This window comes from Macaca thibetana, chromosome X (genome assembly GCF_024542745.1).
Source record: "Macaca thibetana thibetana isolate TM-01 chromosome X, ASM2454274v1, whole genome shotgun sequence".
Lineage (NCBI taxonomy): Eukaryota > Metazoa > Chordata > Mammalia > Primates > Cercopithecidae > Macaca > Macaca thibetana.
In genome coordinates this window covers 48,358,146-48,428,138 of record NC_065598.1, presented here as the reverse complement: position 1 = coordinate 48,428,138, position 69,993 = coordinate 48,358,146, and the positions used below count along the sequence as shown (strand labels likewise).

The following is a 69,993-nucleotide window of genomic DNA, read 5'->3' as shown; positions in this document are numbered from 1 at the left end:
TTAATTTACAAGTATTTCGGGATTTTTCAGATATATTTCTGTTATTGATTTCTAGTTTAATTCCATTATGGTAAAATAATATATTTTCTGTGATTTCTGAGCTGTTTGGGTGTAAGATCTCAGAACACTTTTCAGGGCTGGTTCTCAGGTTATGAGGCCGTTCTTTGAGCATTTTTTTCCCACTTGCTTTGCCTGCATTAACAGCATGTTCTTTAGGTGGTCTCTCCAGGCAGTACAAGTGTGTCACCTTCATTTTGTTTGTGTTCAGGCTTCTGAATTGTTTTGTTGTCTACATGGAGTTATGTGGTCTCATGGTGGGCACGGTGGCTCACGCCTGTAATCCCAGCACATTGGAAGGCCTAGGCCAGGGGATCACCTGAGCCTAGGATTCGAGGCTCCCATCTGGTGAAACCCCATCTCTAGAAAAAAATAGAAAAATTAGTTGGGTGTAGTGGCCTGCTCCAGTAGTCCCAGCTACTGGGGAGGCTGAGGTGGGAGGATTGCTTGAGCTGGGAAGGCAGAGGTTGCAGCGAGCTGTGATCACATCACTGCACCCCAGCCTGGGTGACAGAGTGAGACCCTGCAAAAAGAAGATGTGGTCTCTGTACAGATTTAATCTGTATCCCAGGTGGTGAGGTCTCCGAGCTGTTTTGGAGTCTGTGTCCAGGGTATGAGGTATGTAAGGTGTTTGGGATTTGTTTTCCCAGCGTGCAACGTCCCTGAGGTGTTTCGGCCTTTGTGTCCCAGGGTATGAGGTCTCTGAAATGTTTGTAGGATTTTGTGATGAGGATGAGATCTATGAAGTGACTGGGAATCTATTAAGATATGTTCCATTATTGAGTTCTCTAAATTTTGTTTTGTGGTCTGTGTTCAGTGTGAGTTCCCTGAACTGTTTTGGACTCTGTGTCCCATGGTGTGAGATCTCTGGGCTCTTTTGTGCTCTGTGTGCAATGGTGTGAAGTCCCTGAGCTATCTGGGCATTTCCAGTAATGAGGTCTCATTCTGTTTCACAGCCAGCTGGTACTGTATGGTATAATTGCCTTTATGCGTTTGCCGTTTTCCCCCTTAGTTGTTTGCTCCTCTCATTCTTGTCCACACAGGACTGTGCACGTATGTATGATTATTTCCTTAGAACACATCCTTAAAAGTGAAACTGCCAGGCCAAAGGAGTCATTTATTCAACAGATCCCCTTTTGAGCATCTACTGTGTGCAGGGCAGTTTCAGGCGGAGACTCTGGGGGTCTAGAAATATACATATCCCTCCCTACCTTCATGATGGTGACATTCCAGTAAGGAGGGGTGTCTGCTTTTTATTTTGATAAATGCTGCCACACAAAGGCACACTTCCATCAGTGGCCTCAGGGGAATGAATGCCCATTAATGGGCAGTGGCTCTGCAGCAAGGGTTTGGACGCCTGGGCCTTTGCTCTCAACCGGATCATCAGAGTATGGGGCAAGGACAGTGCTCTGGGGGACATGGGTTTGGGGAGACAGGGCTGGAACATGGGCAGGAGGAAGGCATGAAAGAGAGAGTCCATTTAGTAGTTTTGCGGTGAACTGAAGATTGATTCACTTGACATTGACATGAAAGAGTCCTTGTCGCACACACAAGGAGAGCGTGAGCGGTGGAAATGAAGGGTTAATGGCTAGACTGTGCAGCTCCAGGACCATACCACTACGGTGATGGGAGGTACCACAGGGGAGGGGTCGTGTATTCCGGAAGACACCATTGTACTAGTGGAGACACGAACGGTCTCCTCATCCCGCGAGTGGATCGGCCTCCACCCTAGACCGAGGAGAGAATGGCTCTGCCTGGACCGACCCCCGCGCCGGGCGGACCGGATCTTCGGCCTAAAGCGTCCACCTGTCTGGAAGCCGCCACCACCAAGCTTTTATTAATATATCCGTTCCCGCCGGGTTGGCTATACAGATGCGAATCAACTCCGGGGGTGGGGTGAGGAGCAAGGCCGCGGAGCGGTGATTGCTTCCTGGACGAGTTGCGTAGGGCGGGACAAAGTCCTGCCCTGAGCTCTGATTGGTCACCGCGAGACTGCCTACCTAAGCTCTTCCAGGGTACCGAGGTTTTCCGGGATCACTAAGAGGCTACAAACCGGGTCCTTCGGCTCCGCGCTCCCATTGGCTGCTGTTTCGGCGCAAGCGCTTTGGCTCCTGGGTTGGCGTTCAGGGTTGCCGAGGCAGGGCTTTGGCTACTGGAGACCGTAGGTTCGAATCCCGTCTGGGAACTTCAACTTGTGCATCTGTAAAAGAAGCTGGCATTATTGGCTTGTACTCAAGGGCTGGCACAGAGTGTGTCGGGTAATCTTTTCCATTTTCTTTTACCTATTCTTTCTTTTCTTAAACAATACCTATTGCATCCCATTATATTGATTTCAGGACCCACTCACCGTTCACAACAGTACTGAGAAAAACTCTTCTCCAGGTCCCTGGCATTTGTTTTTCAGGCTACCTGTAGGTCTGAGTCCCCCAGATAAGATTCAAGGTGATCTCATGATCTTCCTCCAGGCCAGCTCCCATCTCCCAGAAGAGGGTGACTTGGAGGCTTCTCTCAGGACCAGGCCTGACTAGGAGTGTGATGGGGTGGGCCATAAGTGACTAAAGAGAGATGCATGGTTTCATGCTCTGGGATGCTGAAGAGCTTGTGGCAATTACAAGGAGAATTTTGGAGCGAGGGCAAGACTTAAAAGAGTACACTTTTAAATGATGGGATGTTAAACATTGGACAGGGGAGGTGTTTGGCTGGTGAGAGGGGTAGGTAGTAGGAATAAAGTGGTTCTCAAGTCAAGTCAGCTCATCATAAGGTAGTTATTACACTCTGCAGTTTGGAGGACTGTGTGCAGGATGTGAAGTCTGATTTGTTTTGGAATCTCAGTTCAGAGTATGACTTATAAAAAGACTGTAAAGGCTCTTTGCTGTTTGAAAATCTGTGTCTCAGAGGTTTAGGTGTTTGAGATGTTTGTGGGTCTCTGTCCCAGGGTTGGTTTCTTTTTGTTTGTTTGTTTGTTTTTCTTTTCTGTTTTTCTGTTTACATTGGTCCAGAATGTCCGAAGGTTTCTAACCTGTTTATGGATCTTTGTCCCCGGATGTGCAGGATTTTTTTTTCTTTTTTTTTGTGTGTGTGTCTTTACTTTTATTTATTTATTTTTGAGACAGGATCTTGCTCTGTCACCCAGGCTGGAGTGCAGTTGTGTGATCTCAGCTCACTGCAGCCTTCACTTGCCAAGCTCAGGTGATTCTCCCACCTCAGCCTCCTGAGTAGCTGGGACTACAGACACATGCCACCACACCCGGCTAATTTTTTTTATTTTTTGTGGAGATGGGATTTTACTATGTTGCCCAGGCCTTTTTGTATGTTTTTAGAGGCCGGGTCTCTCTCTGTTGCCCAGGCTGGAGTGCAGTGGTGCAATCATGGCTCACTTCAGCCTTGACCTCTGGCTCAAACAATCCTCCCACCTTAGCCTCCTGAGTAGCTGGGACCACAGGCACATACCACCATGCCTGGCCCGGCTAATTTTTTATTTTATTTTTTTAATTAATTAATTAATTTTTTTTTTTGAGACGGAGTCTCGCTCTGTAGCCCAGGCTAGAGTGCAGTGGCCGGATCTCAGCTCACTGCAAGCTCCGCCTCCCGGGTTCACGCCATTCTCCGGCCTCAGCCTCCCGAGTAGCTGGGACTACAGGCGCCTGCCACCTCGCCCGGCTAGTTTTTTGTATTTCTTAGTAGAGACGGGGTTTCACCGTGTTAGCCAGGATGGTCTCGATCTCCTGACCTCGTGATCCACCCGTCTCGGCCTCCCAAAGTGCTGGGATTACAGGCTTGAGCCACCGCGCCCGGCCTAATTTTTTTTTTTTTTCTTGTACGCTGGGCACGGTGGCTCACACCTGTAATCCCAGCACTTTGGGAGGCCAAAGTGGGTGGATCACTTGAGCCCAGGAGTTTGAGACCAGCCTGGCCAAGTTGGTGAAACCCTATCTCTACCAACAAACAAACAAACAAACAAACACACACAAATGTAGCCGGGTATGGTGGTACGTGCCTGTCGTCCCAGCTACTCAGGAGGTCAAGGCTGCAGTGAACGGTGATTGCACCACAGCACTCCAGCCTGAGCAACAGAGCAAGACCCTGTCTCAAAATAATTTTTTTTTGTGGCAACAGGGTCTCCCTCTGTTTCCTAGGCTGGTCTCAAACTCCTGGGCTCAAATGATACTCCTGACTCAGCCTCTCAAAGTGTTGGGATTACAGATGTGAGCCACCGCACTTGGCCTTTTTTTTTTTCTTAAAATTGATTTTCATTTTTCTTTTATTGGCATTTCTGTGACTGCTAGAGGAGCTTAACATTGTTTTCTGTGCTTGTTGGCAAGATGTATTTAAGTTTTGTTTTGTTTTGTTTTGTTTTGAGACAGGGTCTCACTGTGTTGCCCAGGCTGAGTACAGTGGCATGCACATGGCTCACTGCAGCCTTGACCTCCTGGGCTTAAGCAGTCCTCCCACCTCAGCCTCCTGATCCTAAGTAACTGAGACCACAGCCATGTGCCACCACACCCCACCAATTTTTTAAATTTTTTTGTGAAGACCACATCTCACCATGTTGCCCAGGCCGGTCACGAACTCCTGGGCTCAAGGGATCCTCCTGCCTTACCCTCCCAAAGTGCTGGGATTACAGGCATGAGCCACTGCACCTGGCCTTATTTAAGTTTTCTAAATTCCCTTTTATGTCCTGTGATCATTTTTGTTAAAATTTTTATTTTATTTTATTTTTTGGACACAGGGTCTTGCTTTGTCACCCAGGCTGGAGTGCACTGGTGTGATCATGGCTCACTGAAGCATCGACCGCCTGGGCTCAAGCAATCCTCCCACCTCAGCCTCCCAAGTAGCTGGGAATACAGGTGTGTACCACCACCTTTGGCTAATTTTTGTATTTTTTTAGGGAAGGAGTTTCACCATATCGCCCAGGCTGATCTCCAACTTCTGAGCTCAAGTGATCTACCCACCTCAGCCTCTGAAAGTGCTGGGATTACAGATGTGAGCCACTGTGTCCAGCCTTTAACGTTTTTTAAATTTTCAAAGCACTTTAGACTTAAAAAAATTATAAAAATAGTACAGAGAGTTCTTGTATACTCTTTTTCCCTTAATGTTAACTTATATAATCTTAGTACAATTTTTTAAACCAGGAAATGAATGACACTGTTATTTATGAGCTGTTGTTCACCTGTTTGTGTCCAGGGTGTGAAATATCTGAGCTCTTTGGACCCAGAGCTCTCTTGGGTCTCACTGTTTTGTGTCTCGTGATGTGTTGTCTCTGAACATTTGGTGTATGTTTTTAGATGCTAGCGCTTTCATCTTCTTGGTAGTCTTTGTCGCAGAGTATGATGTCTTTGACCTGTTAGTGGTCTCTTTAGGCTTGTCTTCTCTGGGCTGTATGGGCTTCCATGTTCAAGGTGTGAGGTTTCTGAGCACTTTGAAGGACTATATTCAAAGATGTGTGTACTATCAGCTGGTTTTTATTGTCTTCTATCAGAGATTATGAGGTCAGTAAATACTTTTAGGTTCTGTATCCAGGGCAGGGTTCCTCAGCCTTGGGACTATTGACATTTTGGACCAGAAATTTCTCTGTTATGGAGGGCTATTCTTTGCATTGTAGGATCTATTGTATTCGTTTACTAGGGCTGCTGTCATGACAAAGTACCACAATCTGGGTAGCTTAAATAGCAGAAATGTATTGTCCCACAATTCTGGAGGCTGGAAGTGTGAGATCAGGGTGTTGGCAGGGTTGGTTCCTTTGGGGGCTGTGAGGGGAATGTGTGCCCTGCATCTTTCCTAGCTTCGCATGCCTGCTGGTAATCTTTGCTGTTCCCTGGCTTCTGTTGCATCACCCCATCTCTGCTTTCATCTTTACCTGGCATTCTCCCTGTGTGTCTCTGTCCAAATTTCCCCTTTTTATAAAGACAACAGTGGCGCAGGATTAGGATTAGGCACTCTACTCCAGCATGATCTCTAACTTAACTAATTACATCTGCAACAACCCTATTTCCAAATAAGGTCACATTCTGAGGTACTGGGGTTTAGGACTTCAACGTAGGAATTTTGAGGGGATATAATTTCACCCGTAAGAGATGTTTAGCATGAGAGAGAAAGGGAGGAAAGAAGGGAGCAGCCCCTGATACCCAGAAGCAGGCCTGACCCCCATAGCTAGGCCATGTTATTCTCCTAACAGACATGAACAATCTCACAGAATACTAGCCCCAGGTAAGGTTAGTCTGAGACCATGATAAAATCGACAGAGCTTGGCTGGATGAGGTGGCTCACGTCTGTAATCCTAGCACTTTGGGAGGTCGAGGTGGGCAGATCGCTTGAGCTCAGGAGTTCGAGACCAGCCTGGACAACATGGTGAAACCCCGTCTCTACAAAAAATACAAAAATTAGTTGGGCATGGTGGCGGGTGCCTGTAATCCCAGCTACTTGAGGGACTGAGGCTGGAAGATTGCTTGAACCCAGAAATTTGAGGTTACAGTGAGCTGAGATCATACCACACTGCACTACAGCCTGGGGATAAAGTGAGATCTTGTCTCAAAAAAATAATAAAATAGGCCGGGCGTGGTGGCTTATGCCTGTAATCCCAGCACTTTGGGAGGCTGAGGCGGGCGGATCATGAGGTCAGGAGATTAAGACCATCCTGGCTAACACGGTGAAACCTCACCTCTACTAAAAATACAAAAAATTAGCCGGGCGTGGTAGTGGGCACCTGTAGTCCCAGCTACTCTGGAGGCTGAGGCAGGAGAATGGCATGAACCCGGGAGGTGGAGCTTGCAGTGAGCCAAGATCGCGCCACTGCACTCCAGCCTGGGAGACAGAGCGAGACTCCATCTCAAAAAAAAAAAAAATAGAGCACAGCCACTTTATAATGCTGTCTAAGCACAAACAAAAATAAGGATTCACTGTGTTGCCCATAAAATACCAAACATTCTCCTCTCTTGGTTAAAATGAGTGACTGCCACTTCCTTACCAATGACAGCGTTAGCCTCACTCTGTTCTGCCCTCCCTATAGATAAGATTTATTGAAATACCCAATTGTAAAATTGCCCTTGTTTTTTGACAGCATCTAATCTAGAGTGAGCCCCCACTTCCTTAGACCTTCCCCCAAATCACTCAAACCCCACCACCCCACACTTCCCCATGGAGTTTGTTCTCCCTCGCTGCAATGAGTAATCATCCCAACTTGTTCAACTACAAGTATGTTCCTGGGTGGGGTGGGGGTCTTTGGCTAAAGGACACTGGCAAGCAGTATCCCTGGCTTCAACTCACAGATGACAGTAGCACCCCCACAACACACACACACATTTGTGACAGCCAAAATGTCCTTAGATATTGCCAGATGTTCTTTGGGGTGCAGAATCGCCTCTGGTTGAGAACCACTGGTCTGGGGTATGAAGCATTTGAACAATTTGGGGGTCTTTGTCTGAGGTTTATAGTGTGAGGTCTGTGGTCTGTCTTACGGTTTCTGTTCCAAGGTTTGAAAGCTCTGAGCTCTTTCGGGGTGCTATATCAGGAATTAGTGACCTTATCACATACCGAATCCAGACATGTGGTATGTGTGACATCCCCCTTTCCCTCTGCCTGAACTATATGCCAGTTCAGAAAGGCAGTGAGGGTTGGGTATGGTGGCTCACGCCTATAATCCCAGCATTTGAGAGGCCAAGGTCGGTGGATCACTTGAGGTCAGGAGTTTGAGACCAGCCTGGCCAACATGGCAAAACCCTGTCTCTACTAAAAATACAAAAATTAGCCAGGTATGGTGGTGCATGCCTGTAATCCGAACTACTTGGGAGGCTGAGGTTGCAGTGACCCGAGATCGCACCACTGCACTCCTGGGCAACAGAGCAAGACTCTGTCTCCAAAATAAAGAAAAAGAAAAAGAAAGGTGGTGAGAAGTAGGAACCCCACAGTTGGTTGTGAACTCCTCCACTCCACATTAGGATCGGGATTCACAGCAATCCCAGCCTCTTTGTCTAGACCAGCAGGCTTCCCTGGGCCACATTGGAAGAATAATTGTCTTGGGCCACACATAAAATACACTAACACTAACAATAGCTGATGAGCTAAAAAAAAAATTGCCAAAATATCTCATAATGTTTTGAGAAAATTTACGAATTTGTGTTGGGCTGCATTCAAAGCCGTCTTGGGCTGCATGTGACTCGTTGGCCTTGGGTTGGACAAGCTTGGCCTAGACCATAAAGTATAAATGACCAACTTCCTTCAGAACCTATCTCGCCCTCTGTTCTGGAGGGCACAGTCTCCATTGACACTGTTTGTGGAGATTGTTGTTGTAGGGAGATGTTTGTTCTGTGTCTCCTGACATCAGCGACTGAGTGGGGACCCCCATCTCTCAGGATGGACGTTGCTCAGATGGATGTTGGAGTCCATCTTCCCTTAGGCTTTGATCACGCTGGTGATAACCCAGAACACATGGACTTTGGAGTCTGATAGACCCTCTTTTAAAACCTGGAACCCCCAAGTCCTGGTTGGATGGTAGGAGAGTCTAGCGTTTTGGATCATCTCTCTAAACCTTGATCTGCTGAGGTTTTTACAAGACTGGTAAGAAGCGGTAGGACAATGCACAGTTACATGCTCTCCTGATTTCAGTCCCTTCTCCCTAATCCCACACCCCTTCTGAAAGCAGAATTCAGGGCTGGGGGAAGGGAAGCAGGCAATCCATATAAATGCCAGGGGCCAGTGTGGGCCTGGGACTATCTCAGTTGGAACTTAGGAATCATGTGCACATGTTGTTTAATGTAAATGCATGTTGAGTTTAAGAAAGAGTAAACAGAATTATGTCTTCATCTCTAGTAAATCCACAATTTTACTTCGGTGGTTCTCTTGAGAACATGCATAATAGATTGTGCACCATGAGGCAAGGATGCACAGTGAGAAAAAAACTTTGTTCCTCTTCCAAAAACTGTGGTTGTGAGACAGGTTTATACATTTATGTGAGAGGCAGGGTATGAACTCCAGAGAAAGACTTTAGGGGAGGATGCAGGGCCCCAGTGGCTCCAAGTAGTCTCAAGAGAAATAAAAAATAGTTTGGACTAAATGAAAATCCAAATAAAACTTACCAAATTTGTGGGATGCAGCAAAGCAGTACTTACCTAGAGGGAAATTTAAAAGGCACTATGGCTTCTGCTGTGCTTTTTCTTGGATCACTGACTCTAGTAGAAGCCAGCCATCATTCGAGGATGCTCAAGCAGCCAAAAGCTGGTTGTTTTTTATGTGGCAATAGATAACTCATAAGAGGTGTTTCTGAGCTCTTTGATGGTCTGTCTGGAGTTCGAGACTTTGGAGCTTTTTCGGGGTCTGTATCCATGCCATGATGTCTGGGTCTTTTGGGCATTCTGTGTTTCGCATTTTTAAGTGACCTTTTGGGGTTTTCTCTCTAGGTTTTTATATCTCTGAATTATTTGGGGAGCTATGTTCCAAAGCATGGGGATTCTGGGCTTTTTTTTTTTTTCTGTTCATATCCAGAATGTGATCAAGTCCAGAATTTGAATTATCTGAGCTCTCTGGCAGTCTGTTCTGGGTATGAGGTCACTGAGGTGTTTGGCAGTCAGTGTCCCGGGTTTCGCATCCATGAACTCTTTGGAGGACTGTGTATTGTTTCTGTGTATTCTTTGAGGTATATGGATTTCTAAGTCCCAGGAAGAGACATCACCAAGGTGACTGCAGTCTGCATCCAGAACACTAGGTGTCAGCTGTTTGGGCCACTGAGTCCCTGGAATGAAGTCTCTAATGTGTTTGAGAGCCTGTGTCCCGACTTTGATATTTCTGAGTTTGAGGGGAGAGGGAATCGGTGCTCTGCACTCTTTGTATGTCTCAGGATGTAAGGCTCATAAACAACTCAGAGCTGTTTATGTGTATCCCTGACATGTATGTCACAGTATATGAGATCTCTGTTCATGGGTGTATATACCAGGGTGCAAGGTATCTGAGCTCTTTGATCGTGTGTGTCCAAAGTTATGGGGTCTCTAATCTGTTTGAATCTATATTTCCTAGAATAAGGTATTTCTGATTTTTTGGGGGGTATATATTCCAAGATGTGAGTTCTGTGATCCATTTGGAAGTATATTTGAGGTTTCCGTTCTGTTTGTGGGTATATGTCCAATGGTGTAAGGTTTCTGACCTGCTTGTGAGTATTCATCCCAGGGTATGAGGCCTCTGATCTGCTTGTCATTGTACATCCCAGCTGTGAGGTCTCTGTTCATGAGTGCATGTCAAGGGTGTGAGGTCTCTGATCTGTTTTTGGTTTTATGTCTCTGAATGTTAGATCTCTGATCTCTTTGTGGGTGTATGTGCCAAGGTGTGAGTCTCAGCTCCTTGTGGCTATATTTCCCTAGATGTTATATTTCTGAGCTTTTCTGGTTGTATTTTTTTAGGGATGTCAGTACTCTAATCTGTTTATTTGGTGTGTGTTGGAGAATATGAGGACTAGTCTGTCTGAGGGTGTATGGTCCTAGGACATGAGGTCTCTGCTGTGGCTGTGGGTGTACATCTCTGGGTGTGAGGTCTCTAACATGTTTGTGGGTATATTTCCCAGGATGTGAGTTCCCTGAGCTCTTAGTGGGTGCGTGTAAGATCTCAGATTTGTTTATCCCTGTATATGTCCCTGTATATGTGAAGTGACAAGGGTACGAGGTCTCTGATATTTTTGTGGCTATACGTTCCAGGATACGAAGTTTCTAATCTGTTTGGGGGTGGATTGCTCAGAGTGAGTTCTCAAGTATGTTTGTGGTTATATGAGCTAGGATTTAAGTATCTGATCTTTTTGGGTGTGTAGGTCCCATGGTGTGAAGTCTCTGAGCTCTTTGATGGTATATGTGCAGAGGTGTGAGGTGTCTGATTTGTTTGGTGGTGTATTTCCCAGGATGTGAGGTCTCTGATCCATTTGTTGCCATATATTAGTATGTGATTTTCATTGGTGTATGTCAAAGTCAGTTTGTTGGTATATTTCTCAGGATATGAGGTCTCTGGTCTGTTTCTGGATGTATGTTCCCAAGTAAGAAGTTTCTGATCCATGTGCCCATATATGTCTCTGTGTGTAAGGTCTCTTATCTGTTCATGGATATACTCAGTTTGAGATCTTTCATCTGGTTGCAGGACAGGCAAGCCCCAAAGTTGAGGCTTAGTCCTGGAGGGTTCTTGGCTTTGCCTAGGAAGGAATTGAAGGGTGAGCTGGTGGTGTTAAACAGCAGCTTTTATTGAAGAGGTAGTGTATAGCAGCAGCAGAGGTGCTGTTCCTTGCAGAGCAGGGCTACCCATAGGCAGTGTGCCCAGAGTAGCAGCTCAGAGGCAGTCCTGCAGTCATATTTATGCCCACTTTTAGTTACATGCAAATTAAGGGATGATTTATGCAGAAATTTTAGGTATCTGGGCTATTTCTGCAAGTATGTCCCAGGATGTGAGGTTGAGGTCTCTGATGTTTGTAGATGTATTTACTAGAATAGAAGATCTCTGACATGTTTGTGGATGTATGTCCCAGTGTGTGAGGTCACTGATCTGATCTGTGTTTGTGCGTGTATGTCCCAGGATTTTAGGTCTGCGATGTGTTTGTCATTGTAATTACCAGTATGTGAGGCATCTTTCATGGGTATATGCTAAGAATAGAAGTTCTCTGATATGGTTGTGATTGTATCAACCTAAGTGTGAGATCTCTTATCTGTTTGTGAGTGTGTCCCACAGTGAGAGGTTCCTGAGCTGGTTGGGGGTTTATTTACTAGGATATAAGGCTTATGACCTTTTTCTTGTTGTGTGTCTCAGGATGTGAGGTCCGTGGCTATCATTGTATCATTGTGTATCCTGGTATGTGAGATCTTTTTCATGGGTGCATGTAAAAAATGTAAGGTCTCTGATCTATTTGTGATTATGTGTCCCTGCATATTAGGTCTCTGATCAGTTTGTGGATTTAATTCCTAGAGTTTGGCATCATCAATCTGTTTGCAGGTGTATGTCCCATGATGTAATGTCTCTGATCTTTTCGAAGATGTGTGAGGTATTTCATCTATTCCTCAGTGTATTTCCAAACATGAGGTTTCTCAACTATGTGACGGTGTATGTTCTATGATTTGAGGCTCGTATTTTTTTTCTTTTTTTTTGCAGGTTTATTCCCAAGGATATGAACTCTCTTGTCTCTTTTGGATAGTATGTCACAATTTGAGAGGACTGATTCATTTCTGAGTTGATTTCCCAGTATGTGAAGTCTCTGATCTGTTTGTATTATATACTGCAGGATTTAATATTTATTTATTTATTTATTTATTTATTTATTTATTTATTTTTGTGAGACAGAGTCTCGCTCTGTCGCCCAGGCTGGAGTGCAGTGGCCGGATCTCAGCTCACTGCAAGCTCCACCTCCCGGGTTTACGCCATTCTCCTGCCTCAGCCTCCCGAGTAGCTGGGACTACAGGCGCCCGCCACCTCGCCCGGCTAGTTTTTTGTATCTTTTTAGTAGAGACGGGGTTTCACCGCGTTAGCCAGGATGGTCTCGATCTCCTGACCTCGTGATCCGCCCGTCTCGGCCTCCCAAAGTGCTGGGATTACAGGCTTGGGCCACCGCGCCCGGCCTATTTGTTTATTTTTTTTAAGATGGAGTCTCGCTCTGTCGCCCAGGCTGGAGTGCAGTGGTGCGATCTCGACTCACTGCAGTCTCTGCCTCCCGGGTTCAAGCGATTCTCCTGCCTCAGCCTCCTGAGTAGCTGGGATTACAAGCATGCACCACCATGCCTGGCCAATTTTTGTATTGTTAGTAAGACGGGCATGTTTGTGCATGTTGACCAGGCTGGTCTTGAGCTCCTGATCTCAAGTAATCTTCCTGCGTCAGCCTCCCTTTTAAAATGCTGGGATTACAGGTGTGAGCCACCGCACCCAACCTTAGTTCTTTATGCATATACATACCAAACTTTGAGGACTCTCACATGTTTCTATATATGTTCTGGATGTACCTAATATAATCTGTTTAGTTGTGAATGTCCAGGGTGTGGGGTTTCAAAGAGCCCATAGTGAGTGTATATCTTTTGGTCTGAATCCTCTGATCTCTTTGTGGGTACATGTGGGTACCTGTTCCTGGATATGAGCCGTATGATCTCTTTGTGGGTGTATGTCACAGGATATGAGATCTATGATCTATTTCTGACTTTTTTTTTCATAGCATGTCTGGTTTCTGACGTGCTTGTAAGTGTATGTTGCAGAATTTAGGATCCCTGATCATATATAGTCTCTGATGTGTTTTGGAGTATATCCCATAATGAGCTCCCTTATCTGTTTGTTGGTGTATATCTCAGAGTGTGAGGTCTCTGATATCTTTTTTTTTTGGAGACAGAGTCTCGATCTGTCGCCCAGGCTGGAGTGCAGTGGTGCTATCTCAGCTCACTGCAACCTCCACCTCCCGGGTTCTAGTGATTCTCCTGCCTCAGCCTCCCAAGTAGCTGGGACTACAGGTGCCCACCACCATGCCTGGCTAATTTTTGCGTTTTTTTTTTTGAGACAGAGTCTCGCTCTGACACCAGGGCTGGAGTGCAGTGGCGCTATCTCGGCTCACTGCAAGCTGCGCCTCCCGGGTTCACACCATTCTCCTGCCTCAGCCTCCCGAGAAGCTGGGACTACAGGTGCCCACCACCACATCCAGCTAATTTTTTTGTATTTTTAGTAGAGATGCGGTTTCACCGTGTTAGCTAGGATGGTCTCGATCTCCTGACCTTGTGATTCACCCACCTCGGCCTTAATTTTTGCATTTTTAGTAGAGGTGAGGTTTCACCATGTTGGCCAGGCTGATCTTCAACTCCTGACCTCAAATGATCCACCCACCTTGGCCTCCCAAAGTGCTGGGATTACAGGCATGAGCCATACCATGCCCGGCCATCTCTGGTATCTTTATGGGTATATGTTGCCGGGTTTGAGGCCTGTGGTCTCTGTGTGGTTACATGTCTAAGTTATGAGGTCTCTAATCTGTTTGCTGATGTATATCCCAGCATGAGAACTCCCTGATCTTTTTTTTTTGTAGGTATATGCCTAATGGTGTGAAGATTCTGATCTGTTTTCTGGTAAATGAACTGGGTTGAGATAAGTCAGACATCCTTGAGGGAGTTTTTTCAGGATGCGAGTTCCGTAATGTTTCCGAATACATATCCTAGGATGTGATGTCTCAGGGCTATTTGTGGATATATATCCCAGATGTGAGTTTTCTCAGCCATTCATGGATGTACATCCCAGGTTGGTAGATATCTTAGGCTTTTGGCATTATTTCCAAGCCTATGAGATTTATGATGTGTATGCTCATATACATAACAGGCTGCAAGTTGTATTATTTTTTAAAGTGTATACATCCAGGGTATGAGGTTTCTGAGCTCTTTGTTGGTATGTCTCAGGGTCGAGGCCTTTGATCTGTTTGCAGGTGTATGTCCCAGGATTGTAGCTCTCTCATCTCTGTGGGTGTGTACCCCGAGATGTCAAGTATCTTTAATTATTCTGGGTGTATTTGCCAGGATGTGAGATAGCTAACATGTTGTGGGTTCTTGTTGCAGGATTTTAGACCTGATCCATTTTGGTTATATTTCTCAGATGAAGTCTCTGATCTGTTTTTGTGTGTATATTACAGTATGAGAGTTTTTAAAAAATATCTTGGCTGGGCATGGTGGCTCACACCTATAATCTGAGCACTTTGGGAGGCTAAGGTGGAAGGATCACTTGAGCCCAGGAGTTTGAGACCAGCCTGGGCAACATAGTGAGACCCTGTCTGTACAAAAAATAAACAATTAGCCAGACTTGGTGGCGTACCTGTAGTCCCAGCTACTGAGGAGGCTAAGGTAAGAGGATCTGCCTGAGCCTGGGAGTTCGAGGCTGCAGTGAGTCTTTATCGCACCACTGCACTCCAGCCTGGGTAACAGAGTGAGATCCTGTCTCAAAAAAACAAACAAACAAACAAACAAAAAAAACCTCTTTTACTTGCTTATCAAGGGTATGAGGTCTGTTCTGTTTGTGGGTGTATGTCCCAATTTGTGAGATCCCAGACCTGTTTGCGGGTGTATGTCCCAGAACACGTGTGTGTCTGCTCTCTTTAGATGTATGTCTCAAGGTAGGAGGTCTGTGGTCACTTTTTAGATGTATAACTCAGGATGAGGTATGTGAGCTGTTTGTGGTGTATGTCCCAGCATTTCAGGTCTCTGAGCTTTCTGGAAGAGTGTGAAGTCTCCCATTGTTTGTGCATGTATGTTTTTGTTGTGTTGACTTAAGGCCTCCGAAGATGCCTATGTCCTAATCTTTGGAAACTGTGATGTGACCTTACATGCTAAAAGGTACCTTGCAAACAACATGGATGGAGCTGGAGGCCATTATCCTAAGTAAAATGACTCAAACAGAAAGTCAAAAACTGCATGTTCTCACTTATAAGTGGGAACTAAACAATGGGTACACATGGACATACAGAGTAGAATAATAGACACGGGGGACTCCAAAAGATGTGAGAGTGGGAGAGAGGTGAGGGATGAAATACTACCTATTGTATACAGAGTACATTATTCAGGTGGTAGGTACACTAAAAGCCCAGTCTTCACCACTACACAAGATATCCATGTAACGTAACTGTACTTGTACACCTAAATCTATAAAAATGTATATCTAAATTAATATATAAAAATTTAAGTGCTTGCTTCAGCAGCACATATACTACAACTAGAATGATACACAGAAGATTAGTATGGCCCCTGTGCAAGGATGACATGCAAATTCGTGAAGCGTTCCAGAAAATTTTTTTAAAATTAAATTATTTTAAAAATGTTTATTAAAAACATTTTTTAAAGGCCAGGTGCAGTGGCTCATGCCTGTAATCCCAGCACTTTGGGAGGCTGAGGTGGGCGGATCACTTGAGGTCAGGAGTTTGAGACCAGCCTGGCCAACATGGTGAAACCCTGTTTCTACCAAAAATAGAAAAATTAGATGGGTGTGGTGGTGCACGCCTGTAATCCCAGGCACTCGGGAGACTGAAGCAGGAGAGAGAATCGCTTGAGCCTGGGAAGTGGAGGTTGCAGTGGGCAGAGATGGTGCCACTGCACTCCAACCTGGGTGACAGAGTAAGACTCCATCTCAAAAAAAAAAAAATTTTTTTTAAAGGGTACCTTGCAGATGTGATTAAATTAAGCATCTTGAGATGGGGATGTTTTCTTGGATTTTCACTGAATGTAATGACACAGACTGAGTCAGAGACAGCGATATGATGACACAAGTGTTTGTGGATGTGGGTCCCAGCTCACGAAGTCCTTGCACTGTCCGTGGGAGTATATCCCAGGAGGTGAAATCTCTAATTGTTTGTGCACACCTGTCTGTGGTTGGCTGAATAAAGCATCCCTCAAAGATGTCCAGTGAAAGAGATATGACCAGGGAGCCCTAAATGATGGAAGGGAATGTGACGGTGGAAGCACAGTCACAGAAGGAGATGCCATGACAGAGGCAGACATCAGAGAGCAATTTGAAGATGAACTGCTGTCAGCTGTGAAGATGGAGAAAGGGGAAAGGGGAAAGGGGATGAGGGACTATAGGCAGCTCTAGAACCCAGAAAACGCAAAGAAACGTGCTCTTCCTTAAGAGTCTCCAGAAAGAAGACAGCTCTGTTGACACCTGACTTTAGTACCCTAAGGCCCATTCTTGGGTTTCTACCCTACACAGATGTAATATAATAAATAAATTTGTGGCCGGGCGCGGTGGCTCAAGCCTGTAATCCCAGCACTTTGGGAGGCCGAGACGGGCGGATCACGAGGTCAGGAGATCGAGACCATCCTGGCTAACACAGTGAAACCCCGTCTCTACTAAAAATACAAAAACTTAGCCGGGCGAGGTGGCAGCGCCTGTAGTCCCAGCTACTCGGGAGGCTGAGGCAGGAGAATGGCGTGAACCCGGGAGGCGGAGCTTGCAGTGAGCTGAGATCCGGCCACTGCACTCCAGCCTGGGTGACAGAGCGAGACTCCGTCTCAAAAAAAAAAAAAAAATAAAAAAAAAAAAAAATAAATAAATAAATAAATAAATTTGTGTTTTTCACAGCACTAAGATTGTGGTGATTTGTTACAACAGTAAGAAATGAGCACCTTGTCCAAGGTGCATGATGTCTCTGTCCGGTTGTTAGTGAACATCCCAAGATGTGAACCCCCAATCTGTTTGTGAGTGTGTTTGTTTATTTATTTATTTATTTATTTATTTATTTATTTTTGAGATGGAGTCTTGCTCTGTCGTCCAGGCTGGAGTGCAGTGGCACGATCTTGGCTCACTGCAACCTCCGCCTCCTGGGTTCAAGCGATTCTTCTGCCTCGGCTTCCCCAATAGCTAGGATTACAGGCATGTGCCACCACACCTGGCTAATATTTGTATTTTTAGTAGAGACAGCATTTCACCATGTTGGTCAGGCTGGTCTCGAACTCCTGACCTCAGGTGATCCACCCGCCTCAGCATCCCAAAGTGCTAGGATTACAGGTGTGAGGCACCATGCCCAGCCGAGTGCGTGTCTTATGTGGTGGGTCTTTCATCTGTGTGTGGGTGTATGAACCAGGGAGGAGGTCTCTGACCTGTTTGAGAGTGTCTATCCCTCAATTTGTGTTCTCTGAGGTTTCTGTGAGTATACGTCTCAGGATATGAGGTCTCTGACCTGTTTGTGGGTGAATGTCCTAGGATGTGAGGTCTCTTGGCTGATTTGGGGTGTATGTTCCAGTATGTGAGGTATCTGAGGTATTTGTGGGGGGGTTGTGTTTGGGTTTTGGGTCTCTGATGTTTTGTAGGTATTTCTGAAATATGAGATCTCGGATTCATTTGAAAATCTTTATGCAGGTTGAGCCTCACAAATCTGAAAATCTAAACTCTGAAATGCTTCAAAATCCAAAACTTGGCCGGGCATGGTGGCTCATGCCTGTCATTCCAACACTTTGGGAGGCCGAGGTGGGAAGATGGCGTGAGCCCAGGATTTCAAGACTAGCCTGGCCAACATGTTGAAACCCCGTCTCTACTAAAAATACAAAAATTAGCTGGGTGTGGTGGTGCGCACCTGTAATTCCAGCTACTCAGGAGGCTGAGGCAGGAGAATCACTTGAACCTGGGAGGTGGAGGTTGCAGTGAGCCGTGATCCCACCACTGCACTCCAGCCTGGGCAACAGAGACTCTCTCTCAAAAAAAAAAAAAAAAAATTCCGAAAATTTTTGAGCACTGACATGATGCTCAAAGGAAACGCTCATTGGAGCATTTTAGATTTCAGGTGTGGGATGCTCAACTGGAATGCACATATTCCAAAAATTGAAAAAAATCCAAACTACAAAACACTTCTGGTCCCAAGCATTTTGGATAAGGGATATCCAACCTGTACCAGGATGAGATGCCTCTGATCTGTTTAGATGTGTATCTCCAAGTGTGAGGTGTGAAATATCAGAGACCTCAAGCCTTACATAATATATTCACAATAATTATTATTTTTCATTTTTGTGAATTATATATTAATCTAATATAATCATAATTTTGTTATATTAATCTAATGTATTATAATTATATATTTTATATTTATCTAATATAATTATAATATATTATATTAACATATAATGTAATATATTATAACATAATTATAATTCACAATTATAAATATTGTGAACACATATACACTATATAATATATAATATAGTTATATATTATATAACGTAATATATATGTTCTCAATATTTATAATTGTGAATTATAATTATTGTATGATTATATTATATCCTAATATATCAATATATTAACATATAAGCATATGTTAAGTATATATTATATATACATAATAGTATATATAATATGTTAACATATTAACATGAACAGATGACGGTATAGTATATATTATATTTATATATATATACCATAATATATATTGTATTATATAGTAATATAATATATATTATATTATGGTATATAATATAGTCACAATGCTTATTGTGACTATATTATGCATGGCTTGAGGTCTCTGATATTTTTGTGGGTTTATATTCCAGGGATATGAACTCTGAATTCTCTGTGGGTGTATTCTGAAGATGTTAGGTGTATACTCAGTCTCTGGCTGTTTGTTCTAGAATGTGAGATCTCTTCTTTGATTGTGGGTGTATGTTACAGGTTGAGATCTCTGTTCTGTTTGTGGATGTCTTGGGGTGTGAGGTCTCTGATCTGTTTGTGAGTAATGTATTGCAGGAATTGTGGTCTCTCATCTCTTTGTGGGTGTATTTCTCAGATGAGGCCTCCATTCTACTTTTGCCTTTATATTGCAGTATTTAAGTTTCTAATCTCATGTGTGTTTCTCAAGGGTGTGAAGTATCTTCTGTTTGTGATTATATGTCCCAGTGTGTGAAGTCCCCACCCTCTTTGTGGGTATATGACACAGAACATGTGCTTCACTTCTTTTTTGGATGCATGTCCAAGGGTGGGAGGTCCCTGATCCCTTTGGAATTATACAACATAGGATGTGGAGTCTTTGAGTTGCTTATGTGTGGTGGATACCTCAGCAAATGATGTTTTTCATTGCTTGTAGATGTATATCTTGGTCGGTGGAGTGAAGGTTCCCGAAATATGTCCACATCCTTATATCATTAGAACGTGTGAATGTGACTTTACATGTTAAAAGGTCCTTGCAAATGTGATTAAGTAATCATCTTGAGATGTGGGGGTGGTTCTGGATTTCCCAGGTGAGCCCAGTGTAATCACAAGGGTCCTTAGAGGTGAGAGGCTGGAAAGTCCAAGTCAGAGAAGCAGATGTGATGCCAGAAGCAGATATCAGAGAGATAGAGATTTGAAGATGAAATGCTCCTGGCTTCGAAGGTGGAGGAAGGGGCCACAAGCCAAGGAATGCAAGCAGCTCTAGAAACTGGAAAAGGCAAGGATACAGATTCTCCCCTAGAACCTCCAGGAGTAGTGCAGCTCTGCTGACACTGTGATTTTAGCCCTTTGAAACCCATTTTTTTCTTCTGACCTGCAGAAAAGTAAGATAATAAATATGTGTTGTTTTATGACGTTATGATTATGATTTGTTACAGCATTGATCTCTGTTTATTGGTACACATCCCAGGATGTGAACTCCATGATCTGTTTGTGAGTGTATGTCTGATGGTGGAAGTCTCTGATCTGTGTGCAGGTGTATGAACCACATTGAGAGGTCTCTGAATGTTGAGGGTGTGTGTCCCAGAATCTGTGGTCTCTGAGCTGTTTGTGTGTGCATGTCCTAGGATGTGACATCTCTGAGCTGATTTTTGGGAGTATATTCCAGTAGGTGAAGTCTTTGAGATATTTAAGGATTCTGTTCCAGGTTGTTAGGTCTGTCATCTGTTTGGGGGTGTTTCCTGTGACATGAGGTTTCTGATTTGTTTGGTTACATATGTACCAGGATGTTAGGTTGTTAGGTGTCTGGTCTGTTTAGGTTTATATGTCTAGGGTGTGAGGTTTCTGAGCTCTTTGTGGGTGTATGTCTCAGGATTGAGGCCTCTGATCTGCTTGCTGGTAAAGAAATGTCCCAGCACATGAGCTCTCTGATCTGCTCATGGTTCTGTGTTACGAGATGTCAGGTCTATTTCTGGTGTTTTCCTAACCTGTGAGGTCTCTGACTTCATTGGAGTTGTACATTGCAAGATTTGAGATCTCTGTTTGTGGGTGTGTGTCTCAGGAGTGTATGGTCTCTGCATTGCTTGTGGAGTATATCCCAGGACGTGAACTTTCTGATCAGTTCGTTATATATGACTCAGGGCCTGAGGTTTCTGATCTGTTTGTGGATTGTGTTGCGGAGTTTGATGTCTGTGGTCTCTTTATGGGTTCATGTGCAGGTTGTAAGGCCTCTACTCTGTTTGTGGGTGCATATCCCAGGATTTCAGTTCCCTGACCTGTTTGATGCTGTATGGCACATAATCTGAGGGCTCTGCACTATTTTTGGTATTTGAGGTCTCTGATCTGTTTGTGGTTACACGTCCATGTTGTGAGGTCTGTTATCTATTTGTCAGTATATGTGCCAGGATGTGAACTCCCTGATACACATGTAGGGGTGTATCTGATGTGAATTCTGTGATCTATTTGCAGGAGAATGAACCAGGGTGGAAGGTCTTTAACCTCTTTGAGGATATGTGTCCCAGAATATGAATTCTCTGGTCTGTTTCTGGATTCATGTCCTAGGATGAGTGATCTCTGATCTAGTTGGGTATGTGTGTCCAGGAAAGAAAGTTTGTGAACCCTTTGTGGTTTCAGGTCCCGTAGCCGCTGATGTTTTTGGATACATGTCCAGTTTGTGATGTCTCTGATCTGTTGGTGTATGTCTCAGGATGTGAATTCCCTGATCTGTTTGTGGGTGGTGTCTGATGGTGTGAAATGTCTAATGTGTTCACTGGTGAATGAACCACTGTGTGAAGTCTTTGACCTTTGTTGAGGGTTTTATCATAGGATCTGAGTTTTCTGATCCGTTTGTAAAAGCATGCCCTAGGAGATGTTTGATCTTTGAGCTCTTTATGGATGTACATCCCAGGATGTGAGTTCTCTGAGCTGTTGGGGCATACATGTTCTAATGTTCTAGGTTATCAGATCTCTGAAGGTTTTTTTAGGTTTATTTTCAAGCATATGTGATTTATATGCTGGCATATATATTCATATATATATGTAACAATATAGCTGTCCCTCAATATCTGTGGGTTGGGGGAATTGGTTCCAGGAGCCCTGTGTATACCAAAATCCATGAACGATCAAGTACCTTATATAAAATGATATGGTATTTGCATGTAATCTATGTAAATTCTTCTGTATAGATAATCTCAAGATTTCTTATAATACCTGACACAATGCTACGTAAGTAGTTGTTATACTACATTGTTTTTATTTGTATTATTTTTACTATGTTTTTAAATTATCTTTTCCCTCAATGTTTTTGATCCAGAGTTGGTTGAATCCGAGGGCCGATAGTAGATATAATATATATATTGTATGTGTGTGTGTGTGTATAATATATATATTTGTTGAGGTGTGTATGTGTCCAAGCTGTGAAGTTATTGAGCTATTTGTGGGTTATTTCCCTTGGTTTGAAAACCTCTGACCTGTTTGGAAGTATGTCTCAGAATATAAGCTCTCTGATCTCTTTATGGGTGTATGTTGCAAAATTTCAGGTCTGTGACCTATTTGTGGTTCTTTTTTCTGGCATGTGAGGTCTCTGGCTTGATTATGGGTGCTTATTGCAGGATTGAGACCTCTGATTTGTTTATGGGTATCTATCTCAGGTTGCAAGGTCTCTGATCTGTTTGTGGCTATATCTCAAGATGTCAGGTCTGTATACCTATTCTGCATATATACCCTGCAGGTAAGGTCTCTAGGCTGTTTGTAGTTTCATGTTGCAGGATTCAAGGTCTCTGATCTCTTTTTGGTTGTGTTTCTTACATGAGGTCTGTGATCTGTTTGCTAGTGAATATCACAGTATGTGAGTGTCTCTTTTGTGTGTATTTGTCAAGGGTGTGAGGTCTAATTCAACATGTCCCGGATTGTAAGGTACCTAACCTGTTAGTGGGTTTATGCCTGAGAATGTTTCTTTCTGCAGTGTGCGTGTGTATGTCCCAGGTTTGGAGATTTGATCTGTTGGGGGTGTATTTTGCAGTGTGTGGCACCCCTGATATCTTCGTGGGTATACATCCTATTATGTCAGGTCCATGTTCTCTTTGAGTGTGTATGTCCCAGATGGTGAGTTCTCTTATGTGTTTGTGAGTTTAATTCCAAGTGATTGAAGACTCTGAGTATTTTTTGGTATATGTCCCAGAATGTGTCTCTGCTCTTTTTGGATGTCTGTTAGAGAGTGGGAGGCGTCTGATCTATTTGGAAATGTATGACTCAGGATGTAAAGTCTGTGAATTGTTTGTGTGTGTATGTAGGTCTCTGGTAGCTAATGGTACCCCAAAGATGTCCACTTCCTAATCTCTGAAACCTACAATTATGCTAATTTACATGGAAAGGAGGACTTTGCAGAGGTGATTGTGAGGGACTTTGCAGAGGTGACTTTGTAGAAGTTAAGCATCCTGAGATGGGGATGCTTATCCTAGATTAACGGGGCAGGCCCAGTGTAATCACAGGTGTCCTCATATGAGGGAGGTGTGAAGGCAAGAGTCAGAGAGGGCTATATAGTGATGGAAGTAGAGAAAAGATGATGGACAACATATACAGAGATCAAAGAGAGCTAGAGATAGACGGATACAAGGAGAGACAGAGATGAGGAGAAGGAAGAAAGGGGGGTGGGGGGAGAGAGAGAGAGAGAGAAAGAAAGATTGAAGGTGAAACAGACCTCTGGCTTTGAAGATGGAGGAAGGGGCCATGAGCTCAGGAATGTAGGCAGCCTACAGAAATTGGAATTCTCTGGCCAGGCATGATGGCCCAAGCCTGTAATCCCAGTACTTTAGGAGGCCGAGGTGGGCAGATCACAAGGTCAGGAGATGGAGACCATCCTGGCCAACCTGTTGAAAACCCATCTCTACTAAAAATACAAAAATTAGCTGGGCATGGTGGCGTGCCTGTAATCCCAGCTACTCAGGAGGCTGAGGCAGGAGAATCGCTTGAACCAGGGAGTCAGAGGTTACAGTGAGCCGAGATCGCGCCACTGCACTCCAGCCTGGCAACAGAGCGAGACTCTGTCTCAAAAAAAAAAGAAAAGAAAAAAAAAGAAAAAGAAAAAAGAAATTGGATTCTCCTCAAGGAACTCCAGAAAGAAGTCAGCTTTGCCAACACCTTGACTTTTACCCTGTAAGACTCTTTGTCGGAAATGTAAGATCATAAGTTTTTTTTGTTTTGTTTTGTTTTTGGTGACAAGAGTCTCACTCTGTCGCCCAGGTTGGAGTGCAGTGGTGCCATGTCGGCTCACTGCAACCTCTGCCTCCCAGGCCCAAGTGATTCTCGTACCTCAGCCTCCCGAGTAGCTGGAACTACAGGCGCCCGCCACCACTCCCGGCTTATTTTTGTATTTTTAGTAGAGACAAGAGAGGTTTTGCCATGTTGGCCAGGCTGGTCTCGAACTCCTGGGCTCAAGGGATCTGCCTACCTCAGCCTCCCAAAAGGCCAGGATTACAGGTATGAGCCACCCCCAGCTGAGATAATAAATTTGCATTGTTTTATGACAAAAAGCTTCTTTAGTGGTTTGTTTCAGCAGCAATAGAAAATGAATACAGTGTCTCAGGTTGTGCTGTCTCTATCTGGTTGTCAGGATGTGAACTCCATGATCTATTTGTGAGGGTGTGTGTCTGATAGTGGAGGTCGCTGATTTCTGTGCAGGTCTCTGATCTGATGATCTATTTGGTGGTGTGTGTCCCAGAATTTGTGCTCTCAGCTTTTGTGGAGGAGCATATGTTCTAGGATGAGACATTTCCAATCTGATTTTGTGTACATGTGCTAGCGTGTGAGTTTTCTGATCTGTTGAGGTGCGTACGTCTAGGGTGTAAGGATTCCAAGCTCTTTGTGAGTATATTTCCTTTTGCTTGAAATTCTTGCCCTGTTTCTGGGTTTATATCCCAAGATGTGAGACTCCCTGATTTGTCTGTCTCTGTGTCATGGAGTGAAGCCTCTGGTATGTCTGCTGGTGAATGAAGCAGAGAGTGAAGTCTCTCACCTCTTTTTTTGTTTGTTTTTTTGAGATGGGGTCTCACTCTGTCGCCCAGGCTGGAGTGCAATGGTGCGATCTTGGCTTACTGCAACTGCCGCCTCGCAGGTTCAAGCAATTCTCCTGCCTCAGCCTCCCAAGTAGCTGGGACCACAGGCGCATGTCACCATGCCTGGCTAATTTTTGTATTTTTAGTAGAGACGGGGTTTCACCATGTTGACCAGGCTGGTCTCGAACTCCTGACCTCAGGTGATCCGCCCACCTTGGCCTCCCAAAGTGCTGGGATTATAGGCATGAGCTATGGCGCCTGGCCTCTCACCTCTTTGAAAGGGTTCTCTCAGGAAGTGAGTTCTCTGATCTGATTCTGAATGCTTGGCCTAGGATATGAGGTCTTTGATCTGTTTGTGGGTATATATCCCTGGCATGAATTTTCTGAGCTGTTTTGCCAATATTTGGGGGTACTTATGATAAGCATATAAAATTTCTGGTTTGTGTGCTGGTATTTATAGCAGAAGTCAGGTTTTGTTGTGATACATGTATCCATAATGTGAGGTTTTGGAGCACTCTGTGGGAGACCTCTGATCTCTTGGGTCTATACCCAAAGACAGCAGGTCTCTGTACTTCTTCAGGAGTATTTTCTGCATGTGAGGCCTGTGACCTGGTGGTTCGTGTCGTGGTATTAGAGGTCTCTGGTGTGGTTTCTGGTTGTTTCTCAGATAGGTCTCTGATCCATTTGTGTGTGTGTGTCATAGTATGTGAGTGTGTCATCTCCTCAGGGTGTTTGTAGAGGGTGTGAGTCCCATTCTCTTTGTGGTTTTATGTCTAATTTGTGAGGTTCCTGGCCTGTCTGTGGGTGTCTGTCAGTGAATATGTTTTTTTGTGTTCTTTGTGTCTGTGTGTCAAAGTCAGAAGTCTAGTCTGTTCGAGGGTGTTTGTCCCAGGATGTGGGGTCCCTGATCTCTTCGCTAGTGTCTATCCCGCATGTCAGGTTCTGGTTCTCTTTGAGAATGTACTTGGCAGAGTGTGATTCTCTTATGTCTTTGTGGGTTTAATCCCCAGGGTGTGAGGACTATGAGCATCATTTGGCATATGCCCCAGAGTGTGTGGCTCTCTGATCTTTTTGGATTGATGTCCAGGAGTGGGAGTTCTCCGATCCCTTTGGAGGTCTATGACTCCGGCTGTGAGATATGTGAGCAGTTCATGGGTGAAAGTCCCAGGATGTGAGGGTTCTCTTTGTGCATGTATGTTCTGTTTCGTCAGATGATAAATCCCCAAATATGTCCTCACCTCATTCCTGGAGCTTGTTAATATGTTGTCTTATCTGGAAAGGGGACTTTGCAAATACATATTAGGTAAGCATCCTGAGATGGGGGCAGTTATCCTGGACAATCCAGGTGGGCCCACTGTCATCACAAGAGTCTTTATATGAGGAAGGTAGGACCTTCAGGGTCTGAGAAGACTGTGTGTGTTACATCAGAGAGGACCATGTGATGACGGAAGTAGAGTCACAGAAGGTGATGCAATGACAGAAGCAGAGGTCAGAGAGAAATTTGAAGCCAAAACTCTTGAATCATCTGATCTCTTGGGAGTTATGCTGTAAGATGTCATGTCTACCATCTGTTTATGGGTGTGTTTTTCAGCACATGAAGTGTGACTGGATTATGGTTGTATACTGCAGGATTTGAAGTCTCTGATCTGTTTGTTTTTGTATGCTCCAGGATGTGAGATCTCTGAGCCATTTGTCCATGTACGTTGCTGGAGTGGAGGTCTCTGATCTGTGTGGGTGCATGTCCACGTTGTAAGGTCTCTAATCTTTTTGTCAGTGTATATCCCATGATGTGAGCCCTCTGATCTGTTTGCAACTATATTCCCAAGATGTCAGTTATCTATATGTATCTGGGTATGCGTGTGTCTCGGGGTCTGTTATCTGTATTGTCTTTATGGGTGTGACCTCCCCTAGATGTGAGGTCTTTGATTTGTTTGTCGTTGTATGTTCCAAGATGCAAGATTTGTGAATGGTTTGTGGGTGTGTTTTGCAGGATTTTATGTCTGTGATCTGTTTGAGGTTGTGTGTCATAGGATGTGAGGTTTCTGATCTTTTTCTGGGCAAATTTCCTAGCATGCGAGGTCTGTGAACATTTTGTCAGTGTCCCAGGCTATGTTATCTCTGATCTCTTCACATGTATTGCCAAGCGTTTAATGTCTCTGATTTGTTTTTTGCTGTTTGTTCCAGGACGTGAAACCCCAAACTGTCTGTGGATATGTGTCCCAGGGTACATGATCTCTGATCTGTTTGTGGGTTTGTATACCCCAGTGTTTGTTTACTATCTGTGGATTCATTTCCCAGGATTTTTTTAGTGTATTTCCTAGGTTGTGCATTTATCTGGTCTTTCTCAATATATATCCCAGGGTGGACAGTATCTGTTCCTTTGTGGGTGTATATTCCTTAGTTTATGATCTCTGATCCTTTGTGGGTTTATATTTTAGGATGTGAAGTCTCTGTTGTGACTGTGAGTGTGTGTCCTAAGACGTAAATTCTCTGGCCTCTTTTTGGGTTTATGTTCCAGGATGACAGGTCGTCCATCTAGTTCTATGTGTATTTCTAGCCTGCAAGGTCTGTTACCTATTTGTGGGTGTAAGTCCAAGGGTATGAATTCTCTGATCTCTTTGAGGATCAGTGTCCCAGAATGTCAAGTCTCTGGTTTGGTTATGGGTGTATGTCAAGATGTGTGCTCTTTGATCTCCTTGTGGTTGTATGTCTCAGGATGTGAAGGTTCTGATCTGTTCTTGTATGTTTGTCAGCAGTGTATAATCTCTTATCTGCTTGTGGCTCTGGGTCCCAGGTTGTGAGGTTCTGACTTGTCTTGATTTCTTTGTCCCAGCATGCGAGATCTCTGAGGTATTTGGGTTTATGTCCCAGGAATTGAGTCTCTGGTCTCTTTGTGAATGTGTGCCCCAATTAATATGTGAGGTCCCTGATACAGTCTTTGGTTTATTTCCCAAGGTGTGAGTGCTCTGATCTACTCATGGGTATATGTCCTGGCATGTGAAGTGTCTGGTATTTTTATGTGTATGTGTCCCAGGGACTGAGTTCGGTGATCTGTTTGTGGGTATAAGGCCCCAGATGTTAGTTCTCTGAAATATTTGTGGGTGTATGTCTCAGCTTGTGTGGTTTTTGATCTTTCTGTGAGTATGTCACAGGATGTGAGGTCCCCATTCTTTTTGGGTGTGTGTTTCCTAGAATTTGAATTTTGTGAGCTCTGTGTGTGTGTGTGTGTGTGCGTGCGTGTCACAGGGTTGAGGTCCCTGGTCTGTTTGCTGGTGTATGTCCAGGATGTGAGGTCTCTGATCTCTTTGGGTGTGTACGTCCCACAATTTGAGGCCTCTGAATTAGTTGATATTCTGCATCCAGCATATTAATTCTCTGAATTGTATTTTGGGATCTATACTCTTAAGTCTCAGAAGGATTCTGAATCCTGAATTCGAGGGTTCTGCGCTTTTTCTGGTCTACATTCCAGGGGGGTGAGTTCACTGGGCTGTTTTGCGGGTTGTGTTTACATTGTGAGGTCTCTGAGCTGTTTGTCCACTGGTGTCCTAGGATACATGGTCCCTGAGCTCTTTTGGGTTCAAAGTCCCTTGACCTGTTTGGAATATATTTTCAGGTATGAAGTCTCTGTTCCTTTTCAGAGGGCTCAGTCCCAGGGTTTGATATATCTGACACATTAGGGGTTTGTTCCAGGGTTAAGGTCTCTGAGCTTTTAATGGGTGTGTGTTCGCCAGTGAGTGAGTTTTCAAAGGTGTTTGAAGGTCTATAGGTGTGAAATTTCTTAACTCTCTGGTTGTCCCTGTGCAGAGTATGATGTCTCTGAAGTATTTAGCAGTCTCTCTTTTCAGGTGTGAGGTTTTGTACCCTTGTATGAGAACTCTGATGTATTTGAGTATCACCCCTGAACTGTTTTGAGCCAGTGTCCCAAACGAATGAGTTCTCTTTGATGCCGTGGGTTTTGTCCTAGGGTTGATTTTTCTGAGCAGTTTCAGGATTTGTTTCCAGAGTCTGATGTCTTTGTACTAATGTCTTTTTACTGTTTCAAGCCTCTGGAGTGCTTCACCCTCTGTGTCCCAAAGTGTCAGATCTCTGATCTCTGTATTCCTTGGTATTGAGGTCCCTCAACTGTTATGTTTCCAAGAGTGAGACAGTTCCTGTTGGGGGAGTCTCAGTCCCAGGGTATGAGGTCTGTGACTTATTAGGGGTCTGGTTCTAGGGTTTGGGGTCTCTGAGCAGTTTGGGGTTCTGTTATCAGTTTCTGACATCTCTCTAGTGTTTGGAGGTCTGTGCCCAAGTTGTATGTTACTGGGTCACTGGGCTATTTAGGGGTCTGTATCCTAGGGTGTAAAGTTTGTCAACTCTGAGCATTTTTGCATTGTCTGTCTGCTGTGTGAGGTCTCTGGCATGTTTGTGGGTTTACTTTTCAGGTTGTGAGGTTAACTCTTTGAGGGTTTGTGTCCCATAATGTGAGGTGCTTGAGCTGTGTGGGCATACGTAGCCAGGATGTGATGTCTCTGAACTGTTTTCATGTCTGTCTCCCAGGTTAGAAGTTCTGTGAGTCATTTGGGAGCCTGTGTCCACAATGTGAGGTCCTAAGCCGTTTTGGGTCTGTGTTCCAATTACGAAGTCTCTCCACTGTTTGTGGCCAACTTTGCACAAAGGTTTCAAAGCTGTTTGGTGATCCATGTCCATGACTGTCAGCCATCTGAAATCTTTCTGGATGAGGACAAAGGGCAAGTTCCATGAATGGTTTTGAGGACTGAGTCCAGGGTGTGATATTCCTGAAGCATTTAGAGGTCTGCGTTTAGAGTGGGAAGACTCCAAACTGTTTGGGGGTCTGAGCCTAGGATATGAGGTTTCTAAGCTATTTGGGGTCCGTGTCCAGGGGGTGTGATCTCAGTTCCTCAGGGATTTTGTCATAGGGTGTGAGGTCTTTAAGCTCTATAGAGGGTTTGTGTCCACATTTTCAGGTCTGTGAGGCCTCTGAGCTGTTTGGGGATCTGTCTCAGTGTATAAAGGCTGTGAGCTATTTCCGGGAGCTCTATGTCCAGTATATGACATCTCCGAACAGGAATCTGTGTCCAAGGTGTGAGCCTCTCAGTAGTTTTCAGGCCTGTGTTCCAGCGTATGTGATTTTAGGGCTCTCTAGTATTGTGTCTGTGGTGTGAGGTCTCTGGGCTGTCTGGTGGTCTGAGAAGAGGGTGTGAGGTCTCTGAACTGTTGGTCCATTTCTGTCCCAGTTTGTGAGTTCTCTGAGAAATTGGTGGATCTTTATCCCTGATTGTGAAGTCTCTGAGCTTCCCGGAGGTCTGTAATCAGATTTCTAGGTCTCTGAGCTCTTTGGGTGTGTGGGTTACAAAGCGTGAGGTCTCTGAAGTGTTTGGTATTGTCTGTTACCAACAGAATAGAAATATATTGATTCCTAGGCTGCCTTGGCTCTGAACTGTTGAGGGGTCTGTGTCAGAAGGCGTGAGGTCATGTTTGAGCTGTGAACAGATTTGTTTCCCAGGTATGAGTCCTGTGAGCATGGTCTGTTTCCAGGCTGTGAGATCTCTAAGCTCTTGGGGTCTGCGTCAAAGACTTGAGTCTCTGAGTTGTTTGTGGCACTATATTCACGTGTAAGGTCTCTGGGATGTTTACTTGTCTGTTTTCAAGGGTGTCTCTGAGCAATTTGTGGGTCTCTATCCAAGGTGAGGTTTCAGAACCATTTAAGGATCTGTTTTCAGAGGGCGAGGTATCTCGGGTGTTTGGGCAGTCTGTGTCCAGGGTATGCCAGTTGTTTAGGGGTCTGTCCCAGGATATTAAGTATCTGAGCGGTTTGGAAGTCAATGATCAGGGTGTGGAGCCTCCAAATAGTTTGGGTAGTGACATCTCAAGTTGTAAGGTCTTTGAGGTGGTTGTGCATCTCTGTCATCAAAGGAAAGTTATCTGATGTGTTTGAGGTCTGAATCCCAGTATATGAGGCAGTATGTGAGGTCTAAGAGCTGTTTAGGAGTCTGTAGCCCATAGTTTCAGTGAAACCTGTGTTACTTGCAGTGTGTCCAGTTATGAGAGCTCTGAGATATATGTAGGTGCGTATCCCAGGGTATGAGGTTTCTGAGAAGTTTGGGGTCAATATTCAGGGTATATGGTCTATGAGGCCTTATACCCTAGGTGCCCTGTATATGTCCTAGGTACCCTGTGTATGAGGTCTCTGGGCTCTTTGGGATCCTGTCACCTCTGTATGAGGTCTTTGAAATATTTGGGTATCTGTGTCATGGCATGTGAGGTCTCTGAGCAAAAACAAAGAGCACTGGCTCCCATTCGGGTTGAGAGATGATGAAAATGAGTAAGTATATCTGAAATGTGCTCTTCGTTCTCCACTTTATACCCTGGCACCATATAGATGCTCAATAAATATTTGCAGAAAAAGCTTCCCCAGCACACACAAACTTTTCATTTTGAATGCAGGAGGCAGATTTTGGGTTCAAAGCCTTTAAGAGCAGGGAAGGTCCAGCTAGAAGGTCTAGCTAGAATATTATCACATTTTAATATTTCCATTGATGTATTTCTCTGGTTATTTTTGTTTGCTTATGGCAAGTGATTATGGTTTTTCCATTTAGACAGCAGTGGATTTGGTTTTCTCTCTCTCCACTTTGCTCCACTCCTTTTATCCTCCCCCTACCCCCCCAGTGCTGTATATAGCACCTGAGGCCTGGGCACTTGGTCAGGCAGGAGGTGGCAGGGTCTAGCCAGACACTACCAGTCATGGCTGGTCACCACCAGTCATGGCCAGTCAAGACTGATCAAAGCTGGTTATGGCTAGTCTAAGCTGGTCAAAGCTGATCACGGCCAGTCAAGGCCAGAAACCACTGGTCATGGCTGGTCAGGATGGGTCAAAGCCAGTCATGGCCAGTCCAAACTAGTCAATTATAGTCACAGCCAGTCACAGCTGGTCCAGGTTAGTCACAGCAGGCCAAGACCAGTCAAGGCTGGTCAAAGCTGGTCAAAACCAGTCCATTTCAGTCCCTGCTGGTCCAGGCCAATCCAAGCCAGTTCAGGCTGATCACAGCCAGTTTAAGCAGTCAAAACTGGTCAATCTCAGTCCAAGCCAGTCCTGATTGGTCAAGACGAGTTGAGGCCAGTCACAGCTAGCTACCACCAGTCACAGTCAATCATGACGAGTCAAAGTCAGCCAACACAGGTCAAGATCAGTCAAGTCCAGTCAAAACTAGTTATGGCCAGTCTAAACCAGTCAATTTAATTGCATTGTTTTGAGACAGGGTCTGGCTCTTTTTTGGAGACAGGCTGGAGTACAGTGGTGAGATCTCAGCTCACTGCAACCTCCGCCTCCCAGGCTCAAGCAGTCTTCCCACTTCAGCCTCCTGAGTAGCTGGGACCACAGGCACATGCCACCACACCTGGCCAATTTTTGTATTTTTTGTAGAGACATGGTTTCACCACATTGCCCATGCTGGTCTCGAACTCCTGAGCTCAAACAGTCTGCCTGCCTTGGCCTCCCAAAGTGCTGGGATTAAAGATGTGAGCCACCACACCCAGCCTTAAGTGCATTTTAAAGTTTAAGTATAAAACAAACTTATTTTAGGTCAAGATGTTATATAGACGATGGTGTAAGTAATATGCTGTGGGGGCTGAAATTTTGAGGATTAGAGTCAAATGGCTGAGGTTTGAGGAACGTGTTACTGGGCAAACCCAGCTCCCAGACTCTATCCCCTCAACCCCCACCCACACAAGCACCTCACATCTTGGTTTGTTCAGTCGACAGTTCATTTTATTGATGCCCACTCCAGGCTGCGTAGAGTTGAGGGGTGTATAAGAGGAGAACCAGATTCAGTCCATGCCTGGAGGTTAGTCTGGGGGGCCGGCGGGATGGACACACAGACAGACACATAGATCTGGCATCTGATAGCAGGGCATACAGTCTCACGTAGGGGCACTCTGGGCACAGGTAGTCAGAAAGGACTTCCTAGAGAAGACCTCACAGGGGGTGGGGGAGCAAGGAGCAAGGCAGCCATCAGAACCTTCGCCTTTTGTACATTTGTAGGCAGGTGACTTTTGAGACCAGTGGACCCAGGATGAACGCAAAGGGCTGGGGTCTGGGAATGGCAGGCAGCAAGGGCTTCCCTCTCACCTCGTCATCCCATAGTGGGGAAGCCATCTACCCCACCCCCAATTCTTGGCCTGTACTTTGCCCTCTGCCACATGGGCCCTTTCCTGGGATCCACCTCCGTGGTTTTCAAGGCTTCCCTGAGACAATCCACGTGGACCAGGTGCTCTACCCAGTGCCTGGCACCTCATCACCACCCCATCAATGCACATTCTTGTCCTAAGTGCTATCTACGGACTATTGAGATCTTGGTTCCAGCTATGAGTGGTGTCAGCGGTCTTGACACCCCAGGTCAGGGCCCCCAGCAACCGTAGAGCTCCCAAGAGCCCTAGGTACCTTTTCTGCACTGTGAAGGCAGAGCTTGGTCCCAACCCACCTCCAGGGCTGGCCAGCTCTGTACTGCCTTCCTCTCACTGCTCAGTGAGCCATGGACACCCACTTCCCTTCCAGTGGCATGTGGGCATCCACTTCTCAGATATGCAGCCCTAAAGAAGAGACCCTACAGCTCTTTGGGCCAACACTAGCCAGCACTGTAAGCACGAGCAGAAACCAGCCTCAGCCCGTAGCCCAGGGACCCCCTTTCTTTCACTAGTACAAAGTTTCTGTGGCCGGGGAACCAGCTTCGTATCGGGCTGGGCACTCTGGCCTCTGATGTCTGCCTGCCCTGGGGTTGCTTCCCCATACCTTTAGGGTAGTAGGGAGGAGGCCTGCAGCAGACCCCTCAAGCTCCAGGCAGAAGCAGGTGCAAAAACAAATATATTCTGGGGCTGGGCTGGGACTCACCCCTTGGACCTCCTTAATAGGCCATGAATCCCAACGACAGAAAGTCTTGATGTTGAAAAACTATTTCTGAAGGTGGGTGGGGGTTTGTAAGTGCAACCCACAGATGGGGCTGGGACAGGGAAAGGGGACTCCTGGAGTCAGTCCTCACCACGGCCACAGCCCTGAACGTAGAGCAGGTAGGTGCAGGTGGGGGCAGGTGGAGGCAGGTGAGGCCCTGGCAGTCATTCTCGACAGGAGGGCAGCGGTGGGGGAGGTGCGTGTAGCTTCAGGCCCCCTCGGTCAGTCTGGCCTCAGACTTCTAAGGGCTAGAAGAGGTATTTGCGGCAGGACTCAGTCCCACACTTGCACTCAATACGGACCCGCTTCTTAGGGGAGCCAGGGAGCCCAGCCAGGCCAAAGTTGGAGTCCATGCGGGTGCTCTCCATGTCCACGGGGTCCACTGTGGAGTCACAGCCAGGGAGGAGAGGAGGGAAGGAGGCAGGGAGGGAGGGGGAGGAGGGAGGGAGGAAGGCAGGAAAGGAGGCAGGGGACTTGTTAGAAGGCCTGGATGAAGGGTCCCACTACCCTTTATACCACGAGACCAAGGATCTTGGGGGCTGGGAGCAACTCTGGAATTTGAGTTGGGAGGAGATCTTAGGGTTGGTGGTTTGGGGCTGGGGCGAGGGCTCAGCACTGGAGGTTGTTCAGGCCAGGGGTTGAGGAATGCTGGGGGAGGCAGGGAGCTGTCAGGGAACCAGGAGGGTCATTTTAGGGGGGGGGGGGGGCAGGGGCAGGAATAGAGGGCCACCTGGGCATCCAGAGGTACATCTGAACTCTCCTGCCAAAGACCTACCTTTGAGGGTCTCAGAGGTGGCTAGCTTATCAAGGAGGGGACTGGCTGGAGGCCACAAGGGTGTCCAGAGGCTTGGGATGAAGAAGGCCAAAGGGAGCTAGGAGTGGGGAGGGGCTGGGGGATGAGGGAAATTCAGTCAAGACTGGAGTCAGGAGTGTCTTAACTCTCCGGGAATCTTGGGAAAAGTTGGTATGAATGCCTCAGGGTTAGGGTTCAGGGGCTGGGAATGAGGAGACTCAAGGGGTAGGCAGGGGTCTAGTAGTCCGAATGGGGACTGGGAGTCAGGAAGAGCATCTTAAAGCCCCCGCTACAGAATTTTCCTTGGTTCTCTGAGTGACTGGTGTGCCTTCGGGAGGGGTCCTTGTGTCCTAAGTCACAGTGCGCCCCTGCCCCCAGTCCCGTGCCACCCCCACCTTGCATGTTGTAATCAAAGGTGAGCTCCTCGCCTGCCCGGATGGTTCTTGTGGCAAAGAAAGCGATGCGGGGCAGCCGCTCGTCAAGGTTGTCTATGAAGACGTTGTACACCTGCAGGTTGGGGTCACACTGGGCGAGAAAGAACAGTTGGGAGAGTGAGGAGGGGCCCCAGTCTGCCCCTCTTGACCCCCTGCCCGCCTGCTGGGGGTACCCACACTGTGGTTGACAAAGTGGGAGATGTTGCCATAGTAGGCGGCATCCACGGTGTACACGTCCTCCACGTAGTCCAGGTCAAAGAGGTAGGTGGCACCCTGGCGGTCGTAGATCTGGCCCCGCCGCTCCGCCTCCTCTGAGGTAATGATCTAGGGAAAGGGCCATGGGTGAGGGGAGATTGACTGCGAAGGCTCAGGAAAGCCGGCACTGCTCCTGACCTCCGAAGGACAGGGAGCAGGAGGCACCCCTGCCCATGGACACACGCAGGCAGTGACGCAGAGGGTCTGTTGGCCCTTTGTGGGGAGCTGGGCCTCAATTGGCAACCACCCGGCCCGCCTCAGGCCTCTGGCTAACAGGAGGAGTCCCTGGCGGTGAACGCAGGCTGGCCTGGCTGCAGGGCTCAACTGGGGCCATGTGAGCGCCTCCTGCCGCCACCCAGCAAGAGCTGCCCAAGAACCCCTGGAGCCTCCAGCACCCTGGGACGGAGCAGGAAGGTGATCAGGAGAGACCAAAGCAAGGGCAAGAAAGAAAGTGACCTGGGGTGCCACGGGGAGAGACACTGACTGATCCAGGCAAGGGAGCCTGAGCCCGTGTAGGACCCAGCAGGGAGGGCGTGGGGAGAGGGGAAGAAGAGATCCAGGCCATGGGGAAAAGGGGCAAGGGCCTCAGGCAAGAGAGGTGGAGGCAGAGGCAGAGGGAGGCCGAGGTCCAGAGAGCCAGAAAGAGGCTGAGGCCACACACTTCAGAGACAGCAGCAGAGAGGGAGGAAAGATGAAGGGAGAACAGGGTGAGAGGAGCTCTCCCTCGGCTCAGGGCTGCGTGGTGTCAACTGGTGCTTCAGACAGCAGTGGGTGCCTCCTCCCCAGCTGGGTCCCTGCCTGTCCTAGGAAACAGGAAGCTTTGCTGCCATCCTAGCCCCAGCCTGTCCTTGCCTCCCAATCCACCCCAACAAATCTCTCCTCTGCGGCCCCATGGCCCCTCTTCCCCGAGGCCAGCAATGGCAGCCTCCTGGCAATCCCCAAGCATAGCTGACCAGGCCCTTCCCTGGGTGGGGGTCCCACTGTACCTCAGCCAAGAACAGTGCACAGCACACAGGAGACACATGGGGACTGCTGTTTTTGATTCTGCTTGCTGGCTTAGCAGCCTGTCCTCTGTCCAAGTGGCGGCCCTCCAGGTAGCTCCAGCACTCCCCTGCCACACTTTTTCCTTCCCCTCCCTTCTCCAGAGACCCCTCTCAGGCCTCCTTCCTTGCTCACCCTCATGTGGGCCGGTGACCATGCCCTTCTGACTTGGGAATCCATCTCCTTAGCTAGGATGGCCACACTGGTGTTCTCCTGGCTGTCCCCTCAAGGCTGTGTTCCATGCCAACGGCTGACTAACAATGCCTTGAGGAAACCAAAATTTACCCCCACCCTCGGGCCACACTACCCACTGCCTCGTGCTCCAGTTCTGTTCGTTGAGGAACCTGGCTCCCCTGCACCCTGTTTTTGTTTGTTTACTCATCCATTCGGTGAGTTTTTATTGAGGCCTTCCTTGTGCCCAGTCCCAGCACCCAGGGCTCACGGTCTGATCAGGGAGACACAGGGACCAGGCCCAGTCACCATTCTCAGGGGTCACAGGTGGGTAGGGGATACACAGGAACCAGGATTGGTCCCTGCCCTCAAGGGGTCAAAGTCTGGTCACAGAGAAACAGATTCAGACACCCACAGTGTAAGATTGTGATCAGGAAACAATGCTTAGGGCTTGAGGGGGAATGGAGAAGAGAAGGATTCTCTAAAACAAGTTGCAGATCATAAAAGGGCTTTACCACCTGGTGGAAGAGGGGGGTCTCTCTCCTAAGGGGCACAGCATGAGGGTGGAATATGTCAAGATCAGTCTCCCTTCACCTCTGGAGAACACACAGTCTTCCTTGTGGCATCAGCTCAAACAGATGGGACCTCTCTGGGCAGCCTTCCAAGCTTCCCGTTCCTCCCCTACCTCAAAAGCTGGCCACTTGTCTGATAAAGCCCTGGGATCAAAGGGCAGCCTCTCCCAGGCTCACGGGCCTAGTGGGTGGGGTATGAGCCATCTTTTTCACTGTAGGCCCTCCTCGAGCCAGGGGGAGTGCCCACATCCTCCCTGGTCTCCATCTTCATGCCTATTCTGCCACTACCTGCTCTCCCAATCTCACCAGGAGTGAGTCATACTGCAGGCCCTCCAGGGCACAAACGCTTCCTGGTTCCTTCTCCTCTTCTTTTCAGTCCCATTCTCTAATGACTGGTCAACCCTGAAAGCTTGGGAACAGATCGGCCTGTCTCCGCTCCTTAACAGCTCTCCAGAATGAATGGAAAAGACAGGCTATAAGCTGGCAGTTCTGAGAGGGTGCTGACGTGATTGGGAACTAGAAGACTTGGAGTCAGCTGCTGCTCTGCCCCCCTCCTGGACATGGGATCCAGAATGTTCTCTCTGCCTGTTTCCTCAGCTAAAAAAAAAAAAAAAGCTACAGCCTGGCAGGGCACCAGTTTTAGACATTATTTGGGCCTTTATTTTTTTTATCCATTATACTACTTTTGTGATTTTAATGAAGTTATTCCACCTCTGGGCCTCAGTTTTCTCATCTGCAGAATGGGAATGACAGTGACAAAATCCCAACCTGACAGGGACTGTTGTAAAGATCCATACAAGATCATGGATGTGAAAGGTGTTCCTGTTTCTGATAGGAGAGTGAGCAATGTTAGGAGTGGTTATAAGGACCACTTATAAATGTAAGGCACACCCTTATTTTATGTGCCCTTTACCAAGAAAGGAAAAACTGCTGTTAATTATAAATGATACACCATGATTTAATTAAGACATTTTCATTTCAGAGATGTTAAAATAGGAAGAAAATGCATGTTTTAGAATGGGTAAAATAGGCTGGCATTGTCTCTTGGGTGAGGATGGGAATGTTCTGCAGGAACGTGAAAGTTCTGACCCAACGTGGGAGGCTGCAAAGGAGGGAAGGGCAGACTCTTGGTACAGACTGTCAGTACATGTCCCAGCTGAAGGAGGACAGTAGATAGCATGGTGTGCAGATAGGCCCTTGATTCTGTAACACCCTGGCAGCGTCTGGGATGGCACTACAGAATCAAGTAAATTAGAACTGCTGCAACGAAATTTATGACTATTACCCCAAGTAGGATAAATAAAGACTACAAATAGGACCCTATCCAGTCAGGCTGGGTCCTGTAGCCAGATGAGTTACAAAAAAACTTGGTCTTCTGGACATTTTGGATTTGCTGAAGTTTGGACTGTGCTGATAATGTTTGTATCAAACTTACTGTGTACTGAACACTGTTCAAGTGCTTTTTCCAAGTGCTTGATACATAGTAACTCATTTAATAATTTTTGTAACAAGTGTGTGAGTTGAGTGCTATTATCGTTCCCATTTTGCAGATTAGTAAATGCAGGCACAGAGGTTAGTGACTGCTGATGAGTAGTGGAGCTGGGTTTCGGCCTCAGGCAGTCAGGATCCAGAGTCCACTCTCCTAACCATTTGCTATACTGTCTCTTCAGAGGGGGATGCGGGAAGATGAGTTTGGCTCTTTCCGGAGGCCTGTGGCACCATCAGGAGGACCCACAGATCTGAGAGTGCTGGAGGGCGACCAGGAAATAGTGCAGCAAGAATGTGTGGAGAGCAGGAAGGGTGAGGACAGGGCTGAGAGGATCCCTGGAAACCTTGATGTTTCCAGGGTAGAGGATTAAAGACACTAAGGAAGAGCAGCCAGAAAACTCTCAGGCCCAGGAGGGTCCGAGGCGGCCCTTGGGGTATAGAGTCTTCCTCCTCGACTGTCAGGACCCTGTGTGGTGGACAGTGTTTCCTCCAGATGCCAGTACAGTGAGGCTGAGATACTTCTTGCTCTGTGCAGCTCCTAGGACGGTGGACTGTCGGGGTCCTGTGGGGTCTGGACATGTCCTCCTCCAGAGAGTTTGGGTTCCTTCAACCTCTGGACACTTCCTCCAGAGTGTCAGGACACTGAGGGCATGGACACTTACCCCGATACTGTCAGGGTGCCCTTGGGTATAGACTAGATCTCCAGGCTGTCTGGATCCCTCTGGGGTGAGGACACTTCTTTTTCCTGACTGTCATGACAGCATGGGTGTGGACACTTCCTAAATCAGACCAGGTCCTCTAGAGTGTGGAGAGCACAAGCTCTTCCTCCAGGTCACTGGGGTCACTGTGAGACATGGACTTCCTACAGATTATCAGGACTCCCTCCCGCTCCCACTGTCAGGAGCCCTCAGGGTGGGGACACCTCCCCACTCCTCCTTCTAGATGGCCAGGTCCTGTGGCATGTGGATATCTCCTCCAGCAGGCCAGCAGGGTTATCTGGACAGGGTGTGGCTGTCTCCTTGCCCAGACTGTCAGGGTCCTCTGTGGTATAGATTGTTCTGCCCAAGATTGTCTCTGTCCCTGTGGGGTGTGACCCTCTCTACTTTACAGTTTCTCAGAGCAGGAGCCTCTCCTTGTCATCAGTATCAGTGCTACAGTGTGGACACCCTCATGTGAGTGTTCCTCAGGCCAGTTTCTGTCACTTTCCAACCATATCACACCCCTAAGGGACCTATGGAAATATATACAGGTATCTGGGGTTGTCACTATGACAGGGCACACTCATGGATTTAAATGGTAAAGGTCCAGGAATGCTAAATGTCCCCCAATGCATGAGACAGTTCTACATAACAAAAATTCATCTCATCCCAAATGCTAACTGCATCCCATCTTAGAATGTGACATTTTTCTGTTGTAGATACTTGTTATCTACTTGCTAGTTATGGCTGTGCTTTAGCCTTGTGCAGCTGGGCACATGGCTAAAGCACATCCCGTTGCCTCCCTTGCACGGAGGTAAGGCCAGTGACTCAGTTCCAGCCAGTGGAGCATGAGCAGAAGTGATGGGTGCTGCATCTAGGCCTGGCCCACTAGGATGGGCCCCTTCTATCCCCGACTTGGCCCGCCTGCTAGGCAATGCTGATGATCTAGTGGTGACTCCAAGGCTTCAAGACACAGCAAAGGCACAGGAGGGAAAGAGCCTCGGTATCCCAGTCGCTGTGTGAAAGGATACCCACCCAAACCCCCACAGTGGACTGTTCCATAAGCAAGCAAACTTGTAATGTGCAAAGTCACTAAGATGAGGGAGTTGTTTTTACAATGGCTGGCTTGCCTAGTACACTCAGCTTTCCCCAGTGTCCTGAAAGTCTAAAGGAGTTAGCCAACCTTTGTCCAAAGCATGTCTCATCCTACTCCAGACTGCGTTCCTTCTGTGCAGACTGGTAAAACAATGCTTCTCAGGCAGATACTGCTTGGTGATAAGATGGGCCCTTGTGAAATGAGAAGAGGAAGTGCCTTTCCAGCTGATGCAGCCCTATGCCAGACCACATGGCCTGATACAAGGAATGCTAAGGCTGCCTGGATCTCAGCTCCCACTTTTCTTCTTTGCTAAGTACCCTGATAAAGTCAACCCAGTGCAGAAGTATTTCGGTGTTTCTGTAACCACCAGCATGGAATACTTGTCCCTGCCCGATGTCCCTATGACACTCTTAGATCAGTGTACCAGGCCTTTCCCACAGGGAAAGCAGGGAGTTGCAGACACACAGTGAGGAGAGCTGGGTGCACACTGTGAACACAGGGTGGGAAGAGCTGCACACACACACTGGTCCCATCTCCCTACCTCTCCCACGTACTCCATGACGAAGCTGTTCTTGCGAATCTTCTCCAGGGTGCGGACGCCCCAGCCACGCCCATCATCCGTGCGGAAGATGCAGAGGTCATATCGGATGCCTTTCTGTACCACGCGATTCGGGCAGTCATAGCCACAGCGGCAGCGGGAGTTGCACTCGTAGATGGGCAGCCCGGCTCGAAGCCGCACCTGGCCCTGGTCATTGTAGGCAAACTTGTGCAGTGATGCCCCCGGGCAGCAGCCTCCAGTGGGTGCCCACAGACAGTCCTGGCACTCGCAGCCCACAGCCACCTGGTTGAGGGTGATGCCCTCACCAACACGGTACTCATTGATGTACACGAAGGCCCGCGGGGGGCCGTCCAGGTCCACCTCATTCTCTACAGTGATGCGTCCCAGATGGCTGCGCTTGGCATTGAGCTCCTGCTCCCAGCGACGGAGCGCCCGCCTCTGCTTGGCCTTCTGCACCAGGTAGTTGGCCAAGCTTGGGTCCAGGTGCCGGGGGGTCTTTGACCGGTGGTGCCGCCGGAGCAGCTCCCTCTCTAAGTCCTTGTGGAACTGCTTGAGAATACGCACACACTTGAGATTCTGCCGTGGCTCCCAGGTGCTCTCTGAGTCTGGATATCCGCGCCATTTCACCAGGTAATATTCCTGTTCCTGTTGGGGGTGGGTAGGGGAACGGTGGTACCATAAGTGGTGAGATCTTTGGGCCAGCCTTCATGGGGCTTCCATGCCAAAGCTGATGGATAACACCTAACCCACCCCACCCCTTTTCTGGAATGACTTCATGCGGTGGTTAAAAAGCATGGGCTCTAGCGTGAGGATTACCAGGTTCAAATCCTGCTCTCCCCCTTACTGTCTGTCCAAACTGTTCCAACTTTTAATTAATCTCCCAAACCCACTCCCCTCCTTGGTCTTCCCCATCATCAGCTCCCTCCTTCTAGCTGTTCAGACCGGAACTCCTGGAGTCATCCTTGAATCCTCTTTTGTTCACACTTCCGACATCCACCCTCCGCACATCCCGTTAGCCCCACCTTCAAAATACATCCAGTGACAAACCATCATCACTGCCACCACTATGGCTCACCTGGACCCTGACAAGTCCTTGCCTGTTTTAGGCAGCTTACATGTATTATTAACTAACTTAATCCTCACAACCCGACATGAGGTGGATGCTCCTAGTCATCCCCCTTTTATGACAAAGGAAATGAAGTACTGAGGGTTTGGGTAGGTAAACACAACCAGGACTGGAACCCAAGCATGCTGACTCCAGTTTGTTCTCCTAACCATCCTGCCACTCCCCCTTCTGGCAATAACTGTCCCCATTTCACAGTTGTTAGGGGATTAAATGAGTTTCCTAGAGGAAGCACCTGGCACACTGAAAGTGCTCAATAGCCGTTAGCTGTTGACATTTCCACTCTAGGGTTCAGCATCTCAACCTTTGCAGTTACTTTGTATTCCTAGGGAGATGGGAAGAGAATTCATTCCGGCTCCTGCCCCCATCAGAAAGCTACTTAGTTTCCCTATCTGTAACATAGGGATAAAAGGGTCTGTTCATCCTATTTTTTCAGGGTCAGAGGAGAAAATTCCCTTTGCAAACAGATGTGGGCAGTTGGGGACAAGAGGGCAGGACACTTAACTTCCTTGTGACCTGTCCCCTCCCAGAGCATGGTCACCCCAGACTCACGCGGATCTTCTTGTAATCGCACAGGTACTCGACTTCAAAGTCATAGAGGTTCCTCTTAGAGATACCGAGGGCAGGGCAGGAGAGCTTGGCCAGGCGGCACAGGTCCTGCAGCTGATTCCAAGAAGACTTGCAACACACGCTGCAGCCTGGATCAAGCAGGGCAGAAAGAACTATTACTGGGCAGTCTGACAAGGCCAGGTGTCAAAGGGGACCCCAAATCCTCCCTGGGACATCCCAAAGACTGCCTAAGAGTCAGGGAACTTTAATCCACAGGCCTTCCCCAATGCTGAGACTGTTCTACAACAGAAATGTGCTTTGAACCCCAATGCTCACTGCCCAAGGCTGCCCCTGGAGCAGCAGACCTCTGAGGGGGGTTTGCAACATGAATCGTCCTAAAGGAATCTATTTCCAGAGCTTCAAACTCCATGTCATTCCTAATACTGCCTGCAAACCTGCTTTGGGTTCAGGACCTGACTACCTTTCTCTCCACTTTGCAAAAGAAAGAGAACAACCCCCCATCTCAGTAGGATGCAATGCCCCGAGGTGTTGGGGGCGGTGGGCGCGGATGGGAGGACAAGATTAAAACCTCCAGGGCACCAAACAAAGGCTAACTGGAAAGACTGGTCTTTAATCCCTTATCTCAAACTCCTGGGCCAGATGTGGTTTGGAATTCAAAATTTTTTGGATTTTACAAGACTAGTTCTAGGATACATCACCTAACACCCCCAACGTGGCCACGGGACATCAAGCTATAATCAAATGCATTAACTGTCCTGCAGCAAAAGTATGAATTTCCCACATTAAAGAGGAGAAATAGAGATATAAAATAGCCTCACAGAATAGTTCCACTTTATAATCTACTTTTGCCATAAATGGTGCCAAATTTAAGAAAAGGATTTCAGTTTTCAGGGCTTTTTAGATTTCGGAATGATGAGCAAGAGATTGTGGAATGATACTACATTACAGGAAGGCTCCTTAAATGATCAATCTGGGTGCCTTAAATCCACAAGGTATATTTTTTCACACTACATTTTGACTTTCTGTCTCATCCATCTTTCTGTGAAGAGTAAAGCTCATCCAAAGGGTTATGCTCTGAATTTATATGCAAAGCAGTACAGATTAGTGACACTGATTCTTTTAAATATACCTGGTATATTTCTGGGGCTGCCAAAATTTTGTAAGACAGAGATTTAAAAAAATAGATTTCTTTCTGATTCAAGGCACATTCTTAATCAATGTGCTTTAGAAGCCATTTTATCAAATCACGTCTCAAAACATTCCAAGGGCAGTCAGTCCTCATCCTACTTCATCTTTTTAAAATGTTTAATATTTTCTGCCTCCCATTGCAAAAATCACACTTAAACTCTAGATGTCAACCTAAAAACGTACAAGAGCTTTTCAAAATTATTTCGTGTGCAAGCCATACCCCCCCCCACTTAGGCAAGATCAAGTGGAGACCGAGCCCGCATGTGCCCACGCTTTCCTCTCCTGGCAAACCCCTTCCTTCACTTGCATTCGAAACCCCACTTAAGTGGTCCCAACTAATACCTCCAGCTGCTGGCTCCGGAACTGGCCACAGGTGGACTCTCCTGAACCCCTCAGAGGTCCCCCAACTTGTGGAACCCGTCCTCCCTGCGGCTTTTGTCACATAGAGGGGCCCCCCAACATAACTGAGTCACCCCTCTTTCCCTGCACATGGGGGAGTCCAGCTGTCCTACTAGGAAGGCCCCATTTCCCTCTTCTGGGGGATCCTCTATTCCAAACCCTTCCCCCATCACGCCGAGAGGCGATACGTTCCCCCTGAAGAGTTCCCTGTCCCCGCACTCTGAAGGGGGGGGTCTGTCCCCCTTATCTTCCCTCCCCTTCCGGCGTCTCGCGTGGACACCGAATGGGTAACGGTCACCGGGGGCCGATTTTCCCGCGCGCGGGCGCGGCCTCCCCGACAAGCCCCCGCGCGTGCGCGCGCTGGTCCGGTCGCGATCTGCGGCGCGCGCCCCCCTCCTGCGTCCCCACTTAGCCCCAGGCCCGCTGCGTTCCGAGGTACGCGCCCCCTCCCCTCAGCCCCGCCCAGCCCCGCGCACCAGGCCCGCGCTCCCCGAGCTCCATCCTTTCCGCGCCGAGCTTCCGGCTCCCGGCGCCGGGGCCTCAGACGCCGGGGTCCCGAGCCGGCGACGCCACCCCTCCAGCCCACCCGGCCCGGCCAGCGGGCCCGCGCCTCTGTCTCCACTGCTTCACCTTTTAAATTTTCCGCCATCTTTCCCCACGGCTAACGACATTCGGGCCTAGCCGGCCTCGCGAGAAGAGAGCTCGCGCGGGCGTGGCCGGGAACGCGCAGCCTATTGGCCGCGGCTCGCGACTCGCAGCACCCGCGCGGACCAACCGGAGAGCCGTGACCGAACCCCTCCCTGCCGCCCGGCTCGGTCCCGGAGGCGGGTGCTCGCCGCACTTTCCCAGAGTGCGTCTGGGCGGCGGCGGCAGCGGGAGCGACAGTGGCGGTAGCTAAAGTTGCCCGAGGCCCTGCCCGTGCGCTGGTCTGTCTGTCACACTGCTAGCCAATCACCTTATCAGCCAGTCACAGTGGCTCCTGAGTTCTGTCATACTCCCTATTATCACCGTCAGTCAGCCCGTCATCACATTTTAACCCCAAGTAGGCCGGGGCTCCCAGGTGGACTAGCGCCCCATCCAACCGCTCAGGCGGTCGCACCAGACAGGTGCCTAATCAGACCCCCGGCCCCCATCCACACTGCCGGGCAGTCAATACCGGTTTCCATTTGTGCCCCCGGGCCGGCGGCGACTCCCTGGAGGCAGGCAGACAGCACTGTTAGCCAGCCAGCCTTATCATTCCCTATGACCGTCCTGTCCTCAATTAGTCCTCGTCTCCACCCACCATAGCCCTGGGACCAGCTGCGATTCTCCCTGGCTAAATCCTCTCATAGACTGCAGCATCCAGCCATGCCCCCAGGCGGGCTGTGATTAGGTCGGGGCAAGCTGTCATTGTCAGCATCTAATACAGCCCTGTCGGACACTATCAGTTGATCACTGTCTTTCCCTCAGATTACTTCTCATTCACACCATGATCAGTCACAACACCCAGCTAGGCCCTCAAAGCAAATAGTCACAGCAACTAGAGGTAGGATTAAGCCTCCACACCACCTGTCAGTGGGTCAGCCAGTCTGTCATTTCTCAGGCGACTCATCCCCACCATTGGTCAATCAGTCTCCTCGGATGCGTTGAAGCTGAGATTCTATCAGAGCAGACAGTCCGTAACCACGTACAGCCATCGAGTCAGACGGTTATGCTGATTTTGCTGCTGGCCAGCTGGCCTGTGACTCGTTCAATCCGCCCCTCATCACATCGTCAGTCATTCTCAGCATCCGACTGACCGCACCGTCTGTCAGGTGATCAGTCAGTCAGAGCACCCAGCCAGGCCCTCCAGCATGCTGTGATTCGAGCAGCGTGGACAGTTGATTACCAGATACAGCTGCCTAGCAAGCAGCCACGGATCTGTTGATCAGTCAGCCTGAGGTTTCCCCAGGTGGCCCTCCTTTACACAGTGCCAGACAGTATAACATCTAGACATTCCCCCAGGCCAGCTGTGATTCCTGACAATAGTCATTCACAACATCTGGCCACCCAGGCAGGCATAGCACCACGGACCATCAGTCAGCCTGCAAGGTCCTCAGGAGGCTGCCTGTCTTTTCCACTGTCAGGCTACCAGCCCCAGCCAGTCCTAGGCAGGCTGTCATTCAGTTAGATGTTCAGGAAACCGCGCTGTCACTTCCTCAAATTGCCCCCTCTCCCTGTCACTCCATGAGTTCTGTAGTCAACCAAACGGTTATACAGTTAACCAAACGGATATTCTGTCTGCCTGCTAGTCCAGCTGTGAGCTCATTAAGAAGTGACTGGCTGGTCTGAGGTTCCGTCAGCCCTAGCTTGCCCTGAGTGGGACAGACAGGAACGGAAGTCCCACCATGCATCCCCTTCCCTCCCTTATTCCTTCTCGAGCAGAATCAGATTTTCGTCCTCATGTACCCCCAGTCTCCTCGGGCAGCAGGACTCTCCCACTCCTGGGTGTCCAGGAGACCTGTCCAACCCACAAGAGTGATTTAAGACAGGACCTCTGCCTGTCTGGATCTGAGGGGGAGACAAAAGGGTCTGTGGCCGGTGGTGCCCCAAACCACTATAAAGTAGTGGGCAAAAGCCTGGATTCTGGAGCCTGACTACCTGGACTCATATCCAGGCTCTGCCATTTACTAAATTACTTGTCCTTAGGCAGTTTCTTAAACTGGTCTGTAAAACCTCGAGTAAGTGACCTTGGGGTGGGTGTCTCCTGCTCATCTGGAAAGTGAATCATTCTGGACTAGCACTTTTTCAGGAAACCTCAAAAGTTAAGAGGCCATCTCAGAGCTACCGTGTCCCACCTCCAGCCATTTGTCTGTTCATTCAGCATTAAATTAATGGCTACTGCGTTGCCCTATGCTGGGGCCAATATAAGGTTTTATTCATTTCAGGCTTCACAGGTTTGACCTATTGTAATGTAAACCTCAGATTGGAGTGTAACACAAATACAGATGGGTACACAGACCAGGGGTGAACACTGTAATGAGTTTTCTTTTTCTTTTTTTTTTTTGAGACAGAGTTTTGCTCTTTTTGCCCAGGCTGGAGTGTAATGGCGCGATCTCGGCTCACCACAACCTCCGCCTCCCGGGTTCAAGCGATTCTCCTGCCTCAGCCTCCCGAGTAGCTGGGATTACAGGCATGTGCCACCACCCTGGCTAATTTTGTATTTTTAGTAGAGACGGGGTTTCTCCATGTTGGTCAGGCTGGTCTTGAACTCCCGACCTCAGGTGATCCACCTGCCTCGGCCTCCCAAAGTGCTGGGATTACAAGCGTGAGCCACCGCGCCCAGCTGTAATGAGTTTTCACAAGCAGACCTACATGTGGAACCAGAATGCAGGCTGAGCAACCATTTAGCCAGATCTCAGAAGCATTTAATTGTTTTGTATAAATCTATTGGGTACAAGTGTAATTTTTTTTTTTTTTTTTTTGAGACAGAGTCTCACTCTGTCGCCCAGGCTGGAGTGCAGTGGCGTGATCTTGGCTCACTGCAACCTCTGCCTCCCAGGTCAAGCGATTTTCCTGCCTCTGCCTCCTGAGTAGGTGGGATTACAGGCGTGTGCCACCATACCTGGCTAATTTTTGTATTTTTAGTAGAGATGATGGGGTTTCACCACGTTGGCCAGGCTGGTCTCAAACTCCTGGCCTCCAGTGATTCACCTGCCTCAGTCTCCCAAAGTGCTGTGATTACAGGCGTAAGCCACTATGCCAGGTCACAAGTGTAATTTTGTTACACAGATATTTTGTGTAGTGGTGAAGTCAGGCATTTTACTGTATCCATCATCTGAATAATGTACATTGGCCTCCCAAAGTGCTGGGATTACAGGCATGAGCCACAGCGCCTGGCCACAAGTGTAATTTTTTTACATGGATACATTGTGTAGTGGTGAAGTCAGGCATTTTACTGTATCCATCAACTGAATAATGTGCATTGGCCTCCCAAAGTGCTAGGATTGCAGGCATGAGTCACAGCGCCCGGCCACAAGCATAATTTTGTTACATTGTGTAGTGGTAAAGTCAGGCATTTTACTGTGTCCATAGCCTGAATAATGCACATTGTACTCATTAAGTAATTTCCTCCTCATCTACTTCCTTCCCACCTCCCCACCATTCCAAGACTTTGTTGTTTATCATTCCACATGCTATGCCCATGTGTACACATTATTTAGCTGCCACTTATAAGTGAAAAGATTCAGTATTTGTCTTTCTGTTTCTGAGTTGTTTCACTCAAATTAATGACCTTCAGTTCCATCCATGTTGCTGCAAAAGACATGATTTCATTGTTTTTATGGCCGAATAGTATTCCATTGTGTGTACCACATTTTTTTTTTTTTTTTTTTTGAGACGGAGTCTTGCTCTCTTGCCCAGGCTGGAGTGCAGTGGTGTGATCTCGGCTCACCACAACCTCTGCCTCCCGGGTTCAAGCATTTCTCCTGCCTCAGCCTCCCAAGTAGCTGGGACTACAGGCATGTGTCACCACGCCCGGCTAATTTTTTGTATTTTTAGTAGAGACGAGGTTTCACCATGTTAGCCAGGATGGTCTCTATTTCCTGACCCCGTCATCTGCCCACCTCGGCCTCCCAAAGTGCTGGGATTACAGGCGTGAGTCACCGCGCCCAGCCAACCAGAACGCTGGATTTCTGAGGTTTCCGTGGGGGACTGGGAGTAGGGATAAATGATACTGACTGATCCTTCGTAGACTCAGTGCCCATCTGGGGACCTGGTCAGAGTGGGGTGGGGAGTGGTGTTGGGGGTTAAAAAAAAATGAATTAAAGGAAACCTGAGACTCCCTCCTTCTCTAGCTTGGGGGAGTTCCCCTTTCCACCTACAAATTCTTCCATTGCTGTTGCAGACAGAAGAAGGCTGCCCTCTCTGGAGTCGCCCTCACTTTATCTTCCTCCCCCCTACCTTTCTCCTTTTCTCCTTCTCTAAAGGTAGGATGTTTGAGATCTCGAATTCACCAGATTTCAGAAATCGGAAGGGGCAGGGAGCTCAATTTTAGGCTTTGATGTGCAGCAATTTCTAATTATGCCCTTCGAAATAGCTGTAAATGCCAAGGACACTTTTGAGTTACTCCTTTATTTCTGGGAGAGCAAGCCCTGGAGGAGGCAGAGAGGTGACTCTGTGGGATCCCAGTTAGAAATCAGTTATCTCCATTGTATAGATGAGGAAACCACAGCTCAGAGGTGAGGCATCTTTCCCGGGTCCTAGAGCAGATCTGTCTGATTATTAAGTCTTTGCCTCTTCCATTGCAATCTTCCATTGCAATCTTCCATTGTGATTGGCTAGTGCTTGATTTGAACTGGGAACTGGGCAGAGCCAACTTTTAAAAATGAGAGGGGGATCCTGCCCATCAAGATCCTGGTGTGTGAGTTGTTATGGGCATGGAGAATGGTGAGGTCTGGTCGTTGAGTATGCTCTTAATCTAGTATTGTGTTGATTGAATGATTTTTTTTTTTTTTGAAATGGAGTCTCGCTCTGTTGCCCAGGCTAGAGTGCAGTGGCGCGATCTCGGCTCACCGCAACCTCTGTCTCCCGGGTTCAAGCAATTCTCCTGCCTCAGCCCCCATTAGGAGCTGGGATTACAGGTGTGCACCACCATCCCCAGCTAATTTTTGTGTTTTTTAGTAGAGACGGGGTTTTGCCATGTTGGCCAGGCTGGTCTCGAACTCCTGACCTCAGGTGATCTGCCCACCTCGGCCTCCCAAAGTGCTGGAATTACAGGCATGAGTCACTGCACCCAGACAATTGAATGATTTTTTAAAAAATAATTAAATGCATGACATCTGGCCTTATGCCAAGCCTTTTCTCACCTCAGGGCCTTTGCACTGGTTGCTCCCTCTGCCTGGAACCCCTTTTCCCCAAATATTAACTGGGCCGACATTTCTCTCTCTTTAGGTCCAGCACCACCATCACCTACTCCAAGTGACCTTCCCTGACTGCTCCATCTGAATGTTGTTTCGTCTGTATCTCTGCCTTACCACTCCACAGCATTTATCATGATCTGCAACTATCTTTTATTTCTATTTGATTTCTTGTTTCTTATCTGTCTCTTCCCCTAGAATGTGGATTTCACCCCCTAAGGGCGGGAATTTTTGTCTGCTTTTTTTTCCACTGCTTGATTCCTAGTCCCTAAAATAGTACCTGGCAATAAATGTTGAAAGACAGAGGGGCAGAAGGAAACAAAGAAATACAGGCTAAATGACTGAGGGAATGAATGAATGAATGAATATATACATACATGTAAGGCTAAATAAATAAAATGGGATAAATGAATAAAAGGGACTTTGGAGGAAAGGGACCCCATTCCCACATTTGGAATGTAAACAGACTGAGATTTATAGAGAGACAGAAAGATAATTCCTTTATTTTTCTTTAAAAATCCTTGAGTGAAGAGAACTGAGAATTTTTGTATAAAAAGGGCCTTGGGATTGCTAGGGTGAGTGTGAGGACCAGGCAGGGATGACAGCATTGGAGGGACTGGTGAGGAAGAAATGGGGATTGGGGGCCTGGAAGAGGAGAGTGGAGGGTGGGCACAGAGCAGGTGGAGGGGGAGCCGTGTCCTGCGGGGAGGAGCACAGGGCAGCAAGTAACTCAGCCACTCAGTCATCCCATTCATCATCTTCATCTTCATCGCCAGCCTGGTCCTCCCCTTCGTCTGGAAGGAAGGAGAAAGATGCCTTGGGAAGTTGGTCGGGGGCTTCATAGGGCCTGGGAGGTGAGGACTGGACCCTGGGAGTCTGAGGTCTCATGCTAGAGGAGGGCGAGTTAGAGTTTCCATTTGGGACAAGAGGAATTATAGTTGGGGTCTGAGTTCTAGTTGGAGTTGAAGTGTATGCTGTCAAAAATGTGGTTAGTGGAGATATTGTCAAACAAAGGGTTAATGTTAACCTATTTATCACATAATAGGGTAAATTTACATATTATTAGCAAAGGTGTGATAATATATTATTGCTTCCTGTCTGGTTAACGCTAATATTTTTGACACATAATGGGGTTAATGACAATAACATTATCAAAATTAGCCAGGTGTAGTGGCGGGCCTGTAGTCCCAGCTACTCGGGAGGCTGAGGCAGGAGAATCGCTTGAACCCAGGAGGCAGAGGTTGCAGTTAGCCAAGATCACGCCACTGCACTCCAGCCTAGGCGACAGAGCAAGACTCCATCTCAAAAGAAAAAAAAAAATCGTTGTCAAAAGATGAAGTTCCTATAGTAGGTTGATATTAATATTTGCATCATATAATGGATTGGTGACAGTACTGCTGACAGATGAAGAGAGTAATAGTAACATTATTATAAAGAGATTAGGTTAACAGCCGGGTGTGGTGGCTCATGCCTGTAATCCCAGCACTCTGGGAGGCTGAGGCAGGCAGATCGCTTGAGGCCAGGAGTTGCAGAGCAGCCTGGGCAACATGAGAGTAGTGAGAGCTTGGTAGTGAGAGCTCATCACTACCAAAAAAGCACCAAAAATTAGCCAGGTATGGTGGCACACACCTGTAGTCCCAGCAACTTTGGGAGCTGAGGTGGGAGGATCGCTTGAACCTGGGAGGTTGAGGCTGCAGTGAGCCATGATTGCACCACTGTACTCCAGCCTGGGACACAGAGCGAGACCCTGTCTCAAAAATGTTTTTAAAAAGATTAGATTGTATTATCTCATAATGAGTTAATGTAAATCTGTTGACACATGGAATTAAAATTAATATTATTGTCAACAATGGTATTCTTCATAATATTGTCATCACATAATGGGTTGATTTTTTTTTTTCTTTTTTTTTTGAGAAAAAAAAAAAAGGCTGGAGTGCAGTGGCATAATCATGGATCACTGCTGCCTTGACCTTCCAGGCTCAAGCAATCCTCCCACCTCAGCCTCCCAAGTAGCTGGGACCACAGGCACACACCACTGTGCTCAACTACTTTTTTTTGAATTTAGTTTTTATGGAAACGAGGTCTCACTATATTGCCCAGGCTGGTCTTGAACTCCTGGGCTCAAGCAATCCTCCTGCCTTGGCCTCCCAAAGTTCCTGGATTACAGGCATGAGCCACCGTGCCCTGCCAGCTGATGTTAATAGTACTGAACGTGTGGGAATGACATTAATATTGTGGACACACCCTGGCATTAATGTTAATATTATTGTCAAAGTTGGAGTTAATTATGTTATTGTCACATAATGACTTAATGTTAACTTTGTCAAAAAGGAGGCTGACACAAGATTCATGTTAATGCTGTCAACAGATGGGGCTGATGTCACTATTGGTGGTGACTGCTGGGATTGTTCTGAGGCCAGTGCTAGCCCTGGGAGCCAGGTTTGAGGCCCTGGCAGGATCAGCTCACCGGAGGAGTGGATGGCTCTGCTCCTCTTCTGCATCACGTGCATCAGGGCCCCCACCAGTCCCTCTGAGCTCTGAGGTGGGGGCTGCAGCGCTGAGCTCTCTGGGGCCCCAGGGGTCTGCAGCAGGCAGGGGTCAGCACAGAGGGCTCAGGGCCTGGGAAAGGAGCATTTCTCCCCGCCCCTCCATCAATATTTTCCCTCCCACACACTCCAGTACCCTTCAAGGCTTCCCACCAACCTTTCCACCCTATCACTGAATCCCCGAGGCCTGGCACTCTCCTCCGTCCTGGCCTCAGCCCTCCAGTATCCTGACTTACGTGGGTACCCCAGAGTTCCAGACCCCCAATCTTCCATCCTACCTGTCCTCACCTTGTTCAGCTGAATTCCCTGCCGGATTTGATCCAAAAGTGCTCCCCGACCCCCACCAGGGGCCAGGCCCCCGGCAGGCACCAGAGCAGGAGGGAGTAGGGGAGGGGCTGGTCCATTCCCGGAGCTGGGTGGCGGTGGCGGTGGTGGTGGTGGTGGTGGTGGCATGGGTGGCCCACCAGCTCCAGGGGGTGGTGGGGGTGGTGGTCCAGAACGTCCAGTAGCTGGAGGGGGTGGTGGTAGAGGGCCCCCTCGGCCTGGGGGTGGGGGTCCCCGGGGCGTTGGTGGGGGTGGGGCAACCCCCAAAGGTACAGGGGGCAGTGGACCAGAACGACCCTTGTTACCCCCCACAATAGGGGGCCGAGGGGGCTGGTTCCCTCCTCGAGATGGCGGTGGGGGCGGCGGAAGTGGCTCTGTGGAGGGAGTATAACACATAGCTGTAACTTTCATTGATTTCTTCTGAGCCTCAGTTTTGCTCATTTGTAAAATGGGTACCCCCACTGACCAACTCCTGACTGAAGCAGTATAGGTGCTTCCATAAGGACTGAGTGACTTAGTGAATCTCTTAGCTATGAGCTGCTAGGGCTGGAGAAGGGAACGTATGGAAGCAGGGGCTCACCCTGGCGCCTCATCTCCTGCCGCACAGCCTCCAGCCCACCCTGGTCCTCAATGAAGTCGTAGATAAGTTTAGAGGTCTCGGCATCGGTGAGCTGGGCCTCGCTGATTCCTGCCCTGGAGAACAGACTCCGTAGATCTGGGTCGAGGTTGTTCACCTGCCCAGGAGGAAAAAGGCCAGGGGCGGGAGTAGAGGAATAAGGTGAGGAGAGCAGCGACACGGATTGTCGTTGGGTTCATCCCAGCAAGGGATCTGAGAGGGGTGTGGGAAGGGCACGGTCTGGGCGTGGGGTCTCAGCAGTGGTCTTTGGAAGGGTGGGTGGAAGTTTAGTGGAGTCCGAGAGACTCTGAAGTTACTCACGTCAAATCCATTCTGGGGGTCCCACCCCACATGGGTGACATGCCTGGGAGAGGTGAAGAGACTCCAGTGAATCCCCACTGCCCTTCCTTCCCTCCTTTCGTAGTGAAGCCCTCTTGCCCTCTCCTGCCCAGAGAGACTCTGAGGGGCCAGAATTAATGAATGAGACTGAATGAATGAATGAGTATGGGCAGCAGTTATGGAATTAGAAGGGCTTCATAGTTTGTGGTGCTGATCCATTCACCCATCCCTCTTTCCCCATCTATTCACCCATGCATTTGTCCACCTATTCATTCACATTCATCTGTTGGATTACTGATCTGTCCATACATCTGTCTCTGCAACTATCTGCCCACGTATGTCTGTTCACCCATTTGTCCACCAATCTGTCCTCACACACACTTGTCCATCCGCCCATCCACCTACCCATGTGCCCACCTTTCCATCTATCCATTCACACATTTTTCTACCCATGCAACCACACACTTCTGTTCACTTATCCATTGAACTGTCCATTCATCCACATATCTGTCCACCTGTACCATCCCCATCCACCTTGTCTGTGAGCCAATCAGCCTGCATATCAATCTGTCCACACACTCATCCACTCACCCATCCATCTACCATGCACCTCCCATCAACCCATCCACCCATCAACCTGTCCGTCCAACCACTTACCCATTCATTCTTCAACCCATTCATTCATCCATTTATTTATCCATCCATCCACCCATCCACTCACCCACCTACCCACCAGCCCCCCTCATCCATCATCTGCCTCATCTATCTATCCATTCATTCACCTGCCCACCCACCTGCTCCCCTAACAGCCCACCCAGAGTGGGCCCAGGCTGAGGCAAGTGAGGTGCCTAGGGTGCAAAATTTAAGTGAGTCACTCACTCTCAGAGTCAGGAATTACAGTTGCATGCCTCTGAGAGTGAGTGCCTCCTTAAATTTTGTACCCTTGGTGCCTTATTTACCTCTCCCTAGACCCAGCCCTGCACCTACCCATCCATCCACTCATTTACCCACTCAGCCACCCAGCCATCTGCCCTTCCTTCCATCGTCTCAGCTGTCCACTTGTTCATGTGCCCCTCTGCCCCCAAGAATCTGTGGGCCCACTGGGGACTGGTTCTCACTTGAATCCACTGGGTGCACCAATATCAGCTTTGCTGATCTTCTTCTTCCCTGAGCGTTTCTTATCAGCTGGGCTAGGTCCAGGTGCTGGGAGCCCACGGTATCGTGAACTCGTGATGTCAGGGTTCTGGATGTCCACTGTCGCCAGCCCCAGGGAGAGCGGACCCACTGGAGGGCCTGTGGGGAAAATAGGGTGGTTGGCCCATTGACCCATTTACCAACCAACCAAAGCACAGGGGCAAGAAACGGAAGCCTTGGGGGAAATCTGTGTGTGTGTTGGATGGCCATGGAGGTTGTGGGTGAAGGATTCAAGTAGGGTTTATGGAGAAGTGGGTGGATCCCGCAAACAATTCATACATTCACTGATTCATTTATTTTTTTCATTCCCTCATGCTTTATCATTCACTGGCTCATTGACTAATGGATTTGTTAAAATTTTCATTTACTCTTGTATTCATTCAATCATGCTTTCTTCACTGACTGAAATTTGTCATTTAGCCGTTTATTCACTGTTCATTCATTCACTCATTCACTAATTTACTCAGTCATCCATCTACCTTTTCATTCATTTATCCACATACCCATTCACCTATGCATCTATCTACTTAGAGTTTTATCCTCCCATCAACTCATCCCTCCACTCAGCCATCTACCACCAATCCATCCACCCATCCACCACCAATCCATCCACCCATCCATCGATCCACACATCCATGCACCCGCTCGTCCATCCACATACCCATCCATCTACCCATACATTCACCCACTTACGCACCCATCCAACTGCTCATTCCTCCATTCACTCTTCCACCTACCCACCCATCCATCCAGAGACACAGGGAAGAATCAGCACGCACCTCCTTGGTCTCCACCTGGGTGCGGGGGCAGGGGTGGAAGCCCTCCTCTTCTCTCTGGGAAGATAGAATGTGTAGAGAGCTATCACAACCCTGCCACAGGTTCCTGGGCTAGCCCCTTATTACCGCTACTTGCACTAGAGTTCTCACCTTCATTGGCTGGTGGTGGTGGTGGGAGTAGCTGGCGTCTGTCTGTGGATAGACAGATGGATTGGGAGCCAGGACCATGAGAGATAACTTTTCTAGTTCCCCATGCTTGCACTCACCTCTGCCCAACTTCCTTTCCTCCCCTGCGGCCTCCTCACCTCCACTTTGCCTCTGATTCCTTTTTTGTATCTTCTCCTGCACCAGGGCCCGGAAGGCCTGGGCCTCGCCCTCGTCTGCAAAGTTCAGCCCCGCTTGGCAGTCCTGCACATATCTTGGGGTCAGCCGCCTCCCAGGTCCCCCCACAGCTTTCCCATCTCCTCTCCACACCCCAAGTGAGGCCCGAGGGCTGGCTGGTCACTTACATCTCCAGCGAAGGTGTGGAAGAAGGGAGTGGGGGTGGAGTAGACAAGCTGTGAGTACAGCTCCTGTTCCCAGAGCAGCCGACCAGCCTGGAGAGGTGTAGGGTGGGAGGCACAGTGGCACTGAGGCACACCAGGGGTGGCAGGCCTTTGTTAGCTGGGCAGGGAGCAGGGTGTCTGGATTTGGGGGCCTCATGGTCTGGTTTGGAGATTTCCAGCTCAGCACCAGAGAGCTGAGATCTAAGGGTGTGGATGTGGAGTATAGTCTGGGAGCCATACACTTTTGTGAGAGGTTTGGATTTGGGGTTCGGGGCCCTAGATGTGGGACTTGGGAGCCTGAATTTCATAATTTAGGACTCTAGTCTTAGGAAGTTGAGGCTCATTCATAGATTCAATCCATGCCCTCCCCTGCCACCCCAGCCCCAATTCATGACAGGTAGGATTCTAGTATTTGGGAGTTGGAGGTGAGATTTGAAGTTCAGACACGTAGACTTGGGAGTTTTGCGGAGGGTCCCGCTAAAGTAAGTGCAATTTGGGGTTTGTGGAGAAGAGTTATGACTTAGGAGTTTGGTGAATATTTGACAGTCTTGGGATCTGGAAGTTATGCTGGGTCCATCTTTATGGGTTTAGAAGGATGAATTTGGGGCTTAAACCTAGAAAGTTCAGGTCGGGGAATTGTGGAAAAGACTTTTTGCTTAAGAACCACCTCGGTATTTGAGTGTTCAGGAATTTTAATATGGGAATTCTGGGGTCTGTGCTGTGGATTTAAAAGGACAGATTTGGAGTTCAAGGATCAATGGAATATTCAACTTTGGGGTTTGTTGAACAGATTTATGACTTAGGAGCTTGGCAAACATCTGGGGTTCAGGAGTTTTGATGAGAGATTCCTGGGATGCAAAATGTTGAGTTTAGAATAGATTTGAGGTTCAGGTACAAATACAGTGCTCATTTATTGGAATTTGTGGAAAAGATTAGGCTTAGGCAGCAGACTAATACTGGGGGCTTTAGAGATCTTGATATGGAGACTGGGGCCAGTCATTGCAGACTTAGAAAGGCAAGCCAGAGTTTGCCATCTGGATGAGTCTTTGGTTCTGGGGCTCAGGGATTCACTGATCAGGTCTGAGGTCTTGGGACTGTGGACACATATGGACACAGATCTGGGTTTGCGGGTTGAGAACTGGCTTGCAAGTCCAGTTAGGGGCGGGGGGGGTCACCTGAAGGCCGTAAAGGCGAATGAAGTAGGACTTCTGGGGGTTATCCTTCACGAAGCACACAGCCCCACAATGCTCCTTGGTCCAGTGCTCAGCTCCAGGGGGCAGCGCCAGGTACAGCTGAACAACTGCAGTGGCCAGCGTCTGGGAGGGGAAAGCAGGGGTCAGTGGAGTCTGGTCAGGGGTAGCCACAAGGTTTTGGAGCCAGACCTGGTCCTTCCTGCCTCATGACAGTCATGGGCCCGAAGGAAGAGCTGCAGCCAGAGGGAAGGCAAGTAGACATTGAGATCTTCCTGGGGAGGGTGGATGATAACAGGAGAGTCTAGGAGAGAAGATGATGGAGAGGGAAAGGAGGAGCGGGAGGAGGGGAAGAGAGAGAAGGAGGAGAGGAAGAGGAAGAAATGGTGGGGACGGGGCGGGGGCAGGAGATCCCCAGCTCACCAAGCATTTTCGTCCAAGCATCTCGAAGAGTCGCTGGTTCTCGTGGTCCTGGAGGAGGGTGGAGGGTATGTTCTGTTGAACCGCTGGTGCTCCCCGGCCCCCAGGCCTTCCTCCCATTGGGCCCCCACTCATGGTGCTTTCTGCCCTCGTCTTCTCTGGCGAGGCTCTGGGTGCAGGGTAAGAAGAGGAACTTCCGCAGTGAGCAGCAAGGGAACAGGAAGTGCAAAAAACCACAAGGGACAAGGGAAACAAGTCCTCCAGGGGCCCCTTGGTGGGCCTGGCCTCCTCCTCGTTAGGCCGAGCTTGGGCCCTCTACCATCAGATTGGAACCCTCCTCCACTTGACTGCTTAGACCCATCTTTTGGATCAGCTTGGGTCCTCCTCCTCCTTTCTTACTGTCTGAGGCCCATCTCCTTCTGACTGGCTCAGACCCTCTTCCCTCTGGCTGGCAGTGAGAGCTTAGCCATTGGCAGCACATCTGTGTGCAGGGCACCCTGTGGCAAGGAGTAGTCATGGGCCTGGGTGGCCTCCTTCCTAAAGCACCCAGGTAGCCTGAGGCTGAAGCCCAAGGCCCCTAGTCCTGAAGGGTTACTACACTAAAACTTTTCCTTTTCGCTGGGGACAGTAGCTCACACCTGTAATCCCAGCACTTTGGGAGGCCAAGGCGAGCGGATCACTTGAGGTCAGGAGTTCGAGACCAGTCTGGGCAACATGGCAAAACCCCATTTCCACTAAAAAATACAAAAATGAGCCAGGCATGGCGGCATGCACCTGTAGTCCTAGCTGCTCAGGAGGCTGAGGTAGGAGAATCGCTTGAACCCGGGAAGCGGAGGTTGCAGTGAGCTGAGATTGCACCACTGCACTCCAGCCTGGATGATGACAGAGCAAGACTCTTGTCTCAAAAACAGCAACAACAACAGCAACAACACAACAACAAAAACCCTTTTCCTTTTAATTACAGAGTGAGCCCCTGTGATCCACGCCTATCCTGAGTGCTTAGACACTGCCAATGACGCATATGCCTCTGGTTCACTTCCCCATCCCTTACCCTTGCCTCCCTGCAGCTCCCAAATTACTTTCTGCTCATCTTTTTTTTTTTTTTTTTTTTTTTTTTTTTGAGATGGAGTCTCACTCTGTCGCCAGGCTAGAGTGCAGTGGCGCAATCTCAGCTCACTGCAACCTCAGCCTCCCAGGTTCAAGTGATTCTCCTGCCTCAGCCTCCTGAGTAACTGGGACTACAGGCGCGCGCCACCACGCCCAGCTAACTTTTTTGTAGTTTTAGTAGAGACAGGGTTTCACCACGTTGGCCAGGATGGTCTCGATTTCTTGACCTCATGATCCGCCCTCCTTGGCCTCCCAAAGTGCTGGGATTACAGGCATAAGCCACCGTGCCCAGCACATCCCTTTTTTAAAAAAAAGGAACTTTATATCATATATGAATGCCTGAACAACATCTTGTTTAGTTTTCATTGCACTTGAAGTTTGTAAAAGCACATAATCTTCAAAGGCTTGCTTTCTCCCCACTGGACATCCTAGTTTTATCTTAACACTCACATAGCACTTAACGTGTGTGCCAGGCACTGTTCTGATCCCTTTGCCCGGAGTGCGAGCCAGGCAGGCCGGGTGTGAGTGCACGTTCTCGTCCCTCCATGCCTTCGCTCCCAGCTGTTGCTATGATTCCTGTTTGCCTGTAGCGGTAGCTATTCATTTATTTCCACTGCCATACAGCATTCAGTGGTGTGCATGTGCAGCCTGGGTGTCCACATTTTCCTGTAACAGGCCTTTGGGCTGTTTCTGGTTCTTGCTGTTGGGAGCAACACTGCAGTGTTCGCTCCCACAACATCTCCTGTGCGGGAGTCTACATCGGCACACAGACTCTCAGAGGGGAATCTGAGGGCGTAGGGTTTGCATGTCTCTAACTTCTTCAGGTGATGACAGACTATTTCCACAAGTGGATGCTAGCTCAGTCCCTGGGCCTCCCCAGGCCTCAGTTTCCCCATGTATTAGGTAGGCCATTTGGGGACTTGAAGCTCTCAGATACAGGAACAGCAGTGTGGGGGAGCTGAGCAGGTTTGGGGTGTGACTGACATTCCCAGGTACCTGAAGGAGGAACGGCACATCTCCAGGTGGGACCTGCAGTCCTTCCTGGAAACTTCCATGGCTCCCCACACATGCAGGTTCAAAGCCTCTCTCCTGAACCTGGTTCAGAGCTCCTTCTGCAGTGGCAGTTCCAACCTCCCTCCCGTATCCCCACTCACAGCTAAGCGTCGGTCCTGGAGCACCTCCAACCTGCCGATCAGGGCAAGCCCCGACGTGGCCTTCAAGGCCATAGCACGTGTTCATTGTGACACTGCTCGCTGAGCAGTCACTATGTGCCAGGTGTATCTCCCGCATCTGGACAGACGACACTAAATAGGTATTGAGGGATTGAATGAGGGATCAATAATGATATCCAATTTGATTCAGTGGTTCCAGAGGTTTTTCTAAGTGCCTTCCATTTATTAATTCATTTCACATTCACAGATGACCCCACAAAGTAAGCACTACTGGCTGAGCATGGTGGCTCACACCTGTAATCCCAGCACTTTGGGAGGCCAAGGCGGGCGGATCACGAGGTCAGGAGTTCGAGACCAGCCTGACCAACATAGTGAAACCCTGTCTCTCCTAAAAATACAAAAATTACCCTGGTGTGGTGGTGCACACCTGTAATCCCAGCTACTCAGGAGGCTGAGGCAGGAGAATCACTTGAACCCGGGAGGCAGAGGTTGCAGTGAGCTGAGATCGTGCCATTGCACTTCAGCCTGGGTGACAAGAGCAAGACTCCGTCTCAAAAAAAAAAAAAAAAAAAGGAAAAAAAAAGTATGCACTACTGTTATCCCCATTGTACTGACTGGGAAGCTGAGGCCCAGAGGAGCTTGGGTGCCTTGCCCGAGGTCACACAGCTTGTGAGTGGTGGAGCTGAGGAAAATTATGAGAGAAATTGTTGTTCCCAAGCTGTGAGGTACCACATGGAGGCTAAGACAAAATTCTTCTGCTCCTCTGTGTCTTTTGTTCTTCACCTTTCTACCTCTTTCTCTGCCTCCAGAATTGTCCCCTTGAATAGGGGACGCTAAGCCTCTGATATATTTTCTGGTTGTTGTTTCTAATGTGAAAGCAAGCTTATTAAGAAAGTAAAGGAATAAAGAATGGCTACTCCATAGGCAGAGCAGCAGCTTGGGCTGCTGGACTAAGGATACTTACAGTTATTTCTTGATTATATGCTAAACAAGGGGTGGATTATTCATGAGTTTTCCAGGAAATGGGTGGGCAATTCCTGGAACTGAGGGTTCCTCCCCTTTTTAGACCATATAGGGTAACTTCTCGCCGTTGCCATGGCACTGTCATGGCGCTGGTGGGAGTGTCTCTTAGCATGCTAGTGCATCATAATTAGTGTATAATGAGCAGTTAGGAAGACCAGAGGTCACTTTCATTGCTATCTTGGTTTTGGTGGCTTTTAGCCAGCTTCTTTACTGCAACCTGTTTTATCAGCAAAGTCTTTGTGACCTGTATCTTGTGCTGACCTCCTATCTCATCCTGTGACTTAGAATGCCTAACCTCCTGGGAATGCAGCCTCGTAGGTCTCAGCCTTATTTTACTCAGCCCGTATTCAAGATGGAGTCACTCTGGTTCATACGCCTCTGACATATTTGCCCTTCCCTTTTACAAGGAAACCCTTAATCTTGATGGTTTAGAGGGAGGAAGATTAATCTTCTGTAACTTCTTCAGGCGGAATAGGGGTGATGATATTCCTGCCTATTAGGGTCTCCTGTATTCAGGGTAGAAGGATGCTCAGCAAGCATTGGTATGTCGAGGGCCACTCATAACTTGAGTTCCAACAAAAGGCAATGTCCATCCCTCTTGTTTCTTCTGAGCAGCCGTCACAGATCACTGATTGGTTCACAGGAATAAGCAGGGTCAGTTCAAAGTCGGCCAATCAGTGCTGCAGTCTATTTCCTTCGGGTCGAGGGCCTCCTCAGTGTCATCCCTTCATGGTTCGCCAGGAAGATGTTACCAGAAAGGGGTCCTGATCCAGACCTAAGAGAGGGTTTTTGGATCTCACACAAGGAAGAATTCGGCGCAACTCCATAGAATAAAGTGAAAGCAAATGTATTAAGAAAGTAAAGGAATGAAAAATGGCTACTCCGTAGGCAGAGCAGCTGCTGGTTATTTTATTTAACTATTTATTTATTTATTTTTGAGACAAAAGTCTCACTCTGCTGCCTAGGCTGAAGTGCAGTGGTGCAATCATGGCTCAATGCAGCCTCGACCTCCTGGGCTCAAGGGATCCTCCTGCCTTAGCCTCTCAAGTAGCTGGGACTACAGGTGTGCACCACCATGCCTCACTGATTTTCATATTTTTTGTAGAGATGAGGTCTCACTATGTTGCCCAACCTGGTCTGGATCTCCTGGGCTCAAGCAATCTGCCCTTCTCCACCTCCCAAAGTGCTGGGATTACAGGTGTGAGCCACCACAGCCTTGCTAGTTGTGCTGGTTGTTTTATAAATTAACATTTTAAAGGTGGATATTTCATTGCCAAGGTATGAGAATGAATTTTTTTAAGTCGTATATTTCCTGTTCTTATTTCTAAGTAGCAGACAAGTGTAAAATGTATATTTTTCTCTTAAAAAACACACACACACACACACACACACACACACACACCTGAAGCTGGCCAGGCATGGTGGCTCACCCCTGTAATCCAGCACTTTGGGAGGCCAAGGCAGGTGGATCGCTTGAGCCCAGGAGTTTGAGACCAGCCTGGGCAACATTGCAAAACCCTATCTCTACAAATAATTTTTTAGAAATTAGCTGGGCATGGTGGCATATGCCTGTAGTTGGGGAGGCTGAGGCAGGATGATTGCTTGAGCCTAGGAGATCGAGGCTGCAGTGAGCCGTGATTGCCTCAGTGCACTCTAGCCTGGGCAACAGAACAAGACCGCGGCTCTTGAAAAAAAAAAGAAAGAAAAAGAAAAACTTAAAGCAGATTTTTGTTATTTTAGTCCCTAATAGAATGAGTTTTCCCATTATAGACTATAGTGATTTACTAATCATTTTAGTATCACTTTTCATATTATTCATATTTTTTGATTACTCCATTGATTGATATCAATAATTTGGAGCTGGTTTATTACTTTTATATGTATCCACAAACTTTTTTTTAAAAAATTTAAATTTTTTTCACTCCGTTCTTCTAGTCTGATGTTCTCATCAATTCTTGCTGTTCTGCACTGGATGCCAGTACTTGGTGAGGTGATGACCTCAAAGATAATTTGCTCTCCTGGGCCTTCAAATAGACTTAAAAACAAAAACAGGAACTTTAATCCAGCTTTTCTGGTTGCTCTCAGCAGGAGAGTTGGTCTGTTGCAAGCCAGTTCACACAGCTGGAAGCAGAAGTGTTAATTTACTTCACAGTAATACAGCAAACACCAGGAACCCCCAAGAACCAGGATGAACCCCATCACCTTCCCCTCCAACCCCCAGGGGCACCAGATGAATCATCTCCTGTTTATATCTTGTTCTTATTTTGCTTCTTGTTGGGAAGATATTGACTACAAGATCCTGATCACCACACCCCAAGCCCAGAGTAGGTAATAAGACATGGGGGTGTCTTCCACACCCGGGCCACCACTGACTGAATCCATGCAGGAGACCTAGGCATGGGGAGCATCCAACTGCTGTCCTTTAAAATGAAACTGAGGCCAAGATGGCAAAATTCACATTGCTACATCTTCCTCCTCCCCTCACCGTACTATCCTCATAGTCCTTCCTACCCCTGACTGAGGAGTGCTTCCTGGGACAGGCCTGACCTAAGGAAGTGTCATTTCCCAACCCTCAGACCCAATGCTCCCTTTTAATAAGAAACATTTTGGGAGGCCTCCTTTTACCATCCTGAAATGACATTCACATTCATGTACATTACAAGTCTTGCTGGTGTGGGGCTGTCCCCCAACACCAGAACTCTGCCCATTCAATGCCAAAGCACCCTCAAGGAGGAATTCCCAAAACACACCCCGAGGGCAGGCAGGAACAGGACCCTTGTCTGTCTGGTTCAGTGCGGTATCCCCACCACCTAGCACAAGACCCTGCATGCAGTAAGTAAGTAATTACACAGTCTGGATAGCTATGCTCTGATTTACTGCCCTCTTCCAATAAGGCTTCCCTGTTCTCTGTTCACTGCCCCTGCCTGGAGAACCAGGGAAGAAAAACAACTCAGGGCGCACAGGGGCCAGCTCCTTCGCACAGAGAGTTCTACACAGTTCACTGGTGCTGTGGGCAAGTGGATGCTTCAGGGGCCCTCGGTCCTGCCGGGGGCGGAATGAGGACAGGGTGAGCACAGAAAGCAGAGACATCTGTAGAGTCAATGACGCAGTGGTCAGAACACAGAGTCCAGAGTGCACAGCCTGACCCTGGCCCTGGCCCTGGTACTTCTCAGCTGTGTGCCTTCTGGTAACCTCTATAGGGCCTGAGGTCTCTCATCCAGAACGCAATGATGATAATAGTAGTTAAGGTTGTTGTGAAGACGCAGTGAGATGATTCGTGTAAAGTGATCAGGAGAGCTTGGCACGTGTTATAATTATTCATTACTGTTACTGTTTTTATGAAATAGATGAGTAACTTGGATCAATGAACTATCATCCCTGATGCCTAGATTCTCCCCTCCCTCAAGCGCGTCTTCACCTTCCTTCCTCAGACTTCCAGGTTCCACCACCATTGGTGGATGGTCAGGAAGCCAGTACGCGCGACCTCCCTTTTCTTTCCCCTGCTGCAAAGCCCATCTCAGAGCTCCCTTCTGTGGGGCTCAGCCAGATCCCCCCAGGGCTAGGACAGGTTCCTGGGGCCCTCCCTGCCAACCAGAGGCCCCTCCCTACTCCCCGCACCTGCACAGGAAAACCCTGACCCAGCCAGGCCCCACCAGGACCAGCCAGGGAACCAGTCCCTACCTTGCCCTCACTCTCAGCCACCATCAACTCCCCCTGGGCGGGCGCGCCCTACCTCCCTGCACCTCCGTCTGCGTGAGCCCAAGAGTGCCCACTCCCCAATGTGTGTGCCCCTGTGGGTGTCCAAAGCCTTGTCTTTGTGACCCTAGGGGTGTCCACAGCCCTGTGTGTGGCCCCGGCAGCGTGCACTCCCCAGCGTGTGCGACCCTCGGAGCCCGCAGCCTGGAATGGCCAGCCACGCGCGGGGCAGGGACGCGCGCACGGAAGCGTCCACCCGGGGCCGCACCACTGGGGAGGGGCAGCCAACCTGGGCGCACCGTTTTGCATTGGGGCAGGAAGGAGCCCCCTTCCCCGCGCGGGGCCGGGTCTGCCAGTGCTGGTCCCGTCCTCCCGGCTCCCCCTGCTCCGGGCGGCCCTCGGCCTCTCCCGCCCACCGCGTTGCCCTCTACTCCTTTGGCTTACTCTTTTTTTTTTTTTTTTTTTTTTTTGAGACGGAGTCTCGCTGTGTCGCCCAGGCTGGGGTGCAGTGGCGCGATCTCGGCTCACTGCAAGCTCCGCCTCCTGGGTTCACGCCATTCTCCTGCCTCAGCCTCCCGAGTAGCTGGGACTACAGGCGCCCGCCACCACGCCCGGCTAGTTTTTTGTATTTTTAGTAGAGACGGGGTTTCACCATGTTAGCCAGGGATGGTCTCGATCTCCTGACCTCGTGATCCACCCGCCTCGGCCTCCCAAAGTGCTGGGATTACAGGCTTGAGCCACCGCGCCCGGCCTCCTTTGGCTTACTCTTGACCCGGCCCTCCCGCACCAGAGCTGGCAATTGACTCAGGGCCGCGGAGTTGGGGTGGGGGGTGCCGGTGGGTTCTGATTGGTCGATGACCGAAGTCTGGCCCTTGAGCTCCTCGGTAGCGACCCGGGCCCGCCTCCGCCCGTGCGCGCCGGGCTCCCATTGGTCGTCACTCTGGGGCATGCGCAGTGGGTGCCAGGCCGGAGCCCGGGCTCTAGGAAAGCCGTGTTTTGCGCTTCCGGATGCTGGTTTCCACACCGCTGCGTCCTGTGAGGTTGTTCGCCCGGGAAGGGGCAGGACAGGATGCGCGCTGGCGGAGGTTAGTGAGGTCACATACCGGGCCGTGGCGCCTGGTTCGCTGGGCGCTTCCACCGCAACCTTCGTAGCACACCCAGCGGGGTTCTCTGCCTGAGCACCAAGGTTCCTGCGTTCATTTACTGTCCAATTTCTCATTCCGGAAAGTGTGGCTTTGAGTTTGATCTGCAGGAGTAGGACGGGCACAGGGGGAGTCTGGTCCTTCTCGCACCATAAATCGCAGAGCGAGCCCCCTGTGGTCTCTGGATACAGTGTACCAAAGTTAGATTAATTGTACTCCTTCTTACAAGCCGGTCCAACGTTGGCAGCAGTGAAAAAGCCCTAAGCGCCAGGGCCTTTGGCGAATCGTGTGTAAGGGAATAAACACTTTCCCCAGTTTTCCAGGCGCAAACTAATGGTTTTGGAGCATTAAGGTCTGGTCGGCTGGGGCAGGATGGCTGCGTTGACACGTCTTATTTAATCCACATCATAGGTGAGGTGACTACTTACCTCTTTACAGGTTGAAATCTTTACATTTTATATTTATGTAAGTTGAAATAGAAATATATATTACAAGCATTATAAAAGTATATAACAAGGCTGGGCGCGGAGGCTGACGCCTGTAATCCCAGCACTTTGGGAGGCCGAGGTGGGCAGATCACTTGAAGCCAGGAGTTCGAGACCAGCCTGGCCAACATGGTGAAACACCGTCTCTACTAAAAATATGAAAATTAGCTGGGCGTGGTGGTGCACGCCTGTAGTCCCAGCTACTCGGGAGGCCGAGGCAGGAGAATCACTTCAACGCGGGTTGTGAAGGTTGCAGTGAGCCGAGATGGCGCCACTGCACTCCAGCCTGGGTGACAGAGCAAGAGTCTGTCTCACAAATAAATAAAGTATGTAACAGTATGTATAAATGTATGATTTATAGGGATGGAGTAGAGGGGGTGGAGCAAAGGGGACCCAATTCATTGTCCTGGAGTAAGTCACATGATGAAGGAAAGGGGGACTGTTGCTCTTTTAACTTGGTGCCCAAAAGGTTAGGAAGACTGACCCCTAAGGCATCTGCCTTCACCAACTGGGACCGATTTCCCTTAATTAGCTTGGAAACTCAAAGTGCCCTGTGCTGCCTCCACTGCTGGAAACACACACTGATCTTTGTATCAGGTGTTGTCCCGAGGAAGATCGTTATTTTTAGTGTGTGTGCAGAGGATTAGAGAGCTGGGTACAACACATCAAAGGTTCAGATAGAGTATGAGCATTTAGTCATCTGAGGGTGGCTGGCCTTGTAACATGCATACTTCACTTTAGTACCTCCGCTCAAGCACCATAGGAGGTGAGGGGTGCATTGTGTTTCTTTGGGATCTTGCCCTAATGGTTATAATATGGTACAGTCAAACAGAATAAACTATATAACCTCTTTTAGAAAAACACAAACAAAAGTAATACAATTTAAAGAAGGCAAGAGGGAAGAAAAGAAAATCTTTAGCTTATGAATAAAAGAAAAAGCCTATTTGAATAGAATAAAATGCTAAAAATCCCACATTCCAATAAATATAGCTTGCCTTATAAATCAGTAGCCCTTTTAGTCCTTTAAATAGTAAGAATTTTATCACCATCATCAACCCCATTTTAAACCTTTATTATGGGCCACTTGAAGAGAAAGAGTTTTTTTGGTGGGGGTTGGTGGGGGGAGGAGACTAAGTTTGGCAACTTAGGGAAAAATGCAGTGTGTGTGTTTATAATCTTGTGATCAATTGAGTTTTCAGAAGATTAGGTGATAAATATGTACATATACGTAGTGTTAGCATAGTATGTGTGAGTGCTGTAAGTTGCTTATGGAAGCTTTAAAAAGTTATTAACTGGGACCGGCCGGGCGCGGTGGCTCAAGCCTGTAATCCCAGCACTTTGGGAGGCCGAGACGGGTGGATCACGAGGTCAGGAGATCGAGACCATCCTGGTGAACACAGTGAAACCCCGTCTCTACTAAAAAACTACAAAAAAAACTAGCCGGGCGAGGTGGCGGGCGCCTGTAGTCCCAGCTACTCGGGAGGCTGAGGCAGGAGAAAGGCGTGAACCCGGGAGGCGGAGCTTGCAGTGAACTGAGATCAGGGCACTGCACTCCAGCCTGGGCGACAGAGCGAGACTCCGTCTCAAAAAAAAAAAAAAAAAAAAAAAAAAAAAAAAGTTATTAACTGGGCCGGGCGCGGTGGCTCAAGCCTGTAATCCCAGCACTTTGGGAGGCCAAGACGGGCGGATCACGAGGTCAGGAGATCGAGACCATCCTGGCTAACACGGTGAAACCCCATCTCTACTAAAAAATACAAAAAACTAGCCGGGCGAGGTGGCGGGCGCCTGTAGTCCCAGCTACTCCGGAGGCTGAGGCAGGAGAATGGCATAAACCCAGGAGGCGGAGCTTGCAGTGAGCTGAGATCCGGCCACTGCACTCCAGCCTGGGCGACAGAGCGAGACTCCGTCTCAAAAAAAAAAAAAAAAAAAAAAAAAACTAACTGGCTGGGCGCAGTGGCTCACGCCTGTAATCGCAGCACTTTGGGAGGCCAAGGTGGGCGAATCACCTGAGGTCTGGAGTTCAAGACCAGCCTGGCCAAGATGGTGAAACCCCATCTCTACTAAAAATACAAAAATTAGCCGGGCGTGGTGGCGGGCACCTGTAATCCCAGTACTTGGGAGGCTGAGGCAGGAGAATCGCTTGAACCCCGGAGGCGGAGGTTGCAGTGAGCCGAGATTGTGCCATTGCACTCTAGCCTGGGCAACAAGAGTGAAACTCTGGGCCCGGCACTGTGGCTCATGCCTGTAATCCCAGCATTTTGGGAGGCCGAGGTGGGCAGATCACCCTGAGGTCAGGAGTTCGAGACCAGCCTGGCCAACATGGCGAAACCCTGTCTCTACTAAAAATGCAAAAATTAGCCGGGCGTGTAATCGCAGCTACTCGGGAGGCTGAGGCAGGAGAATCGCTTGAACCTGGGAGGCGGAGTTGCAGTGAGCCTGAATCTCTCTGAATACCTACTTGTAGTATCCCTGAACAGCCTACTGTAGGTTTAGGTTTCACAAAGAGTAAAAACAGATGCCAGGCTATAGGGCAGTTAGTAGCCATAGAGGTCCAGCCAGTTTTTGGACTCCTTTTTCATCCCAAATATTTTATTTTCCCGGAAGAAACCATGTACTGAAATCAAAGCAAGTAAATGGAGTAAAACATCTTGTTTATCACTAGATGCATTTGGGGTAGATTGTTTGCAAAGGGGGTGCTATGGACTGAATTATATCTCCCCTCCTGTAATTCATATATTGAAGCTCTAACCCCAAATGTGACTGTATTTGAGACAGGGCCTTTAGGGAGGTAATTCAGGTTACATGAGGTCATAAAAGGAGGATCCTAATCCAATAGGACTGGTGTCCTTATAAGAAGAGACATGAGGGACGCTCATGCACGGAGAAAAGACCATGTGAGGCCACACAGCAAGAAGGCAGCCATTTGAAAGCTAAGGAGAGAGGCCTCACCAGAAACCAACCCTGATGACACAGCAGCCTTTCTTGTCTTAGAAATTGTGGTGATAACTACTGGAAATTCAAAAAAGTTTTTTAAAGCAATTATGAACTTTCACCAAATAAATGTCTCTACAAGGTATTCTGTGGGCAAGTGATGGTATACAATTTGAATACCTAATTATTAGTTTGAATAACCAATGTGAAGGCACTAATTTTTTTTTTTGAGACGGAGTCTCGCTCTGTCGCCCAGGCTGGAGTGTGGTGACATGATCTCGACTCACTATAACCACTGCCTCCTGAGTTCAAGCGATTCTCCTGCCTCAGCCTGCCGAGTAGCTGGGATTGCAGGTAGATGCCACCATGCCCAGCTAATTTTTGTATTTTTAGTAGAGGCGGGGTTTCACCATGTTGGCCGGGCTAATCTCGAACTCCTGACCTCAGGTGATCTACCCATCTTGGTACTCCCAAAGTGCTGGGATTACAGGCGTGGGCCACTGCTCCCGGCCCTTCTTTTTTTTTTTTGAGACAGAGTTTCGCTTTTGTTGCCCAGGCTGGAGTGCAATGGCGCGATCTCAG

The 69,993-nt window shown here is 48.3% G+C and overlaps 2 protein-coding genes and 1 non-coding gene across 5 annotated transcripts; 1 reads left to right on the top strand and 2 right to left on the bottom strand.

The window, feature by feature from the left end:
* Positions 1 to 15,699: 15,699 nt before the first annotated feature.
* On the top strand, positions 15,700 to 15,806 carry LOC126946967 (U6 spliceosomal RNA). The gene has a single exon (XR_007722829.1). It is a non-coding gene; the product is annotated as a U6 spliceosomal RNA (small nuclear RNA).
* A 16,642-nt stretch (positions 15,807 to 32,448) lies between these two features.
* On the bottom strand, positions 32,449 to 46,043 carry SUV39H1 (SUV39H1 histone lysine methyltransferase). Of its 2 annotated transcripts, none has more exons than XM_050775677.1 (6): positions 45,578 to 46,043; positions 42,425 to 42,570; positions 40,732 to 41,394; positions 35,047 to 35,193; positions 34,831 to 34,960; positions 32,449 to 34,024 (listed from the first exon to the last, which is right to left on the bottom strand). In XM_050775677.1, exons 1-6 carry the CDS (start codon positions 45,627 to 45,629, stop codon positions 33,891 to 33,893), a joined length of 1,272 nt encoding a protein of 423 aa, XP_050631634.1. In that variant the 5' UTR covers positions 45,630 to 46,043; the 3' UTR covers positions 32,449 to 33,890. The 2 variants fall into 2 exon arrangements, with proteins under 2 accessions (XP_050631634.1, XP_050631635.1); XM_050775678.1 differs by lacking the exon at positions 45,578 to 46,043 and adding an exon at positions 44,660 to 44,869.
* Positions 46,044 to 50,378: 4,335 nt separating this feature from the next.
* On the bottom strand, positions 50,379 to 58,054 carry WAS (WASP actin nucleation promoting factor). Of its 2 annotated transcripts, none has more exons than XM_050775656.1 (12): positions 57,859 to 58,054; positions 57,421 to 57,561; positions 56,210 to 56,296; positions 56,006 to 56,108; positions 55,851 to 55,892; positions 55,704 to 55,757; positions 54,849 to 55,023; positions 53,713 to 53,755; positions 53,356 to 53,509; positions 52,740 to 53,149; positions 52,373 to 52,487; positions 50,379 to 50,699 (listed from the first exon to the last, which is right to left on the bottom strand). In XM_050775656.1, the coding sequence occupies exons 1-12, from the start codon at positions 57,988 to 57,990 to the stop codon at positions 50,644 to 50,646; spliced, it is 1,512 nt and encodes a 503-aa protein (XP_050631613.1). In that variant the 5' UTR covers positions 57,991 to 58,054; the 3' UTR covers positions 50,379 to 50,643. The 2 variants fall into 2 exon arrangements, with proteins under 2 accessions (XP_050631613.1, XP_050631612.1); XM_050775655.1 differs by having other exon boundaries at positions 52,730 to 53,149; positions 57,859 to 58,044.
* Between the last annotated feature and the right edge of the window lie 11,939 nt (positions 58,055 to 69,993).

Bases quoted from the DNA above. Each gene is read 5' to 3' on its own strand.
- SUV39H1 (XM_050775677.1), bottom strand. From the start codon at position 45,629: ATGGTGGGGATGAGTCGCCTGAGAAATGACAGACTGGCTGACCCACTG. The intron at 42,571-45,577 runs GTGGTGTGGAGG...TGCTTGATCCAG, and splicing joins ACTGGCTGACCCACTGACAG to GCTGCAGCGTGTGTTGCAAG. The intron at 41,395-42,424 runs GTGAGTCTGGGG...CACCCCCAACAG, and splicing joins GCGATTACAAGAAGATCCGC to GAACAGGAATATTACCTGGT.
- WAS (XM_050775656.1), bottom strand. From the start codon at position 57,990: ATGAGTGGGGGCCCAATGGGAGGAAGGCCTGGGGGCCGGGGAGCACCA. The intron at 56,297-57,420 runs GTGACCCCCCCC...ACACCTCTCCAG, and splicing joins TTCGCCTTTACGGCCTTCAG to GCTGGTCGGCTGCTCTGGGA. The intron at 55,024-55,703 runs GTGCGTGCTGAT...TTTTCCCCACAG, and splicing joins CCCAGGTGGAGACCAAGGAG to GCCCTCCAGTGGGTCCGCTC.